Source organism: Schistocerca cancellata, chromosome 4 (assembly GCF_023864275.1).
Source record: "Schistocerca cancellata isolate TAMUIC-IGC-003103 chromosome 4, iqSchCanc2.1, whole genome shotgun sequence".
Classification (NCBI taxonomy): Eukaryota; Metazoa; Arthropoda; class Insecta; order Orthoptera; family Acrididae; genus Schistocerca; species Schistocerca cancellata.
Window position 1 is genome coordinate 622,362,953 of NC_064629.1, and position 72,089 is coordinate 622,435,041.

The 72,089-nt window shown below is 29.0% G+C and overlaps 2 long non-coding RNA genes across 2 annotated transcripts; one reads left to right on the plus strand and one right to left on the minus strand.

Annotated features, from left to right (window-relative positions):
• The first annotated feature begins 14,969 nt into the window (after positions 1 to 14,969).
• LOC126185221 (uncharacterized) lies at positions 14,970 to 30,557 on the plus strand. The gene is made up of 2 exons (XR_007536988.1): positions 14,970 to 15,025; positions 30,311 to 30,557. It is a non-coding gene; the product is annotated as an uncharacterized LOC126185221 (long non-coding RNA).
• On the minus strand, positions 27,184 to 43,718 carry LOC126185220 (uncharacterized). The gene is made up of 2 exons (XR_007536987.1): positions 43,334 to 43,718; positions 27,184 to 27,742 (listed from the first exon to the last, which is right to left on the minus strand). It is a non-coding gene; the product is annotated as an uncharacterized LOC126185220 (long non-coding RNA).
• Positions 43,719 to 72,089: the final 28,371 nt, after the last annotated feature.

Below are 72,089 nucleotides of genomic sequence, written 5' to 3' on the forward strand. Positions count from 1 at the left end.
ATTGATACAAGTAAATATTATTTGTTAAAACAGTTGTTTATATTTTTAGGGTTAAAATATAAATTTGTAAGGTGAAATGTTAAAATTTATTTGTAGCTCTTTTTATGAATCTGTGAAATTTAAATAATAAACTAGGATTAGATACCCTATTATTTTAAATGTTAATTATATTTACCAGGGTACTATTAGTTAAGGTCTTTAAACCCAAGGAATTTGGTGGTATCTCACTCCATTCAGAGGAACTTACCCCGTGATTGATAATACACGATTTACTCTACTTGATTTATTTGTTTGTATATCTCCGTTATCAGAGAATCTTTTTAGAGTTATAATTCTCAGGATTTATAATTATAAAATATTTCAGGTCAAGGTGCAGCTTATAGTTAAGAGGAGGTGGGTTACAATAGATTTTTGTTTATAACGGATTTGATGGTGAAATACTGTTAATGAAGGTGGATTTTATAGTAATTTAATTTAACTGATATTGGCTCTGAGGTTTGTACAGATCGCCCGTCGCTCTCATTATTGATTATTCTATTTTATTGTTTTAATTTAGCTTCAATTTAGATGAGATAAGTCGTAACATAGTAGAAGTACTGGAAAGTGTATCTAGTAAGAGTTTCAAGATATAACTTATTAGTAAAGTGTTTCATTTACACTGAAAATTTTTCTGTGCACATCAGGATATCTTGATTATTTATTTTATTATATTTATTTTTTGTTTATTTAATTATTTAAAAAAATAATTTTGTCGAATTTTGTCTTAGTATATTTTGTAGAATTGATTTTTTAGATTATAGTTTATTGGTAATGTAATTGTTTTATGAAATATTATTTTAAATTTTTAAAAGTAGATTTTATTTATTGTACCTTTTGTCTCAGGGTTTATCAAAATTTTAGTATTTATTTTACTTGTCTCGATTTGGGTTGATTTATAAATAATTTATAGTTAATGTATCATAATTATTATTAAATTATTTATCGAAATGAGATGTTAATCGTTTCCCAAGATATCTAGTTTCTTAAGAAAAAAATTAATATTTTGAAGTTAATTGTTTTTATTTAATTTTTTAAGTATAAATATTAACTTATTAATTCTTTAGGGGATAAGCTTTGAAGTTAATAACCTATAATTTGTTTTATAAAATATAATAGTAAGCTTTAAACCAGCTATCTTTAAGATTACGTTTTAGTTCATTATTTTTTATTTTGATTTTATAATTATTTTAGGTTTTTTATTAAGATTATTTATTTAATTTTAAAATTTTTGTAATAATGATAGAATTAGTATATTTATTTGTATATAATTTTTACCTTGTGAATTTAATATAAGGAACTAGGCAAAATTGATTTCCGCCTGTTTATCAAAAACATGTCCTCTTGAAAATACTTTGAGGTCTGGCCTGCTCACTGAGCAGATTTTTAAAGAGCCATGGTATTTTGACCGTGCAAAGGTAGCATAATCATTAGTCTCTTAATTAGTGGCTGGAATGAATGGCTTGACGAGAAATCAACTGTCTCTTAATAAATTTTGGAATTTAACTTTTGAGTCAAAAGGCTTACTTTTTTCTTTAGGACGAGAAGACCCTATAGAGCTTAACATTTTATTTTTATATAGTTTTTTGTTTGTCTTTCTATATTTAATGATGATGTTTTGTTGGGGTGACATGAAGAATAAATAAACTCTTCATTATTGTATCATTTATTTATGTTTGTTGTTTTGATCCATAATTTATGATCATAAGATTAAGTTACCTTAGGGATAACAGCGTAATTGTTTTTGAGAGCTCATATCGACAAAGCAGATTGCGACCTCGATTTTAAGATAAATTTTGGGTGCAGTAGCCCAGTGATTAGGTCCGTTCGACCTTTAAATTCTTACATGATCTGAGTTCAGACCGGCGTGAGCCAGGTCGGTTTCTATCCTAAGATTATTGATTCATATTAGTACGAAAGGACCATATGGTTGAAATATTACAATTTGAATTACTAAACATAGTCCTAGTAGGGACCCAAAATTTCATCAAAATGAAATATTTGTTGGTGCAGGTAAATCAACTAAAGAGTTATTAATGATTTTAATGAAAGGATGTCTTAATCATAAGGGTTTATTCATTAGTAAATTATCTTATTTTACGAATAGGCCCCTGGTTAATATTGGTGATTTTAACAACTGCTAATACTGCCAAAAATAAATAAATTATTATTATTATTGTAATAATAAATGTTGGTCTATTATATAGTTTTTCTAAAGATATTGTTATTTCTTGATAATTGATTGAGTTATCAATATTTATAGTTTCTTTATTTTTGAAAAAGTCTATAAATATTGTTATATCTAGAATAATTAATATTGATATTATAAATACTCATATAGTTAAGGTAATAATTATCGTAATTGATTTAGGTTGAAATATTTCGTTTGATGCAATTCTCAAAATATAAATAAATAGAACTAATATACCACCAAGAAACGTTAAAAATAAAATATATGATAATCAATATCTTTCCATTATTGTTCCTGTTATTAGCCCGACTAAAAAAGTTTGTAGGATAATGAAAAGCATTATTGATATTGGGTGTCTTAATTTAATAAAATTAATATTTATTACGTTTGATGGTGATATCATTATTATTTTGATCATTTCAGGGGTTAGTTTATTAAAATATCGGTTTTGGGGACCGATGATGGAAAGCTTTTCCACCTCTGAAGTTTTAAAAGTGGGGGCTAAACTTATTTCCGGTTTACAAGACCGGCGTTTTTTTAAAAATATTAAAACTAATGTTTATATTCTCTGTCTTTACTTCTTTATTGATTTATTTTGCTGGTGTTTATGTTTTTTCCTCTAAACGTAAGCATTTATTAATGGTTCTTTTGAGATTAGAATATATTGTTCTTTCTTTATTTATATTAATTATTTTTTTTCTTATTGAGTTTGATTATCATTATTTTTTTCCTGTTATTTTTTTGTTTTTTCTGTTTGTGAAGGTGCTTTAGGTCTTTCTATTTTAGTTTCAATAATTCGTTCTCATGGGAATGATTTTTTAATTCTTTTGGTCTATCTTTATGTTAAAGTATTTATTTATAACTATTTTTTGATCCCTCTTTGTTTGGATAATAATTGTTGATGATTGGTTCATTCTTTAATGTTTATGTCTAGTTTTGTTTTTATGATTTGTGTTTATTCATATGCTGATTTGAATATGATTAGATATTATTTTGATATTGATTATTTTTCTTTTAGTTTGATTTTGCTTAGTTTTTGAATTTGTTCTTTAATAATTACTGCTAGAGGTTCAGTTTATTTAAGTTCTTATCATTCTAATTTTTTTGTCTTTATAGTCTTAATTTTAATGATTATGCTTTATTGTTCTTTTGCTAGATTGAGTTTTCTTTCTTTTGATATTTTTTTTGAGGCTAGATTAGTTCCTACTTTACTTTTGATTTTAGGTTGAAGTTATGAACCTGAACGTTTACAAGCTGGTGTTTATTTAATTTTTTATACTCTGGTTGCTAGATTGCCTTTATTATTAGTTTTATTTAGGGTTTATGATTTTTCTAATACTTTGTATTTTCCTTTATTGCTTGATTTTGGTTCTTATTATTTTATATTTTATGTGTTTATAATTCTTGCCTTTTTAGTTAAGATGCCGATATTTTTGGTTCATTTATGGCTTCCTAAGGCTCATGTTGAGGCCCCTATTTCAGGTAGAATGATTCTTGCTGGTGTTTTATTAAAGTTAGGTGGTTATGGTATTTTTCGTGTTATGAAGGTTATTTCTTATTTGGGTTTAAAGTTTAATTATTTTTGTTGTCTTTAGGCTTATCTGGTGGGGTTATTGTTAGATTTATTTGTTTTCGTCAGGTTGATTTAAGGTCTTTAATGGCATATTCTTCTGTTGCTCATATAAGAATAGTTATTGGAGGATTGATGACTATGAATTAATGGGGTTGTATAGGTTCTCTTTCTTTAATGGTTGGTCATGGTTTGTGTTCTTCTGGTTTATTTTGTTTATCTAATATTATTTATGAGCGTTTAGGTAGACGAAGATTATTAATTAACAAGGGTATAATTAAATTGATACCAAGAATGGCTTTATGATGATTCCTTTTGAGCTCTTCTAATATAGCTGCTCCTCCTTCTTTAAATTGGGTAGGTGAACTTAGATTATTAAATATAATTATGTCTTGATCTTCTTTTAGATTTTTTGCTTTAATTTTTTTGTCTTTTTTTAGAGCTGTTTATACTTTATACATGTATTCTTATTCTCAACATGGTAATTATTATTCTGGTGTTTATACTTGTTCTCTTGGTTATTTTCGTGAATATCATCTTTTACTTTTACATTGATTACCTTTAAATATTCTTTGTTTAAAGGGGGAGTATTTTTTTGTTTAGGCTGCTTAAGTATTTTAATTAAAAATGTTGTTTTGTGGAATCAATAATATGAATTTTTTCATCTTAGGCCGTGAATTTGTTTTCTATTTGTTCTTTGAGTTTTTTTTCTTTATTTTTTTCTAGAACTGTAATTTTTATTTTGGGTATTTATTATTTAATAATAGATTATAGAGTTTTTGTTGAATGAGAACTTTTTAATTTAAATGGTTCTATGGTTGTTATAACTTTAATTTTGGATTGAATGTCTCTTATTTTTATGTCTTTTGTTATGTATATTTCTTCTTTGGTTATTTATTATAGAGAGGACTATATATCGGGAGAAATAAATATAAATCGTTTATTATTATTGTTTTAATATTTATTCTTTCTATAGGTTTTTTAATTATTAGTCCTAATTTGATTAGAATTTTATTAGGATGGGATGGTTTAGGTTTAGTTTCTTATTGTTTAGTTATTTATTACCAAAATGGGAAATCTTATAGTGCGAGTATATTAAATGCACTTTCTAATCGTATTGGTGATGTTGCTATTTTAATTTCTATTGCTTGAATATTAAATTTTGGTGGTTGAAATTACATTTATTATAATGATTTTATTTCTAATTCTTTTGAAATAAAGCTTATTACTATATTAATTGTTTTAGCAGCTATAACTAAAAGAGCTCAAATTCCCTTTTCTTCTTGACTTCCTGCTGCTATAGCTGCTCCTACTTCTGTTTCTGCTTTGGTTCATTCTTCTACTCTTGTTACTGCTGGGGTTTATTTATTAATTCGTTTCAGACCAATATTAGATACCTATAATTGTGGTTGATTTTTGCTTTTAATTGGTTGTATAACTATATTTATGGCTGGTTTAGGGGCTAATTTTGAATTTGATTTGAAGAAAATTATTGCTCTTTCTACTTTAAGACAACTTGGTTTAATAATAAGAATTTTGGCTATGGGTTACCCAAAACTTGCATTTTTTCATTTATTAGCTCATGCTTTATTTAAGGCTTTATTGTTTATGTGTGCAGGTTCAATAATTCATAATTTAAAGGATTCTCAGGACATTCGTTTTATAGGTTCTATTGTTAATTTTATGCCTTTAACTTCAGTTTGCTTTAATGTTTCTAGTTTGTCTTTGTGTGGTATACCATTTTTAGCTGGTTTTTATTCAAAGGATTTAATTCTTGAAATGGTTTGTTTAAGATGAATTAATTGTTTAATTTTTTTCTGTATTTCTCTTCTACCGGCTTAACTGCTTCTTATTCTTTTCGTCTTTTTTATTATTCAATGTCTGGTGATAATAATTTTTATTCTAGATTTTCTTTTGATGATAAGGGTTATTATATTTCGTTTGGTATAATTGGTTTATTATATGTTGCTGTTTTTGGTGGCAGTCTTTTGTCTTGATTAATTTTTCCTATTCCTCATGTTATTGCTTTGCCCTATTATTTAAAGTTTTTAACTATTACTGTAGTTGTTTTGGGTGCTTATTTAGGTTATCTTATTTCTAATTTTGATTTTTCTCAAAATTTATTTTCTTTAAGTATACTTTCTTTTGTCAGATTTGCTGGTTCATTGTGGTTTATACCTTTTCTTTCAACTAAGTTTATTAGATATATTACTTTAAAATTATGTTATTATTCATCTAAATCATTTTATTATGGTTGGGGTGAATTATTTGGTGGTCAAGGTTTATATAGACTATTTATTTATTTAATTTGTTATATACAAGGTTGATATGATTCTAATTTTAGAATTTATCTTTTAACTTTTATTTTTTGAATGTTTATTTTGGTGGTATTATTTTTCGTTTACTTAAATAGCTTATGATTAGAGCGTAACACTGAAGATGTTAAGGGAGTATTTTTACTTTTAGGTATTTATAAATATACATATATTATTTTTACAGTGAGAATGTAATGTTTTATTTAAACTATATAAATTTTAGAAATGTTAACGGAATTTAACCGCTAATATAAAAAGTTAGCAGCTTTCATATTGACTTTACATTTCCTTAATTGGAACTTTATAGTTCAATTATATTATTAACAGTAATACGCCTCTTTTTGGCTTCAATTAATAAGAATAAGGGTATTTTATTTACCAACCTTCCAGGTCAAAACTGACTGCAATATTTCGCTTCTTATTCTATTTAAGGTTGATTGATTATATCAATACTTTTTGAATGCAACCCAAATGTTATAGTTAACTACAACCCTTTATTCTGCTCATTGTAAGGCTCCTTGATTTCATTCATGGTATAGTCCTCCTAGTAATACTATAATAAAAAATATTGTTGATATTGTTCAGATTATAATAACTGAAGTTTTAAAAATAATTACAATTGGAAGGATTAGTGCGATTTCTACGTCAAAAATTAAGAAAATTACTGCAATTAAGAAGAATCGAAGTGAGAAGGGTATTCGTGCTGATCTTTTTGGGTCAAATCCACACTCAAATGGTGATCTTTTTTCTCGGTCATTAATTAATTTTTTTGATAGTGTTGTTGCAAGGATTATAACAATTATTGGAATAATAAATCTAATAAAAATTCTTGTAGATAAAATTAGGATTGTTTTTCTTGATTAATATCAAGCTTTTTGATTGGAAGTCAAATGTACTATTTATACTAGAAAAACAATTATCTACATCATCAATAAATAGAGATGTATAAGAATAATCACACTACGTCTACAAAGTGTCAGTATCATGCTGCTGCTTCAAATCCAAAGTGGTGTCTTGGTGAGAATTGGTTTATTGAATGTCGAAGTAGACATGTTGATAAGAAGATTGTTCCGATAATTACATGTAGCCCATGGAATCCTGTTGCAACAAAGAATGTTGATCCATAAACTGCGTCTGCAATGGTGAAGGGTGCTTCTCAATACTCATATGCTTGAAGTATAGTGAAGTATAGTCCTAGTAATACTGTGAAGAATAGTCCTTGTAATGCTTGAGTATGATTAGATTCTATTAAACTATGATGTGCTCATGTTACTGTTACTCCTGATGCTAAAAGAATAGCTGTATTAAGTAATGGAATTTGTATAGGATTAAAAGGTTGAATTCCTATTGGAGGTCATAATATTCCTAGTTCAATAGTAGGTGCTAGTCTTCTTCTAAAAATGCTCAGAAAAATGAAACGAAGAATAGTACTTCTGGTGCAATAAATAAAATTATCCCTCATCGTAATCCAATTGACACAAATCCCGTATGTAGTCCTTGGTATGTTCCTTCTCGTACTACATCTCGTCATCATTGGATTATAGTTAGTAAGGTAATTCCAAATCCAATTATAAATAAGTTAATGTTAAATAGGTGAAATCATTTTGCTAATCCTGATACTAAAACTATTGCTCCAATTGCTCCTGTTAATGGTCAAGGTCTGTAATCTACTAAGTGGAATGGGTGGTTTGAGTGAGTTGTTAACATAGGTTTAGTATACTTCTCTAGAGTATAAAGTTCTTAAAATTGAGAAAACATAAGCTTGAATTATTGCTACTGCTGATTCTAGAATTAATAGAAGTATTTGTCCAATAATTAATAGTGAAATTAAGTTTATTGCTATAGATGGTCCTGTATTTCCTAGTAATGTTAATAGTAAGTGTCCTGCAATTATATTTGCTGCTAGTCGTACTGCTAATGTACCTGGTCGAATGACATTTCTAATTGTTTCAATTAATACTATAAATGATATTATTGCAGGCGGTGTTCCTTGAGGAACAAGGTGTGTAAATATATGATTGGTATGATTAATTCATCCAAATAACATAAATCGTAATCATATAGGTAGAGCGATTGCAAATGTTAATTCTAAATGTCTTGTTCTAGTAAAAATGTAAGGGAATAATCCTATGAAATTATTACATAGTAATATAATAAAGATTGAAACGAAGATGAATGTTGTTCCATTAAATGATTTTGGTCCTAGTAATGTTTTAAATTCATTGTGTAAGGTTAAGTTTAGTTTATTTCAAATAATATTAATTCGTGATGGTGTAAGTCAAAACATTGATGGGATTAATAATAATCCTAAGAATTTTCTAGTTCAATTTAATGATAAATTGAAGATATTAGTTGATGGGTCAAATGTTGAAAATAAATTTGTTATCATTTTCAATTTAAGTTTTTTATATCAATTGTTCTTTTTTCTGCTCTTTTAATAAGATTTGGTTTAAATGAAAAAAAGTTTATTTGATTAAATAAAATTAATGTAGCCGAAAATATAATGAATAGGGAGAATCATATGAGAGGGGATATTTGAGGGATTTGGATTAAATTTCCCCATCAGAAGTAGTCGTTAATTTACTATTTTTTGGTTTAAGAGACCATTACTTACTTTCAGTCATCTGATGTATTTCAAGGTGTACTTATTGTTTAGTTATTTTAGATTGACACTCTAATGTTATATATTTTAACTAACTCCTTAAATTATCTTAGATAATCACTTGATAAATAAGTTTACTGAAGTTCTTTCAACTACAATTGGTATGAATCTGTGGTTCGCTTCACAGATTTCTGAGCATTGTCCAAAACACAATCCAGGTCAGTTTATTGTAAATGTTCCTTGGTTTAGTCGACCTGGCGTTGCGTCAATTTTAACCCCTAATGCAGGTACTGCTCATGAGTGTAGAACGTCTGATGCTCTTGTTAATACTCGTACTTCCGTATTTATTGGTAAAATTGTTCGGTTACATCTAGGAGTCGAAATCCGTCATTTTCTAGGTCTTGTTCTGGTGTTATATAAGTGTCAAATTCTACATCTATAAAGTCTGAATAATCATATCTTCAGTATCATTGTCGTCCAATTGTTTTAATTGTGATTATTGCATCTACTGAATCATCAAGTAAATATAGTAGTCGTAATGATGGGAGTGCAATGAAAATTAGTGTAATTGCTGGCAGTGCTGTTCAGATTGTTGCAATTAATTGTCCGTGAAGTATGTTTCGGTTGGTATACGCAATAAATAATATATAACTTAGAGCATAACCTACAATTACCGTAATTAATAATAATACGACTATAGTATGATCATGGAAGAATGATAGTTGCTCCATTAATGGGGAAGCTCCGTCTTGAAGGGATAAATTTGATCATGTTGCCATTAATAAATTTTCTAATGAAAGGTCAAACCTTTATTTGTAGAGCTTAAATCTACTGCACTAATCTGCCATATTAGAATCTAGAAATTAATGGTAGTTCTGAGTAGCTGTGTTCTGCAGGTGGGTTATTTTGTAATCATTCTGTTGATCTTCTTATATTAGCTCTAAATATGATTGCTCGGTTTGTAACCATTCTTTCTCATATAATTACAATAAATATAATGATTCCTACAATAGAAATTGTAGATCCAATTCTTGACACTACATTTCATGATGCATATGCATCTGGATAATCTGAATATCGTCGTGGTATTCCTGCTAGTCCTAGGAAGTGTTGAGGGAAGAATGTTAAGTTTACCCCAATAAATATAATTGTAAATTGGATTTTTAATCATGTATTATTTATAGTTAATCCTGTAAATAATGGGTATCATTGAATAACACCTCCTATGATTGCAAATACTGCTCCTATAGATAATACATAATGGAAGTGGGCTACTACATAATATGTATCGTGTAATACGATGTCAAGTGATGAGTTTGCTAATACTAACCCTGTTAGTCCACCAATTGTGAATAGAAAAATAAATCCTAAAGCTCATAATAGTGGTGGATTGAATTTGAATTTAGTTCCATATAGTGTAGCTATTCAGCTGAATACCTTAATTCCTGTAGGTACAGCAATAATTATTGTTGCTGATGTCAAGTAAGCTCGTGTGTCAACGTCTATTCCTACTGTAAATATGTGATGTGCTCATACAATAAATCCTATTAGTCCAATTGATAATATAGCATAAATTATACCTAGTGTTCCAAATGATTCAATTTTTCCTCTTTCTTGACATACAATGTGAGAGATAATTACAAATCCTAGAAGAATTAAAATGTAAACTTCTGGGTGCCCAAAGAATCAAAATAAGTGTTGATATAGAATTGTGTCACCTCCTCCCGCAGGGTCAAAGAATGATGTATTTAAGTTTCGATCTGTTAGTAGTATAGTAATAGCTCCTGCTAATACTGGAAGCGACAAAAGGAGGAGAAGAGCTGTAATAGCTACGGATCATACAAATAAAGGTGTTTGATCTAGAGTTATACTTTCTGATCGTATATTAATTGCTGTTGTAATGAAGTTTACTGCACCAAGAATAGATGATACACCTGCTAAGTGAAGTGAGAAAATAGCTAGGTCTACAGATGCTCCCCCATGTGCGATAGTTCCTGCAAGAGGGGGGTAAACGGTTCACCCTGTACCAGCACCGTTATCTACTATAGAAGATGTAAGAAGAAGGGTTAGTGAAGGCGGTAGTAATCAATAAATTATATTATTTATTCGTGGGAATGCCATATCTGGTGCACCAATTATTAATGGTACGAGCCAATTACCAAATCCACCAATTATAATAGGTATTACTATAAAAAAATTATTACAAATGCGTGTGCTGTAATAATAACATTATAGATTTGGTCATCTCCAATTAGAGATCCTGGTTGGCCGAGTTCAGCACGAATGTTCCTACTATTCCTGCTCTCGCTCCAAATATGAAGTATAAAGTACCAATATCCTTATGGTTTGTTGAGAATAATCATTTTTGCGGTAAGATGGCTGAATTTAAGGTGGTAGACTGTAAATCTACTTATGAGATGTTTCTCTCTTACCATGTGTTTAGGTCTTATATTCAATTATGATTCTAGACTGCAATTCTAGAGGTGTGAAATTTTAGTAAGGCCTAAAAGATTATTCTTTTAATTATAACTTTGAAAGTTATTAGTTTAGTTAACTTAAGCCCCTAGTATAATGAGATTAAGGTTGATGTTGAGATTAATCCTATTGTTGAAATTATTACTGTTATAGGGAGAATAATTCTTGATTTTTGAGACTTTATTTTTATAGATCATGAATTTTCTGTGTATGACATAATTAGGGCTGAGAATCTAATACATATATAATAATAAAGTGTAATTGTAGTTAATAAAACCATAATGGTTATAATAGTTGTTATGTTATTTTCTATTAATGATTGTATTACAATTCATTTTGGTAGAAATCCAAGGAATGGTGGCAAACCACCTAGGGATAGAAGAGATAAAAATATTATGAATTTAATTTCAGTTTTCATATTTCTGGCTGAATAAATTTGGTTTATAAAAAATAAATTTATTTGCTTAAATAATAAGACCATAATTAATCTTAATAGAGAGTAAATAATAAAGTATAGTTCTCAGATGTTTTCTCTAACTGTTAGAGATCTAATTATTCACCCTAAATGTCTAATTGAGGAATATGCTAGAAGTTGTCGTAGAGATGTTTGATTTAAACCACCTATTGCCCCAATAATAATTCTTAGAATGATAATTGTTCAAACGAAAGTTCTTAATTGAATACAATAAGATAAAACCATTATTGGGGCAATTTTTTGTCATGTTATTAGTGTTAAACAGTTATTTCATCTTGAAGCTCCTATTACTTCTGGAAATCAGAAATGGAAAGGTGCAGCCCCGATTTTTAATAATAATCTAGATCTGATTATTATTGATGGAATAAATTCTGTTTCTTAACCTATTGGAGATTTTATTTGAATCAGCAAAATTGAAAATAATAGTATTGTCGATGCTATTGCTTGGACAATAAAATATTTAATTGATGATTCATTTATTATTATATTTTTATTTCTTGTTAGGAGCGGAATAAATGAAAGTAAGTTGATCTCAAGTCCTATTCAAACTCCAAATCAGGAGTTTGATGAAATGGACAGGATCGTTCCTATCATTAATGTTGATAGGAAGAGAAGTTTTGTAGAGTTGTTGGTCATTAAAAAGGAGAGGATTGATACCTCTATAAATGGGGTATGAACCCATTAGCTTGTTTAGCTTACCTTTTTACATTAAGGTGTATGATGCACGTTAGTTTTTGATACTAAAGGTGGTAGTTTAATTCTGTCTTATGTAATTTTTGATGAAGGTAATTTTTATTTACTTGATTTACCCTATCAAGGTAACCCTTTAATCAGGCACTTCATTTTTTATTTAATATATTAATTAAAAATATTTTTTGAAAATTTGTTTATGTATTATTTTGGTTATTTCTAATTAATTTATCTCAGTTCGGATAATTTGAGCATATATTATATATTATATACAATAAATAATTTATATTAATATATTACATTTAATTAAATTTAAATACTAATAATGTTATTTTATTATTATTAAGTGATTATTTTAATACATTTATTTACCTAGGATTATTGCTACTTATGTTTTTAGCTTAAAAGAAATTATTATATTATAAATTATATAATAATATGTAAATTAATATTAAATATTATTATAATTAGATGTAATAAATATAACCTATATTATTAAATATAAATATTATATTAATATAAATAATTATATTAATTATAATAATATAATTACATATATTTTCTATAATTAAATTATTTAATTAATTGATATTCAGGTTAACTTAATAAAAATTTAATTTTATATTAATAACATATTACATTAATTTACATAATTGTATAAAATATATTTATTATTTTATTTAATCTTTCTTTATTATTAGTGAAAAGAAAGATTAAATAAGAAAGAATATAATACATTTATTAGTATACATGTTCCATATTAATCTTTATTTATATATAATAGAGAAGTTGTTGTGGTCATTTGAGGTCACGTTTCTTTTTTTTTGTCACTATTTGTGTTTTTTTCTTTTTTTTTCTTTAAATATTTGAACCTTTTATTTTATCTTAAATTTAAAAATTTTTGATTTTCTTATTTTGTTTCCAAAAGTTTTATTCTTGCTTATTTATTCACTCTTTCTTTGTATTATATGTAAGTTTTGTTAAACTAAATGTTCTATTTTGCAGTAATTTGATTTAATTATTAAGTGATTTTGGATTTAGCAATTGATTTAGTATCAGCATAATTCGTGCCAGCAGCCGCGGTTATACGATTGATACATGTGAATATTATTGGTTAAAACAGTTGTTTATATTTTTAGGGTTAAAATATAAATTTGTAAGGTGAAATGTTAAAATTTATTATAGCTCTTTTTATGAATCTGTGAAATTTAAATAATGAACTAGGATTAGATACCCTATTATTTTAAATGTTAATTATATTTACCTGGTTACTATTAGTTAAGGTCTTTAAACGCAAAGAATTTGGTGGTATCTCATTCAATTCAGAGGAACCTACCCCGTGATTGATAATACACGATTTAATCTACTTGATTTATTTGTTTGTATATCTCCATTATCAGAGAATCTTTTTAGAGTTATAATTCTCAGGATTTATAATTATAAAATATTTCAGGTCAAGGTGCAGCTTATAGTTAAGAGGAGGTGGGTTACAATAGATTTTTGTTTATAACGGATTTGATGGTGAAATACTGTTAATGAAGGTGGATTTGATAGTAATTTAATTTATTTAATTTAACTGATATTGGCTCTGAGGTGTGTAAATATCGCCCGTCGCTCTCATTATTGATTATTTTATTCTATTGTTTTAATTTAGCTTCAATTTAGATGAGATAAGTCATAACATAGTAGATGTACTGGAAAGTGTATCTAGTAAGAGTTTCAAGATATAACTTATTAGTAAAGTGTTTCATTTACACTGAAAATTTTTCTGTAAATTAAGAAAAAATAAAACATTCAAATAGTGACAAAAAAAAGAAACGCGCCCTCGAATGACCACAACAACTTCTCTATTATATATAAATAAAGATTAATATGGAACATGTATACCAATAAATGTATTATATTCTTTCTTATTTAATCTTTCTTTTCTCTAATAATATAGAATTATAATAAAAAAATATAATATAATAAATAAATTTTATACATTTATGTAAATTAATGTAGTATGTTATTAATATAAAATTAACTTTATATTAAGTTAACTTAAATATCAATTTATTAAATAATTTAATTATAGAAAATATATGTTATTATAATATTATAATTAATATAATTATTTATATTAATATAATATTTTATATTTAATAATATAGATTATATTTATTATATCCAATTATAATAATATTTAATATTAATTTACATATTATTATATAATTTATAATATAATAATATCTTTTAAGCTAAAAACATAAGTAGCTATAATCATAGGTAAATAAGTGTATTAAAATAATCACTTAATAATAATAAAATATCATTATAAGTATTTAAATTTAATTACATGTAATATATTAATATAAATTATTTATTGTACTTAATATATAATATATGCTCAAATTATCCGAACCGAGATAAATTAATTAGAAATAAACAAAATAATACATAAACAAATTTTCTAAAAAATTTTTTAATTTATATATTAAAAAAATGAAGTGCCTGATTAAAGGGTTACCTTGATAAGGGTAAATCAAGTAAATAAAAATTACCTTCATTAAAAATTATATAAGACAGAATTAAACTACCTCCTTTAGTATCAAAAGCTAACATGCATCATACAACTTAATGTAAAAAGGTAAGCTAAACAAGCTAATGGGTTCATACCCCATTTATAGAGGTATCAATCCTCTCCTTTTTAATGACCAACAACTCTACAAAACTTCTCTTCCTATCAACATTAATGTTAGGCACGATCCTGTCCATTTCATCAAACTTCAAGATGAAATAACTGTTTAACACTAATAACATGACAAAAAATTGCCCCAATAATGGTTTTATCTTATTGTATTCAATTAAGAACTTTCGTTTGAACAATTATCATTCTAAGAATTATTATTGGGGCAATAGGTGGTTTAAATCAAACATCTCTACGACAACTTCTAGCATATTCCTCAATTAGACATTTAGGGTGAATAATTAGATCTCTAACAGTTAGAGAAAACATCTGAGAACTATACTTTATTATTTACTCTCTATTAAGATTAATTATGGTCTTATTATTTAAGCAAATAAATTTATTTTTTATAAACCAAATTTATTCAGCCAGAAATATGAAAACTGAAATTAAATTCATAATATTTTTATCTCTTCTATCCCTAGGTGGTTTGCCACCATTCCTTGGATTTCTACCAAAATGAATTGTAATACAATCATTAATAGAAAATAACATAACAACTATTATAACCATTATGGTTTTATTAACTACAATTACACTTTATTATTATATACGTATTAGATTCTCAGCCCTAATTATGTCATACACAGAAAATTCGTGATCTATAAAAATAAAGTCTCAAAAATCAAGAATTATTCTCCCTATAACAGTAATAATTTCAACAATAGGATTAATCTCAACATCAACCTTAATCTCATTATACTAAGGACTTAAGTTAACTAAACTAATAACCTTCAAAGTTATAATTAAAAGAATAATCTTTTAGGCCTTACTAAAATTTCACACCTCTAGAATTGCAGTCTAAAATCATAATTGAATGTAAGACCCAAACTCATGGTAAGAGAGAAACATCTCATAAGTAGATTTACAGTCTACCACCTTAAATTCAGCCATCTTACTGCAAAAATGATTATTCTCAACAAACCATAAGGATATTGGTACTTTATACTTCATATTTGGAGCGTGAGCAGGAATAGTAGGAACATCAATAAGAATACTTAATCGTGCTGAACTCAGCCAACCAGGATCTCTAATTGGAGATGACCAAATCTATAATGTTATTATTACAGCACACGCATTTGTAATAATTTTTTTATAGTAATACCTGTTATAATTGGTGGATTTGGTAATTGGCTGGTACCATTAATAATTGGTGCACCAGATATGGCATTCCCACGAATAAATAATATAAGTTTTTGATTACTACCGCCTTCACTAACCCTTCTTCTTACATCTTCTATAGTAGATAACGGTGCTGGTACAGGGTGAACAGTTTACCCCCCTCTTGCAGGAGCTATCGCACATGGGGGAGCATCTGTAGACCTAGCTATTTTCTCACTTCACTTAGCAGGTGTATCATCTATTCTTGGTGCAGTAAACTTCATTACAACAGCAATTAATATACGATCAGAAAGTATAACTCTTGATCAAACACATTGATTTGTATGATCCGTAGCTATTACAGCTCTTCTCCTCCTTTTGTCGCTTCCAGTATTAGCAGGAGCTATTACTATACTACTAACAGATCGAAACTTAAATACATCATTCTTTGACCCTGCGGGAGGAGGTGACACAATTCTATATCAACACTTATTTTGATTCTTTGGGCACCCAGAAGTTTACATTTTAATTCTTCCAGGATTTGGAATTATCTCTCACATTGTATGTCAAGAAAGAGGAAAAATTGAATCATTTGGAACACTAGGTATAATTTATGCTATATTATCAATTGGACTAATAGGATTTATTGTATGAGCACATCACATATTTACAGTAGGAATAGACGTTGACACACGAGCTTACTTTACATCAGCAACAATAATTATTGCTGTACCTACAGGAATTAAGGTATTCAACTGATTAGCTACACTATATGGAACTAAATTCAAATTCAATCCACCACTATTATGAGCTTTAGGATTTATTTTTCTATTCACAATTGGTGGACTAACAGGGTTAGTATTAGCAAACTCATCACTTGACATCGTATTACACGATACATATTATGTAGTAGCCCACTTCCATTATGTATTATCTATAGGAGCAGTATTTGCAATCATAGGAGGTGTTATTCAATGATACCCATTATTTACAGGATTAACTATAAATAATACATGATTAAAAATCCAATTTACAATTATATTTATTGGGGTAAACATAACATTCTTCCCTCAACACTTCCTAGGACTAGTAGGAATACCACGACGATATTCAGATTATCCAGATGCATATACATCATGAAATGTAGTGTCAAGAATTGGATCCACAATTTCTATTGTAGGAATCATTATATTTATTGTAATTATATGAGAAAGAATGGTTACAAACCGAGCAATCATATTTAGAGCTAATATAAGAAGATCAACAGAATGATTACAAAATAACCCGCCTGCAGAACACAGCTACTCAGAACTATCATAATTTTCTAGATTCTAATATGGCAGATTAGTGCAGTAGATTTAAGCTCAACAAATAAAGGTTTGACCTTTTATTAGAAAATTTATTAATGGCAACATGATCAAATTTATCCCTTCAAGACGGAGCTTCCCCATTAATGGAGCAACTATCATTCTTCCATGATCATACTATAGTCATATTATTATTAATTACAGTAATTGTAGGTTATGCTCTAAGTTATATATTATTTATTACCTATACAAACCGAAACATACTTCACGGACATTTAATTGAAACAATCTGAACAGCACTGCCAGCAATTACACTAACTTTCATTGCACTCCCATCATTACGACTACTATATTTACTTGATGATTCAGTAGATGCAATAATCACAATTAAAACAATTGGACGACAATGATACTGAAGATATGAATATTCAGACTTTATAGATGTAAAATTTGACACTTATATAACACCAGAACAAGACCTAGAAAATGACGGATTTCGACTCCTAGATGTAGATAACCGAACAATTCTACCAATAAATACGGAAGTACGAGTATTAACAAGAGCATCAGACGTTCTACACTCATGAGCAGTACCTGCATTAGGGGTTAAAATTGACGCAACGCCAGGTCGACTAAACCAAGGAACATTTACAATAAACCAACCTGGATTGTTCTTTGGACAATGCTCAGAAATCTGTGGAGCGAACCACAGATTCATACCAATTGTAATTGAAAGAACCTCAGTAAACTTATTTATCAAGTGATTATCTAAGATAATCTAAGGAGTTAGTTAAAATATATAACATTAGAGTGTCAATCTAAAATAACTAAACAATTAGTACACCTTGAAATACATCAGATGACTGAAAGTAAGTAATGGTCTCTTAAACCAAAAAATAGTAAATTAACGACTACTTCTGATGGGGAAATTTAATCCAAATCCCTCAAATATCCCCTCTCATATGATTCTCCCTATTCATTATATTTTCGGCTACATTAATTTTATTTAATCAAATAAACTTTTTTTCATTTAAACCAAATCTTATTAAAAGAGCAGAAAAAAGAACAATTGATATAAAAAACTTAAATTGAAAATGATAACAAATTTATTTTCAACATTTGACCCATCAACTAATATCTTCAATTTATCATTAAATTGAACTAGAAAATTCTTAGGATTATTATTAATCCCATCAATGTTTTGACTTACACCATCACGAATTAATATTATTTGAAATAAACTAAACTTAACCTTACACAATGAATTTAAAACATTACTAGGACCAAAATCATTTAATGGAACAACATTCATCTTCATTTCAATATTTATTATAATACTATTTAATAATTTCATAGGATTATTCCCTTACATTTTTACTAGAACAAGACATTTAGCATTAACATTTGCAATCGCTCTACCTATATGATTAAGATTTATGTTATTTGGATGAATTAATCATACCAATCATATATTTACACACCTTGTTCCTCAAGGAACACCACCTGCATTAATATCATTTATAGTATTAATTGAAACAATTAGAAATGTCATTCGACCAGGTACATTAGCAGTACGACTAGCAGTAAATATAATTGCAGGACACTTACTATTAACATTACTAGGAAATACAGGACCATCCATAGCAATAAACTTAATTTCACTATTAATTATTGGACAAATACTTCTATTAATTCTAGAATCAGCAGTAGCAATAATTCAAGCTTATGTTTTCTCAATTTTAAGAAATTTATACTCTAGAGAAGTATACTAAACCTATGTTAACAACTCACTCAAACCACCCATTCCACTTAGTAGATTACAGACCTTGACCATTGACAGGAGCAATTGGAGCAATAGTTTTAGTATCAGGATTAGCAAAATGATTTCACCTATTTAACATTAACTTATTTATAATTGGATTTGGAATTACCTTACTAACTATAATCCAATGATGACGAGATGTAGTACAAGAAGGAACATACCAAGGACTACATACGGGATTTGTGTCAATTGGATTACGATGAGGGATAATGTTATTTATTGCATCAGAAGTACTATTCTTCGTTTCATTTTTCTGAGCATTTTTTAGAAGAAGACTAGCACCTGCTATTGAACTAGGAATATTATCACCTCCAATAGGAATTCAACCTTTTAATCCTATACAAATTCCATTACTTAATACAGCTATTCTTTTAGCATCAGGAGTAACAGTAACATGAGCACATCATTGTTTAATAGAATCTAATCATACTCAAGCATTACAAGGACTATTCTTCACAGTATTACTAGGACTATACTTCACTATACTTCAAGCATATGAGTATTGAGAAGCACCCTTCACCATTGCAGACGCAGTTTATGGATCAACATTCTTTGTTGCTACAGGATTCCATGGGTTACATGTAATTATTGGAACAATCTTCTTATCAAAATGTCTACTTCGACATTCAATAAACCAATTCTCACCAAGACACCACTTTGGATTTGAAGCAGCATCATGATACTGACACTTTGTAGACGTAGTGTGATTATTCTTATACATCTCTATTTATTGATAAATAGTACATTTGACTTCCAATCAAAAAGCTTAATATTAATCAAGAAAAACAATCCTAATTTTATCTACAAGAATTTTTATTAGATTTATTATTCCAATAATTGTTATAATCCTTGCAACAACACTATCAAAAAAATTAATTAATGACCGAGAAAAAAGATCACCATTTGAGTGTGGATTTGACCCAAAAAGATCAGCACGAATACCCTTCTCACTTCGATTCTTCTTAATTGCAGTAATTTTCTTAATTTTTGACGTAGAAATCGCACTAATCCTTCCAATTGTAATTATTTTTAAAACTTCAGATATTATAATCTGAACTATATCAACAATATTTTTTATTATAGTATTACTAGGAGGACTATACCATGAATGAAATCAAGGAGCCTTACAATGAGCAGGTTAAAGGGTTGTAGTTAACTATAACATTTGGGTTGCATTCAAAAAGTATTGATATAATCAATCAACCTTAAATAGAATAAGAAGCGAAATATTGCAGTCAGTTTCGACCTGGAAGGTTGGTAAATAAAATACCCTTATTCTTATTAATTGAAGCCAAAAAGAGTCGTATTACTGTTAATAATATAATTGAACTATAAAGTTCCAATTATGGAAATGTAAAGTCAATATGAAAGCTGCTAACTTTTTATATTAGCGGTTAAATTCCGTTAACATTTCTAAAATTTATATAGTTTAAATAAAACATTACATCTTCACTGTAAAAATAATATATGTATATTTATAAATACCTAAAAGTAAAAATACTTCCCTAAAATCTTCAGTGTTACGCTCTAATCATAAGCTATTTTAGTAAACGAAAAATAATTCCACCAAAATAAACATACAAAAAATAAAAGTTAAAAGGTAAATCTTAAAATTAGAATCATATCAACCTTGTATATAACCAATTAAATAAATAAATAGTCTATATAAAACTTGACCACCAAATAATTCACCCCAACCATAATCAAATGATTTAGATGAATAATAACCCAATTTTAAAGGAATATATCTAATGAACTTAGTTGAAAGACAAGGTATAAACCACAATGAACCAGCAAATCTGACAAAAGAAAGTATACTTAAAGAAAATAAATTTTGAGAAAAATCAAAATTAGAAATAAGATAACCTAAATAAGCTCCCAAAACAACTACAGTATTGGTTAAAAACTTTAAATAATAGGGCAAAGCAATAACATGAGGAATAGGAAAAATTAATCAAGACAAAAGACTGCCACCAAAAACAGCAACAAATAATATACCAATTATACCAAACGAAATATAATAATCCTTATCATCAAAAGAAAATCTAGAATAAATATTATTATCACCAGACATTGAATAATAAAAAGACGAAAAGAATAAGAAGCAGTTAAGCCGGTAGAAAAGAAATAAAGAAAAAAATTAAACAATTAATTCATCTTAAACAAACCATTTCAAGAATTAAATCCTTTGAACAAAAACCAGCAAAAAATGGTATACCACACAAAGACAAACTAGGAACATTAAAACAAACTGAAGTTAAAGGCATAAAATTAACAATAGGACCTATAAAACGAATGTCTTGAGAATCCTTTAAATTATGAATTATTGAACCTGCACACATAAACAATAAAGCCTTAAATAAAGCATGAGCTAATAAATGAAAAAAATGCAAGTTTTGGGTAACCCATAGCCAAAATTCTTATTATTAAACCAAGTTGTCTTAAAGTAGAAAGAGCAATAATTTTCTTCAAATCAAATTCAAAATTAGCCCCTAAACTAGCCATAAATATAGTTATACAACCAATTAAAAGCAAAAATCAACCACAATTATAAGTATCTAATATTGGTCTGAAACGAATTAATAAATAAACCCCAGCAGTAACAAGAGTAGAAGAATGAACCAAAGCAGAAACAGGAGTAGGAGCAGCTATAGCAGCAGGAAGCCAAGAAGAAAAGGGAATTTGAGCTCTTTTAGTTATAGCTGCTAAAACAATTAATATAGTAATAAGCTTTATTTCAAAAGAATTAGAAATAAAATCATAATAATAAATGTAATTTCAACCACCAAAATTTAATATTCAAGCAATAGAAATTAAAATAGCAACATCACCAATACGATTAGAAAGTGCAGTTAATATACCCGCACTCTAAGATTTCACATTTTGGTAATAAATAACTAAACAATAAGAAACTAAACCTAAACAATCCCATCCTGATAAAATTCTAATCAATTTAGGACTAATAATTAAAAAACCTATAGAAAGAATAAATATTAAAACAATAATAATAAACGATTTATATTTTTTCTCCCGATATATAGTCCTCTCTATAATAAATAACCAAAGAAGAAATATACATTACAAAAGACATAAAAATAAGAGACATTCAATCCAAAATTAAAGTTATAACAACCATAGAACCATTTAAATTAAAAAGTTCTCATTCAACAAAAACTCTATAATCTATTATTAAATAATAAATACCCAAAATAAAAATTACAGTTCTAGAAAAAATAAAGAAAAAAAACTCAAAGAACAAATAGAAAACAAATTCACGGCCTAAGATGAAAAAATTCATATCATTGATTCCACAAAACAACATTTTTAATTTAAATACTTCAGCAGCCTAAACAAAAAAATACTCTCTCTTTAAACAAAGAATATTTAAAGGTAATCAATGTAAAAGTAAAAGATGATATTCACGAAAATAACCAAGAGAACAAGTATAAACACCAGAATAATAATTACCATGTTGAGAATACGAATACATGTACAAAGTATAAACAGCTCTAAAAAAAGACAAAAAAATTAAAGCAAAAAATCTAAAAGAAGATCAAGACATAATTCTATTTAATAATCTAAGTTCACCTACCAAATTTAAAGAAGGAGGAGCAGCTATATTAGAAGAGCTCAAAAGGAATCATCATAAAGCCATTCTTGGTATCAAATTAATTATACCCTTGTTAATTAATAATCTTCGTCTACCTAAACGCTCATAAATAATATTAGATAAACAAATAAACCAGAAGAACACAAACCATGACCAACCATTTAAGAAAGAGAACCTATACAACCCCATCAATTCATAGTCATCAATCCTCCAATAACTATTCTTATATGAGCAACAGAAGAATATGCCATTAAAGACTTTAAATCAACCTGACGAAAACAAATAAATCTAACAATAACCCCACCATATAAGCCTAAAGACAATCAAAAATAATTAAACTTTAAACCCAAATAAGAAATAACCTTCATAACACGAAAAATACCATAACCACCTAACTTTAATAAAACACCAGCAAGAATCATTCTACCTGAAATAGGGGCCTCAACATGAGCCTTAGGAAGCCATAAATGAACCAAAAATATCGGCATCTTAACTAAAAAGGCAAGAATTATAAACACATAAAATATAAAATAATAAGAACCAAAATCAAGCAATAAAGGAAAATACAAAGTATTAGAAAAATCATAAACCCTAAATAAAACTAATAATAAAGGCAATCTAGCAACCAGAGTATAAAAAATTAAATAAACACCAGCCTGTAAACGTTCAGGTTGATAACCTCAACCTAAAATCAAAAGTAAAGTAGGAACTAATCTAGCCTCAAAAAAAAAATATAAAAAGAAAGAAGACTCAATCTAGCAAAAGAACAATAAAGCATAATCATTAAAATTAAGACTATAGAGACAAAAAAATTAGAATGATGAGAACTTAAATAAACTGAACGTCTAGCAGTAATTATTAAAGAACAAATTCAAAAACTAAGCAAAATCAAACTAAAAGAAAAATAATCAATACCAAAATAATATCTAATCATATTCAAATCAGCATATGAATAAACACAAATCATAAAAACAAAACTAGACGTAAACATTAAAGAATGAACCAATCATCAACAATTATTAACCAAACAAAGAGGGATCAAAAAAATAGTTATAAATAAATACTTTAACATAAAGATAGACTGAAAGAATTAAAAAAATCATTCCCATGAGAACGAATTATTGAAAGTAAAATAGAAAGACCTAAAGCACCTTGACAAACAGAAAAAACCAAAAAATAACAGGAAAAAAATAATCATAATCAAACTCAATGAGAAAAACAATAATTAATATAAATAAAGAAAGAACAATATATTCTAATCTCAAAAGAACCATTAATAAATGCTTACGTTTAGAGGAAAAAACATAAACACCAGCAAAATAAATCAATAAAGAAGTAAAGACAGAGAATATAAACATTATTTTAATAGTTAAAAAAAAACGCCGGTCTTGTAAACCGGAAATAAGTTTAGCCCCCACTTTTAAAACATCAGAGGTGGAAAAGCTTTCCGTCATCGGTCCCCAAAACCGATATTTTAATAAACTAACCCCTGAAATGATCAAAATAATAATTATATCACTATCAAACGTAATAAATATTAATTTTATTAAATTAAGACACCCAATATCAATAATGCTTTTCATTATCCTACAAACTATTTTAGTCGGGCTAATAACAGGAACAATAATGGAAAGATATTGATTATCATATATTTTATTTTTAACGTTTCTTGGTGGTATATTAGTTCGATTTATTTATATTTCGAGAATTGCATCAAACGAAATATTTCAACCTAAATCAATTACGATAATTATTACCTTAACTATATGAGTATTTATTATATCAATATTAATTATTCTAGATATAACAGTATTTATAGACTTTTCAAAAATAATGAAACTATAAATATTGATAACTCAATCAATTATCAAGAAATAACAATATCTTTAGAAAAACTATATAATAGACCAACATTTATTATTACAATAATAATAATAATTTATTTATTTTTGGCACTACCAGCAGTTGTTAAAATCACCAATATTAACCAGGGGCTTATTCGTAAAATAAGATAATTTACTAATGATTAAACCCTTACGATTAAGACATACTTTAATTAAAATCATTAATAACTCTTTAGTTGATTTACCTGCACCAACAAATATTTCATTTTGATGAAATTTTGGCTCCCTACTAGGACTATGTTTAGTAATTCAAATTGTAACCGGACTACTTTTAGCTATACATTATACATCAAATATTGAAATAGCGTTTAGTAGTGTAGTTCACATCTGCCGAGACGTAAATAATGGTTGAATTATTCGAACCTTACACGCAAATGGAGCTTCTATATTTTTTATTTCTATTTATTTACATGTAGGGCAAGGAATTTACTACGGATCCTACATATACATGCACACCTGAATAATTGGTACAGTAATTCTATTCTTAGTTATAGCAACCACATTTATAGGATACGTTTTACCTTGAGGTCAAATATCATTCTGAGGTGCGACAGTAATTACTAATTTATTATCAGCAATTCCATATTTAGGAACAGATTTAGTTCAATGGGTATGAGGAGGGTTTGCTGTTGATAATGCAACATTAAACCGATTCTTTACATTTCATTTTGTACTACCGTTTATAATTGCTGCCATGGCAGCAATTCATATATTTTTCCTTCACCAAACAGGGTCTAATAACCCTTTAGGCCTAAATGGAGATATTGAAAAAATCCCGTTTCACCCATACTTTACTTTCAAGGACTCTATTACATTTGTATTAATAACATAATTATTAATTATATTATGCTTGATTAATCCTTCCCTTCTAGGGGATCCAGATAATTTTGTACATGCTAACCCTTAGTAACTCCCGTCCATATCCAACCAGAATGATATTTCTTATTTGCATATGCAATTCTACGATCAATCCCTAATATGCTAGGGGGTGTTATTGCACTATTCTTATCAATTAAAATCTTAATAATTTTACCATTTTATAATGAAACACCATTTCGAGGTATTCAATTCTATCCTATTAATCAAATTTTATTCTGAATTATAGTAGTTGTTGTATGCTTATTAACATGAATTGGTAAATGACCTGTTGAAAGACCTTACATTATAACAGGACAAATCTTAACAATTATCTACTTTACATACTTCTTAATTAATGTACATATTGCAAATGCATGAGATAAACTAATTAAGGAATAATAAGTTAATTAGCTTAGGAAAAGCATATGTTTTGAAAACATAAAACTGGAAGTTTAACTCTTCTATTAACTTTTCTTAAAAAATTTCACTAAATAAATGAAATAAATAAAATCTTTAAACCGACAAAGAAAATAAAAAATTTAAAGATAAAGGCAAAAAACTTTTTCAAGCTAAGTACATTAACTTATCATAACGAAAACGTGGTAATGTTCCACGAACTCAAATAAACCCAAAGGACATTACAGCAAGCTTAATAAAAAATATAAAAGAATAAAAATCACCACCTAAAAAAATTAAAGTTAATAATATTCTTATAAAAACAATTCTTGTATACTCAGCTAAAAAAATTAAAGTAAATCCACCTGCATCATATTCAATATTAAAACCTAAAACTAACCCAGATTCACCTTCGGCAAAGTCAAAAGGAGTACAGTTAGTTTCAGCTAAACAAGAAGCAAAACAAGCTAAAGCTAAAGGAAAAGAAATAATATTAAATCAACAATAAAGCTGGTAATTTATAAAATCAAACATGTTAAAACTGCCAATTAAAATAATTAAAGATAATAAAATTAAAGCCAAACTAACTTCATATGAAATTGTTTGAGCAACAGAACGAAGAGAACATAATAAAGAATAATTTGAATTAGAAGACCAACCAGCAATTATAACAGTATAAACACCTACTCTAGTACAACATAAAAAAACATAAATCCATAAGAAAAAGAACACATATAAGTCAAGTAAGGGAAAATTACTCAAACAGCCAAGGAAATTATTAAATTAAAAACAGGAGAAAAATAATAAAGTAAATAATTAGATATAATAGGAATTGGCTGCTCCTTACAAATTAACTTAATAGCATCACTAAAGGGCTGAGGAATTCCTACAAAACCTACTTTATTTGGGCCCTTTCGAATTTGGATGTAACCTAAAACATTACGCTCTAATAAAGTTAAAAAAAGCAACACTAATTAAAACACAAATAACTAATAAAAGAAAATTCAAAATAAACATAAATAAATCATAAAGTATCAATACTATTTGTAGAAAAAATCTACATAAATGAATTCTAAATTCAACACATTAATCTGCCAAAATAGTAATTTAATTAATATTAATCAATAAAATAAAAAATATTTCAACCATATGGTCCTTTCGTACTAATATGAATCAATAATCTTAGGATAGAAACCGACCTGGCTCACGCCGGTCTGAACTCAGATCATGTAAGAATTTTAAGGTCGAACAGACCTAATCACTGGGCTACTGCACCCAAAATTTTTCTTAATCCAACATCGAGGTCGCAATCTGCTTTGTCGATATGAGCTCTCAAAAACAATTACGCTGTTATCCCTAAGGTAACTTAATCTTATGATCATAAATTATGGATCAAAACAACAAACATTAATAAATGATATAATAATGAAGAGTTTATTTATTCTTCATGTCATCCCAACAAAACATCATCATTAAATATAGAAAGACAAACAAAAAACTATATAAAAATAAAATGTTAAGCTCTATAGGATCTTCTCGTCCTAAAGAAAAAAGTAAGCCTTTTGACTCAAAAGTTAAATTCAAAAATTTATTAAGAGACAGTTGATTTCTCGTCAAGCCATTCATTCCAGCCACTAATTAAGAGACTAATGATTATGCTACCTTTGCACTGTCAAAATACCGCGGCTCTTTAAAAATCTGCTCAGTGAGCAGGCCAGACCTCAAAGTATTTTCAAGAGGACATGTTTTTGTTAAACAGGCGGAAATCAATTTTGCCTAGTTCCTTATAATAAATTCACAAGGTAAAAATTATATACAAATAAATATACTAATTCTATCATTATTACAAAAATTTTAAAATTAAATAAATAATCTTAATAAAAAGCCTAAAATAATTATAAAATCAAAATAAAAAATAATGAACTAAAACGTAATCTTAAAGATAGCTGGTTTAAAGGCTTACTATTATATTTTATAAAACAAATTATAGGTTATTAACTTCAAAGCTTATCCCCTAAGGAATAAATAAGTTAATATTTATACTTAAAAAATTAAATAAAAACAATTAACTTCAAAAAATTTAATTTTTTCTTAAGAAACTAGATATCTTGGGAAACGATTAACATCTCATTTCTATAAATAATTTAATAATAATTATGATACATTAACTATAAATTATTTATAAATCAACCCAAATCGAGACAAGAAAAATAAATACTAAAATTTTGATAAACCCTGATACAAAGGGTACAATAAATAAAATCTACTTTTAATAATTTAAAATAATATTTCATAAAACAATTACATTACCAATAAACTATAATCTAAAAAATCAATTCTAAAAAATATACTAAGTCAAAATTCGATAATATTATTTTTTAAATAATTAAATAAACAAACAATAAATATAATAAAATAAATAATCAAGATATCCTGATTTGCACAGAAAAATTTTCAGTGTAAATGAAACACTTTACTAATAAGTTATATCTTGAAACTCTTACTAGATACACTTTCCAGTACATCTACTATGTTACGACTTATCTCATCTAAATTGAAGCTAAATTAAAACAATAAAATAGAATAATCAATAATGAGAGCGACGGGCGATATTTACACACCTCAGAGCCAATATCAGTTAAATTAAATAAATTAAATTACTATCAAATCCACCTTCATTAACAGTATTTCACCATCAAATCCGTTATAAACAAAAATCTATTGTAACCCACCTCCTCTTAACTATAAGCTGCACCTTGACCTGAAATATTTTATAATTATAAATCCTGAGAATTATAACTCTAAAAAGATTCTCTGATAACAGAGATATACAAACAAATAAATCAAGTAGAGTAAATCGTGTATTATCAATCACGAGGTAGGTTCCTCTGAATGGAATGAGGGGTTTAAAGACCTTAACTAATAGTACCCTGGTAAATATAATTAACTTTTAAAATAATAGGGTATCTAATCCTAGTTTATTATTTAAATCCACAGATTCATAGAAAGAGCTATAAATAAATTTTAACATTTCACCTTACAAATTTATATTGAAACTCTAAAAATATAAACAACTGTTTTAATCAATAATATTCAGTTGTATCAATCGTATAACTGCGGCTGCTGGCACGAATTATGCCGACACTAAATCAATTGCTAAATCCAAAATCACTTGATAATTAAATCAAATTGCTGCAAAATAGAACATTTAGTTTAACAAAACTTACATATAATACAAAGAAAGAGTGAATAAATAAGCAAGAATAAAACTTTTGGAAACAAAATAAGAAATTCAAAAATTTTTAAAATTAAGAAAAAATAAAAGATTAAAATATTTAAAGAAAAAAAAGAAAAAAAAACACAAATAGTGACAAAAAAAAAGAAACGCGCCCTCGAATGACCACAACAAGTTCTCTATTATATATAAATAAGGATTAATATGGAACATGTATACCAATAAATGTATTATATTCTTTCTTATTTAATCTTTCTTTTCACTAATAATAAAGAAAGATTAAATAATATAATAAATATATTTTATACAATTATGTAAATTAATGTAATATGTTATTAATATAAAATTAACCTTATATTAAGTTAACTTAAATATCAATTAATTAAATAATTTAATTATAGAAAATATATGTAATTATATTATTATAATTAATATAATTATGTATATTAATATTATATTTTATATTTAATAATATAGATTATATTTATTAAATCCAATTATAATAATATTTAATATTAATTTACATATTATTATATAATTTATAATATAATAATTTCTTTTAAGCTAAAAACATAAGTAGCTATAATCCTAGGTAAATAAATGTATTAAAATAATCAATTAATAATAATAAAATTACATTATAAGTATTTAAATTTAATTAAATGTAATATATTAATACAAATTATTTATTGTATATAATATATAATATATGCTCAAATTATCCGAACCGAGATAAATTAATTAGAAATAACCAAAATAATACATAAACAAATTTTCAAAAAAAATTTAATTTATATATTAAATAAAAAATGAAGTGCCTGATTAAAGGGTTACCTTGATAGGGTGAATCAAGTTAATAAAAATTACCTTCATTAAAAAATACATGAGACAGAATAAAACTACCTCCTTTAGTATCAAAAACTAACGTGCATCATGCACCTTAATGTAAAAAGGTAAGCTAAACAAGCTAATGGGCTCATACCCCATTTATAGAGGTATCAATCCTCTCCTTTTTAATGACCAACAACTCTACAAAACTTCTCTTCCTATCAACATTAATGATAGGAACGATCCTGTCCATTTCATCAAACTCCTGATTTGGAGTTTGAATAGGACTTGAGATCAACTTACTTTCATTTATTCCGCTCCTAACAAGAAATAAAAATATAATAATAAATGAATCATCAATTAAATATTTTATTGTCCAAGCAATAGCATCGACAATACTATTATTTTCAATTTTGCTGATTCAAATAAAATATCCAATAGGATGAGAAACAGAATTTATTCCATCAATATTAATCAGATCTAGATTATTATTAAAAATCGGGGCTGCACCTTTCCATTTCTGATTTCCAGAAGTAATAGGAGCTTCAAGATGAAATAACTGTTTAACACTAATAACATGGCAAAAAATTGCCCCAATAATGGTGTTATCTTATTGTATTCAATTAAGAACTTTCGTTTGAACAATTATCATTCTAAGAATTATTATTGGGGCAATAGGTGGTTTAAATCAAACATCTCTACGACAACTTCTAGCATATTCCTCAATTAGACATTTAGGGTGAATAATTAAATCTCTAACAGTTAGAGAAAACATCTGAGAACTATACTTTATTATTTACTCTCTATTAAGATTAATTATGGTCTTATTATTTAAGCAAATAAATTTATTTTTTATAAACCAAATTTATTCAGCCAGAAATATAAAAACTGAAATTAAATTCATAATATTATTATCTCTTCTATCCCTAGGTGGTTTGCCACCATTCCTTGGATTTCTACCAAAATGAATTGTAATACAATCATTAATAGAAAATAACATAACAACTATTATAACCATTATGGTTGTATTAACTACAATTACACTTTATTATTATATACGTATTAGATTCTCAGCCCTAATTAGATCATACACAGAAAATTCATGATCTATAAAAATAAAGTCTCAAAAATCAAGAATTATTCTCCCTATAACAGTAATAATTTCAACAATAGGATTAATCTCAACATCAACCTTAATCTCATTATACTAAGGACTTAAGTTAACTAAACTAATAACTTTCAAAGTTATAATTAAAAGAATAATCTTTAAGGCCTTAGTAAAATTTCACACCTCTAGAATTGCAGTCTAGAATCATAATTGAATATAAGACCCAAACACATGGTAAGAGAGAAACGTCTCATAAGTAGATTTACAGTCTACCACCTTAAATTCAGCCATCTTACCGCAAAAATGATTATTCTCAACTAACCACAAGGATATTGGTACTTTATACTTCTTCTTTGGAGCGTGAGCAGGAATAGTAGGAACATCAATAATAATACTTATTCGTGCTGAACTCGGCCAACCAGGATCTCCAATTGGAGATGACCAAATCTATAATGTTATTATTACAGCACATGCATTTGTAATTATTTTTTTTATAATTGGTGGATTTATAATTGGTGGATTTGGTAATTGGCTCGTACCATTAATAATTGGTGCACCAGATATGGCATTCCCACGAATAAATAATATAAGTTTTTGATTACTACCGCCTTCACTAACCCTTCTTCTTACATCTTCTATAGTAGATAACGGTGCTGGTACAGGGTGAACAGTTTACCCCCTCTTGCAGGAGCTATCACACATGGGGGAGCATCTGTAGACCTAGCTATTTTCTCACTTCACTTAGCAGGTGTATCATCTATTCTTGGTGCAGTAAACTTCATTACAACAGCAATTAATATACGATCAGAAAGTATAACTCTAGATCAAACACCTTTATTTGTATGATCCATAGCTATTACAGCTCTTCACCTCCTTTTGTCGCTTCCAGTATTAGCAGGAGCTATTACTATACTACTAACAGATCGAAACTTAAATACATCATTCTTTGACCCTGCGGGAGGAGGTGACCCAATTCTATATCAACACTTATTTTGATTCTTTGGGCACCCAGAAGTTTACATTTTAATTCTTCCAGGATTTGTAATTATCTCTCACATTGTATGTCAAGAAAGAGGAAAAATTGAATCATTTGGAACACTAGGTATAATTTATGCTATATTATCAATTGGACTAATAGGATTTATTGTATGAGCACATCACATATTTACAGTAGGAATAGACGTTGACACACGAGCTTACTTTACATCAGCAACAATGATTATTGCTGTACCTACAGGAATTAAGGTATTCAGCTGATTAGCTACACTATATGGAACTAAATTCAAATTCAATCCACCACTATTATGAGCTTTAGGATTTATTTTTCTATTCACAATTGGTGGACTAACAGGGTTAGTATTAGCAAACTCATCACTTGACATCGTATTACACGATACATATTATGTAGTAGCCCACTTCCATTATGTATTATCTGTAGGAGCAGTATTTGCAATCATAGGAGGTGTTATTCAATGATACCCATTATTTACAGGATTAACTATAAATAATACATGATTAAAAATCCAATTTACAATTATATTTATTGGGGTAAACTTAACATTCTTCCCTCAACACTTCCTAGGACTAGCAGGAATACCACGACGATATTCAGATTATCCAGATGCATATACATCATGAAATGTAGTGTCAAGAATTGGATCTACAATTTCTATTGTAGGAATCATTATATTTATTGTAATTATATGAGAAAGAATGGTTACAAACCGAGCAATCATGTTTAGAGCTAATATAAGAAGATCAACAGAATGATTACAAAATAACCCGCCTGCAGAACACAGCTACTCAGAACTATCATAATTTTCTAGATTCTAATATGGCAGATTAGTGCAGTAGATTTAAGCTCTACAAATAAAGGTTTGACCTTTTATTAGAAAATTTATTAATGGCAACATGATCAAATTTATCCCTTCAAGACGGAGCTTCCCCATTAATGGAGCAACTATCATTCTTCCATGATCATACTATAGTCATATTATTATTAATTACAGTAATTGTAGGTTATGCTCTAAGTTATATATTATTTATTGCGAATACAAACCGAAACATACTTCACGGACAATTAATTGCAACAATCTGAACAGCACTGCCAGCAATTACACTAATTTTCATTGCACTCCCATCATTACGACTACTATATTTACTTGATGATTCAGTAGATGCAATAATCACAATTAAAACAATTGGACGACAATGATACTGCAGATATGAATATTCAGACTTTATAGATGTAAAATTTGACACTTATATAACACCAGAACAAGACCTAGAAAATGACGGATTTCGACTCCTAGATGTAGATAACCGAACAATTCTACCAATACAAACGGAAGTACGAGTATTAACAAGAGCATCAGACGTTCTACACTCATGAGCAGTACCTGCATTAGGGGTTAAAATTGACGCAACGCCAGGTCGACTAAACCAAGGAACATTTACAATAAACCGACCTGGATTGTTCTTTGGACAATGCTCAGAAATCTGTGGAGCGAACCACAGATTCATACCAATTGTAATTGAAAGAACCTCAGTAAACTAATTTATCAAGTGATTATCTAAGATAATCTAAGGAGTTAGTTAAAATATATAACATTAGAGTGTCAATCTAAAATAACTAAACAATTAGTACACCTTGAAATACATCAGATGACTGAAAGTAAGTAATGGTCTCTTAAACCAAAAAATAGTAAATTAACGACTACTTCTGATGGGGAAATTTAATCCAAATCCCTCAAATATCCCCTCTCATATGATTCTCCCTATTCATTATATTTTCGGCTACATTAATTTTATTTAATCAAATAAACTTTTTTTCATTTAAACCAAATCTTATTAAAAGAGCAGAAAAAAGAACAATTGATATAAAAAACTTAAATTGAAAATGATAACAAATTTATTTTCAACATTTGACCCATCAACTAATATCTTCAATTTATCATTAAATTGAACTAGAACATTCTTAGGATTATTTTTAATCCCATCAATGTTTTGACTTACACCATCAGTAATTAATATCATTTGAAATAAACTAAACTTAACCTTACACAATGAATTTAAACCATTACTAGGACCAAAATGATTTAATGGAACAACATTCATCTTCATTTCAATCTTTATTATAATACTATTTTATAATTTCATAGGATTATTCCCTTACATTTTTACTAGAACAAGACATTTAGTATTAACATTTGCAATCACTCTACCTATATGATTAAGATTTATGTTATTTGGATGAATTAATCATACCAATCATATATTTACACACCTTGTTCCTCAAGGAACACCGCCTGCATTAATATCATTTATTATATTAATTGAAACAATTAGAAATGTCATTCGACCAGGTACATTAGCAGTACGACTAGCAGCAAATATAATTGCAGGACACTTACTATTAACATTACTAGGAAATACAGGACCTTCTATAGCAATAAACTTAATTTCACTATTAATTATTGGACAAATACTTCTATTAATTCTAGAATCAGCAGTAGCAATAATTCAAGCTTATGTTTTCTCAATTTTAAGAAATTTATACTCTAGAGAAGTATACTAAACCTATGTTAACAACTCACTCAAACCACCCATTCCACTTAGTAGATTACAGACCCTGACCATTAACAGGAGCAATTGGAGCAATAGTTTTAGTATCAGGATTAGCAAAATGATTTCACCTATTTAACATTAACTTATTTATAATTGGATTTGGAATTACCTTACTAACTATAATCCAATGATGACGAGATGTAGTACGAGAAGGAACATACCAAGGACTACATATGGGATTTGTGTCAATTGGATTACGATGAGGGATAATTTTATTTATTGCATCAGAAGTACTATTCTTCGTTTCATTTTTCTGAGCATTTTTTAGAAGAAGACTAGCACCTACTATTGAACTAGGAATATTATGACCTCCAATAGGAATTCAACCTTTTAATCCTATACAAATTCCATTACTTAATATAGCTATTCTTTTAGCATCAGGTGTAACAGTAACATGAGCACATCATAGTTTAATAGAATCTAATCATACTCAAGCATTACAAGGACTATTCTTCACAGTATTACTAGGACTATACTTCACTATACTTCAAGCATATGAGTATTGAGAAGCACCCTTCACCATTGCAGACGCAGTTTATGGATCAACATTCTTTGTTGCAACAGGATTCCATGGGCTACATGTAATTATCGGAACAATCTTCTTATCAACATGTCTACTTCGACATTCAATAAACCAATTCTCACCAAGACACCACTTTGGATTTGAAGCAGCAGCATGATACTGACACTTTGTAGACGTAGTGTGATTATTCTTATACATCTCTATTTATTGATGATGTAGATAATTGTTTTTCTAGTATAAATAGTACATTTGACTTCCAATCAAAAAGCTTGATATTAATCAAGAAAAACAATCCTAATTTTATCTACAAGACTTTTTATTAGATTTATTATTCCAATAATTGTTATAATCCTTGCAACAACACTATCAAAAAAATTAATTAATGACTGAGAAAAAAGATCACCATTTGAGTGTGGATTTGACCCAAAAAGATCACCATGAATACCCTTCTCACTTCGATTCTTCTTAATTGCAGTAATTTTCTTAATTTTTGACGTAGAAATCGCACTAATCCTTCCAATTGTAATTATTTTTAAAACTTCAGATATTATAATCTGAACAATATCAACAATATTTTTTATTATAGTATTACTAGGAGGACTATACCATGAATGAAATCAAGGAGCCTTACAATGAGCAGAATAAAGGGTTGTAGTTAACTATAACATTTGGGTTGCATTCAAAAAGTATTGATTTAATCAATCAACCTTAAATAGAATAAGAAGCGAAATATTGCAGTCAGTTTCGACCTGGAAGGTTGGTAAATAAAATACCCTTATTCTTATTAATTGAAGCCAAAAAGAGGCGTATTACTGTTAATAATATAATTGAACTATAAAGTTCCAATTAAGGATATGTAAAATCAATATGAAAGGTGCTAACTTTTTATATTAGCGGTTAAATTCCGTTAACATTTCTAAAATTTATATAGTTTAAATAAAACATTACATTTTCACTCTAAAAATAATATATGTATATTTATAAATACCTAAAAGTAAAAATACTTCCGTAACATCTTCAGTGTTACGCTCTAATCATAAGCTATTTAAGTAAACGAAAAATAATACCACCAAAATAAACATTCAAAAAATAAAAGGTAAAAGATAAATCTTAAAATTAGAATCATATCAACCTAGGATATAACCAATTAAATAAATAAATAGTCTATATAAACCTTGACCACCAAATAATTCACCCCAACCATAATCAAATGATTTAGATGAATAATAACCCAATTTTAAAGGAATATATCTAATAGACTTAGTTGAAAGAAAAGGTATAAACCACATAGAACCAGCAAATCTGACAAAAGAAAGTATACTTAAAGAAAATAAATTTTGAGAAAAATCAAAATTAGAAATAAGATAAACAAAATAAGCACCCAAAACAACTACAGTAATAATTAAAAATTTTAAATAATAGGGCAAAGCAATAACATGAGGAATAGGAAAAATTAATCAAGACAAAAGACTGCCACCAAAAACAGCAACATATAATAAACCAATTATACCAAACGAAATATAATAACCCTTATCATCAAAAGAAAATCTAGAATAAAAATTATTATCACCAGACATTGAATAATAAAAAAGACGAAAAGAATAAGAAGCAGTTAAGCCGGTAGAAAAGAAATAAAGAAAAAAAATTAAACAATTAATTCATCTTAAACAAACCATTTCAAGAATTAAATCCTTTGAATAAAAACCAGCTAAAAATGGTATACCACACAAAGACAAACTAGAAACATTAAAGCAAACTGAAGTTAAAGGCATAAAATTAACAATAGAACCTATAAAACGAATGTCCTGAGAATCCTTTAAATTATGAATTATTGAACCTGCACACATAAACAATAAAGCCTTAAATAAAGCATGAGCTAATAAATGAAAAAATGCAAGTTTTGGGTAACCCATAGCCAAAATTCTTATTATTAAACCAAGTTGTCTTAAAGTAGAAAGAGCAATAATTTTCTTCAAATCAAATTCAAAATTAGCCCCTAAACCAGCCATAAATATAGTTATACAACCAATTAAAAGCAAAAATCAACCACAATTATAAGTATCTAATATTAGTCTGAAACGAATTAATAAATAAACCCCAGCAGTAACAAGAGTAGAAGAATGAACCAAAGCAGAAACAGGAGTAGGAGCAGCTATAGCAGCAGGAAGCCAAGAAGAAAAGGGAATTTGAGCTCTTTTAGTTATAGCTGCTAAAACAATTAATATAGTAATAAGCTTTATTCCAAAAGAATTAGAAATAAAATCATAATAATAAATGTAATTTCAACCACCAAAATTTAATATTCAAGCAATAGAAATTAAAATAGCAACATCACCAATACGATTAGAAAGTGCAGTTAATATACCCGCACTATAAGATTTCACATTTTGGTAATAAATAACTAAACAATAAGAAACTAAACCTAAACCATCCCATCCTAATAAAATTCTAATCAAATTAGGACTAATAATTAAAAAACCTATAGAAAGAATAAATATTAAAACAATAATAATAAACGATTTATATTTTTTTCTCCCGATATATAGTCCTCTCTATAAGAAATAACCAAAGAAGAAATATACATAACAAAAGACATAAAAATAAGAGACATTCAATCCAAAATTAAAGTTATAACAACCATAGAACCATTTAAATTAAAAAGTTCTCATTCAACAAAAACTCTATAATCAATTATTAAATAATAAATACCCAAAATAAAAATTACAGTTCTAGAAAAAAATAAAGAAAAAAACTCAAAGAACAAATAGGAAACAAATTCATGGCCTAAGATGAAAAAATTCATATCATTGATTCCACAAAACAACATTTTTAATTAAAATACTTAAGCAGCCTAAACAAAAAAATACTCCCCCTTTAAACAAAGAATATTTAAAGGTAATCAATGTAAAAGTAAAAGAAGATATTCACGAAAATAACCAAGAGAACAAGTATAAACACCAGAATAATAATTACCATGTTGAGAATACGAATACATGTACAAAGTATAAACAGCTCTAAAAAAAGACAAAAAAATTAAAGCAAAAAATCTAAAAGAAGATCAAGACATAAATCTATTTAATAATCTAAGTTCACCTACCAAATTTAAAGAAGGAGGAGCAGCTATATTAGAAGAGCTCAAAAGGAATCATCATAAAGCCATTCTTGGTATCAAATTAATTATACCCTTGTTAATTAATAATCTTCGTCTACCTAAACGCTCATAAATAATATTAGATAAACAAAATAAACCAGAAGAACACAAACCATGACCAACCATTAAAGAAAGAGAACCTATACAACCCCATCAATTCATAGTCATCAATCCTCCAATAACTATTCTTATATGAGCAACAGAAGAATATGCAATTAAAGACTTTAAATCAACCTGACGAAAACAAATAAATCTAACAATAACCCCACCAGATAAGCCTAAAGACAATCAAAAATAATTAAACTTTAAACCCAAATAAGAAATAACCTTCATAACACGAAAAATACCATAACCACTTAACTTTAATAAAACACCAGCAAGAATCATTCTACCTGAAACAGGGGCCTCAACATGAGCCTTAGGAAGCCATAAATGAACCAAAAATATCGGCATCTTAACTAAAAAGGCAAGAATTATAAACACATAAAATATAAAATAATAAGAACCAAAATCAACCAATAAAGGAAAATACAAAGTATTACAAAAATCATAAACCCTAAATAAAACTAATAATACAGGCAATCTAGCAACCAGAGTATAAAAAATTAAATAAACACCAGCCTGTAAACGTTCAGGTTGATAACCTCAAGCTAAAATCAAAAGTAAAGTAGGAACTAATCAGGCCTCAAAAAAAATATAAAAAGAAAGAAGACTCAATCTAGCAAAAGAACAATAAAGCATAATCATTAAAATTAAGACTATAAAGACAAAAAAATTAGAATGATAAGAACTTAAATAAACTGAACCTCTAGCAGTAATTATTAATGAACAAATTCAAAAACTAAGCAAAATCAAACTAAAAGAAAAATAATCAATACCAAAATAATATCTAATCATATTCAAATCAGCATATGAATAAACACAAATCATAAAAACAAAACTAGACATAAACATTAAAGAATGAACCAATCATTACTAATTATTAACCAAACAAAGAGGGATCAAAAAAATAGTTATAAATAAATACTTTAACATAAAGATAGACCAAAAGAATTAAAAAAATCATTCCCATGAGAACGAATTATTGAAACTAAAATAGAAAGACCTAAAGCACCTTGACAAACAGAAAAAACAAAAAAAATAACAGGAAAAAAATAATCATAATCAAACTCAATAAGAAAAACAATAATTAATATAAATAAAGAAAGAACAATATATTCTAATCTCAAAAGAACCATTAATAAATGCTTATGTTTAGAGGAAAAAACATAAACACCAGCAAAATAAATCAATAAAGAAGTAAAGACAGAATATAAACATTAGTTTTAATAGTTTAAAAAAAAACGCCGGTGTTGTAAACCGGAAATAAGTTTAGCCCCCACTTTTAAAACATCAGAGGTGGAAAAGCTTACCATCATCGGTCCCCAAAACCGATATTTTAATAAACTAACCCCTGAAATGATCAAAATAATAATTATATCACTATCAAACGTAATAAATATTAATTTTATTAAATTAAGACACCCAATATCAATAATGCTTTTCATTATCCTACAAACTATTTTAGTCAGGCTAATGACAGGAACAATAATGGAAAGATATTGATTATCATATATTTTATTTTTAACGTTTCTTGGTGGTATATTAGTTCTATTTATTTATATTACGAGAATTGCATCAAACGAAATTTTTCAACCTAAATCAATTACGATAATTATTACCTTCATTATATGAGTATTTATTATATCAATATTAATTATTCTAGATATAACAATATTTATAGACTTTTTCAAAAATAATGAAACTATAAATATTGATAACTCAATCAATTATCAAGAAATAACAATATCTTTAGAAAAACTATATAATAGACCAACATTTATTATTACAATAATAATAATTATTTATTTATTTTTGGCAGTATTAGCAGTTGTTAAAATCACCAATATTAACCAGGGGCCTATTCGTAAAATAAGATAAATTACTAATGAATAATCCCTTACGATTAAGACATACTTTAATTAAAATCATTAATAACTCTTTAGTTGATTTACCTGCACCAACAAGTATTTCATTTTGATGAAATTTTGGCTCCCTACTAGGACTATGTTTAGTAATTCAAATTGTAACCGGACTATTTTTAGCTATACATTATACATCAAATTTTGAAATAGCGTTTAGTAGTGTAGATCACATCTGCCGAGATGTAAATAATGGTTGAATTATTCGAACCTTACACGCAAATGGAGCTTCTATATTTTTTATTTGTATTTATTTACATGTAGGACGAGGAATTTACTACGGATCCTACATATACATGCACACCTGAATAATTGGTACAGTAATTCTATTCTTAGTTATAGCAACCGCATTTATAGGATACGTTTTACCTTGAGGTCAAATACCATTGTGAGGTGCGACAGTAATTACTAATTTATTATCAGCAATTCCATATTTAGGAACAGATTTAGTTCAATGGGTATGAGGAGGGTTTCCTGTTGATAATACAACATTAAACCGATTCTTTACATTTCATTTTCTACTACCGTTTACAATTGCTGCCATGGCAGCAATTCATTTATTTTTCCTTCACCAAACAGGGTCTAATAACCCTTTAGGCCTAAATGGAGATATTGAAAAAATCCCGTTTCACTCATACTTTACTTTCAAGGACTCTATTACATTTGTATTAATAACATAATTAATAATTATATTATGCTTGATTAATCCTTACCTTCTAGGGGATCCAGATAATTTTGTACCTGCTAACCCATTAGTAACTCCCGTCCATATCCAACCAGAATGATATTTCTTATTTGCATATGCAATTCTACGATCAATCCCTAATAAGCTAGGGGGTGTTATTGCACTATTCTTATCAATTAGAATCCTAATAATTTTACCATTTTATAATGAAACACCATTTCGAGGTATTCAATTCTATCCTTTTAATCAAATTTTATTCTGAATTATAGTAGTTGTTGTATGCTTATTAACATGAATTGGTAAACGACCTGTTGAAGGACCTTACATTATAACAGGACAAATCTTAACAATTATCTACTTTACATACTTCTTAATTAATGTACATACTGCAAACGCATGAGATAAACTAATTAAGGAATAATAAGTTAATTAGCTTAGGAAAAGCATATGTTTTGAGAACATAAAACTAGAAGTTTAACTCTTCTATTAACTTTTCTTAAAAAAATTTCACTAAATAAATGAAATAAATAAAATCTTTAAACCGACAAAGAAAATAAAAAAATTAAAGATAAAGGCAAAAAACTTTTTCAAGCTAAGTACATTAACTTATCATAACGAAAACGTGGTAATGTTCCACAAACTCAAATAAACCCAAAGGACATTACAGCAAGCTTAATAAAAAATATAAAAGAATAAAAATCACCACCTAAAAAAATTAAAGTTAATAATATTCTTATAAAAACAATTCTTGTATACTCAGCTAAAAAAATTAAAGTAAATCCACCTGCACCATATTCAATATTAAAACCTGAAACTAACTCAGATTCACCTTCGGCAAAGTCAAAAGGAGTACGGTTAGTTTCAGCTAGACAAGAAGCAAAACAAGCTAAAGCTAAAGGAAAAGAAATAATAATAAATCAACAATAAAGCTGGTAATTTATAAAATCAAACATGTTAAAACTACCAATTAAAATAATTAAAGATAATAAAATTATAGCCAAACTAACTTCATATGAAATTGTTTGAGCAACAGAACGAAGAGAACCTAATAAAGAATAATTTGAATTAGAAGACCAACCAGCAATTATAACAGTATAAACACCTAATCTAGTACAACATAAAAAAAATCCATAAGAAACAGAACACATATAAGTCAAGTAAGGGAAAATTACTCAAACAGCCAAGGAAATTATTAAATTAAAAACAGGAGAAAAATAATAAAGTAAATAATTAGATATAATAGGAACTGGCTGCTCCTTACAAATTAACTTAATAGCATCACTAAAGGGCTGAGGAATTCCTACAAAACCTACTTTATTTGGGCCCTTTCGAATTTGGATGTAACCTAAAACCTTACGCTCTAATAAAGTTAAAAAAGCAACACTAATTAAAACACAAATAACTAATAAAAGAAAATTCAAAATAAACATAAATAAATCATAAAGTATCAATACTATTTGTAGAAAAAATCTACATAAATGGATTCTAAATTCAACACATTAATCTCTCAAAATAGTAATTTAATTAATATTAATCAATAAAATAAAAAATATTTCAACCATATGGTCCTTTTGTACTAATATGAATCAATAATCTTAGGATAGAAACCGACCTGGCTCACGCCGGTCTGAACTCAGATCATGTAAGAATTTAAAGGTCGAACGGACCTAATCACTGGGCTACTGTACCCAAAATTTTTCTTAATCCAACATCGAGGTCGCAATCTGCTTTGTCGATATGAGCTCTCAAAAACAATTACGCTGTTATCCCTAAGGTAACTTAATCTTTTGATCATAAATTATGGATCAAAACAACAAACATAAATAAATGATATAATAATGAAGAGTTTATTTATTCTTCATGTCACCCCAACAAAACATCATCATTAAATATAGAAAGACAAACAAAAAACTATATAAAAATAAAATGTTAAGCTCTATAGGGTCTTCTCGTCCTAAAGAAAAATTTAAGCCTTTTGTTTCAAAAGTTAAATTCAAATATTTATTAAGAGACAGTTGATTTCTCGTCAAGCCATTCATTCCAGTCACTAATTAAGAGACTAATGATTATGCTACCTTTGCACGGTCAAAATACCGCGGCTCTTTAAAAATCTGCTCAGTGAGCAGGCCAGACCTCAAAGTATTTTCAAGAGGACATGTTTTTGATAAACAGGCGGAAATCAATTTTGCCTAGTTCCTTATAATAAATTCACAAGGTAAAAATTATATACAAATAAATATACTAATTCTATCATTATTACAAAAATTTTAAAATTAAATAAATAATCTTAATAAAAATCCTAAAATAATTATAAAATTAAAATAAAAAATAATGAACTAAAACGTAATCTTAAAGATAGCTGGTTTAAAGCTTACTATTATATTTTATAAAACAAATTATAGGTTATTAACTTCAAAGCTTATCCCCTAAAGAATAAATAAGTTAATATTTATACTTAAAAAATTAAATAAAAACAATTAACTACAAAAAATTAATTTTTTTCTTGAGAAACTAGATATCTTGGGAAACGATATACATCTCATTTCTATAAATAATTTAATAATAATTATGATACATTAACTATAAATTATTTATAAATCAACCCAAATCGAGACAAGTAAAATAAATACTAAAATTTTGATAAACCCTGATACAAAAGGTACAATAAATAAAATCTACTTTTAAAAATTTAAAATAATATTTCATAAAACAATTACATTACCAATAAACTATAATCTAAAAAATCAATTCTACAAAATATACTATGACAAAATTCGACAAAATTATTTTTATTAAATAATTAAATAAACAAACAATAAATATAATAAAATAAATAATCAAGATATCCTGATTTGCACAGAAAAATTTTCAGTGTAAATGAAACACTTTACTAATAAGTTATATCTTGAAACTCTTACTAGATACTCTTTCCAGTACATCTACTATGTTACAACTTATCTCATCTAAATTGAAGCTAAATTAAAACAATAAAATAGAATAATCAATAATGAGAGCGATTGGCGATGTGTACACACCTCAGAGCCAATATCAGTTAAATTAAATAAATTAAATTACTATCAAATCCACCTTCATTAACAGTATTTCACCATCAAATCCGTTATAAACAAAAATCTATTGTAACCTACCACCTCTTAACAATAAGCTGCACCTTGACCTGAAATATTTTATAATTATAAATCCTGAGAATTATAACTCTAAAAAGATTCTCTGATAACGGAGATATACAAACAAATAAATCAAGTAGAGTAAATCGTGAATTATCAATCACGGGGTTGGTTCCTATGAATGGAATGAGATACCGCCCAATTCTTTGGGTTTAAAGACCGTAACTAATAGTACCCTGGTAAATATAATTAACATTTAAAATAATAAGGTATGTAATCCTAGTTTATTATTTAAATTTCACAGATTCATAAAAAGAGCTATAATAAATTTTAACATATCACCTTACAAATTTATATTTTAACACTAAAAATATAAACAACTGTTTTAACCAATAATATTCACTTGTATCAATCGTATAACTGCGGCTGCTGGCACGAATTATGCCGATACTAAATCAATTGCTAAATCCAAAATCACTTGATAATTAAATCAAATTGCTGCAAAATAGAACATTTAGTTTAACAAAACTAACATATAATACAAAGAAAGAGTGAATAAATAAGCAAGAATAAAACTTTTGGAAACAAAATAAGAAATTCTAAAATTTTTAAAATTAAGAAAAAATAACAGATTCAAATATTTAAAGAAAAAAAAGAAAAAAAACACAAATAGTGACAAAAAAAAGAAACGCGCCCTCGAATGACCACAACAACTTCTCTATTATATATAAATAAAGATTAATATGGAACATGTATACCAATAAATGAGTTATATTCTTTCTTATTTAATGTTTCTTTTCACTAATAATAAAGAAAGATTAAATAATATAATAAATATATTTTATACATTTATGTAAATTAATGTAATATGTTATTAATATAAAATTAACTTTATATTAAGTTAACTTAAATATCAATTTATTAAATAATTTAATTATAGAAAATATATGTAATTATAATATTATAATTAATATAATTATTTATATTATTATAATATTTTATATTTAATAATATAGATTATATTAATTATATCCAATTATAATAATATTTAATATTAATTTACATATTATTATAATAAAATTTATAATATAATAATTTCTTTTAAGCTAAAAACATAAGTAGCTATAATCCTAGGTAAATAAATGTATTAAAATAATCACTTAATAATAATAAAATAACATTATAAGTATTTAAATTTAATTAAATGTAATATATTAATATAAATTATTTATTGTACTTAATATATAATATATGCTCAAATTATCCGAACCGAGATAAATTAATTAGAAATAACCAAAATAATACATAAACAAATTTTCAAAAAAATTTTTTAATTTATATATTAAAAAAATGAAGTGCCTGATTAAAGGGGTACCTTGATAAGGGTAAATCAAGTAAATAAAAATTACCTTCATTAAAAATTATATAAGACAGAATTAAACTACCTCCTTTAGTATCAAAAAATAACATGCATCATACAACTTAATGTAAAAAGGTAAGCTAAACAAGCTAATGGGTTCATACCCCATTTATACAGGTATCAATCCTCTCCTTTTTAATGACCAACAACTCTACAAAACTTCTCTTCCTATCAACATTAATGATAGGAATGATCCTGTCCATTTCATTAAACTCCTGATTTGGAGTTTGAATAGGACTTGAGATCAACTTACTTTCATTTATTCCGCTCCTAACAAGAAATAAAAATATAATAATAAATGAATCATCAATTAAATATTTTATTGTCCAAGCAATAGCATCGACAATACTATTATTTTCAATTTTGCTGATTCAAATAAAATATCCAATAGGATGAGAAACAGAATTTATTCCATCAATAATAATCAGATCTAGATTATTATTAAAAATCGGGGCTGCACCTTTCCATTTCTGATTTCCAGAAGTAATAGGAGCTTCAAGATGAAATAACTGTTTAACACTAATATCATGACAAAAAATTGCCCCAATAAAGGTGTTATCTTATTGTATTCAATTAAGAACTTTCGTTTGAACAATTATCATTCTAAGAATTATTATTGGGGCAATAGGTGGTTTAAATCAAACATCTCTACGACAACTTCTAGCATATTCCTCAATTAGACATTTAGGGTGAATAATTAAATCTCTAACAGTTAGAGAAAACATCTGAGAACTATACTTTATTGTTTACTCTCTATTAATATTAATTATGGTCTTATTATTTAAGCAAATAAATTTATTTTTTATAAACCAAATTTATTCAACCAGAAATATAAAAACTGAAATTAAATTCATAATATTATTATCTCTTCTATCCCTAGGTGGTTTGCCACCATTCCTTGGATTTCTACCAAAATGAATTGTAATACAATCATTAATAGAAAATAACATAACAACTATTATAACCATTATGGTTGTATTAACTACAATTACACTTTATTATTATATACGTATTAGATTCTCAGCCCTAATTATGTCATACACAGAAAATTCATGATCTATAAAAATAAAGTCTCAAAAATCAAGAATTATTCTCCCTATAACAGTAATAATTTCAACAATAGGATTAATCTCAACATCAACCTTAATCTCATTGTACTAAGGACTTAAGTTAACTAAACTAATAACTTTCAAAGTTATTATTAAAAGAATAATCTTTAAGGCCTTAGTAAAATTTCACACCTCTGGAATTGCAGTCTAGAATCATAATTGAATATAAGACCTGAACACATGGTAAGAGAGAAACATCTCATAAGTAGATTTATAGTCTACCACCTTAAATTCAGCCATCTTACCGCAAAAATGATTATTCTCAACTAACCACAAGGATATTGGTACTTTATACTTCTTCTTTGGAGCGTGAGCAGGAATAGTAGGAACATCAATAATAATACTTATTCGTGCTGAACTCGGCCAACCAGGATCTCCAATTGGAGATGACCAAATCTATAATGTTATTATTACAGCACATGCATTTGTAATAATTTTTTTTATAATTGGTGGATTTATAATTGGTGGATTTGGTAATTGGCTCGTACCATTAATAATTGGTGCACCAGATATGGCATTCCCACGAATAAATAATATAAGTTTTTGATTACTACCGCCTTCACTAACCCTTCTTCTTACATCTTCTATAGTAGATAACGGTGCTGGTACAGGGTGAACAGTTTACCCCCCTCTTGCAGGAGCTATCGCACATGGGGGAGCATCTGTAGACCTAGCTATTTTCTCACTTCACTTAGCAGGTGTATCATCTATTCTTGGTGCAGTAAACTTCATTACAACAGCAATTAATATACGATCAGAAAGTATAACTCTAGATCAAACACCTTTATTTGTATGATCCGTAGCTATTACAGCTCTTCTCCTCCTTTTGTCGCTTCCAGTATTAGCAGGAGCTATTACTATACTACTAACAGATCGAAACTTAAATACATCATTCTTTGACCCTGCGGGAGAAGGTGACCCAATTCTATATCAACACTTATTTTGATTCTTTGGGCACCCAGAAGTTTACATTTTAATTCTTCCAGGATTTGTAATTATCTCTCACATTGTATGTCAAGAAAGAGGAAAAATTGAATCATTTGGAACACTAGGTATAATTTATGCTATATTATCAATTGGACTAATAGGATTTATTGTATGAGCACATCACATATTTACAGTAGGAATAGACGTTGACATACGAGCTTACTTTACATCAGCAACAATAATTATTGCTGTACCTACAGGAATTAAGGTATTCAACTGATTAGCTACACTATATGGAACTAAATTCAAATTCAATCCACCACTATTATGAGCTTTAGGATTTATTTTTCTATTCACAATTGGTGGACTAACAGGGTTAGTATTAGCAAACTCATCACTTGACATCGTATTACACGATACATATTATGTAGTAGCCCACTTCCATTATGTATTATCTATAGGAGCAGTATTAGCAATCATAGGAGGTGTTATTCAATGATACCCATTATTTACAGGATTAACTATAAATAATACATGATTAAAAATCCAATTTACAATTATATTTATTGGGGTAAACTTAACATTCTTCCCTCAACACCTCCTAGGACTAGCAGGAATACAACGACGATATTCAGATTATCCAGATGCATATACATCATGAAAAGTAGTGTCAAGAATTGGATCTACAATTTCTATTGTAGGAATCATTATATTTATTGTAATTATATGAGAAAGAATGGTTACAAACCGAGCAATCATATTTAGAGCTAATATAAGAAGATCAACAGAATGATTACAAAATAACCCGCCTGCAGAACACAGCTACTCAGAACTATCATAATTTTCTCGATTCTAATATGGCAGATTAGTGCAGTAGATTTAAGCTCAACAAATAAAGGTTTGACCTTTTATTAGAAAATTTATTAATGGCAACATGATCAAATTTATCCCTTCAAGACGGAGCTTCCCCATTAATGGAGCAACTATCATTCTTCCATGATCATACTATAGTCGTATTATTATTAATTACAGTAATTGTAGGTTATGCTCTAAGTTATATATTATTTATTGCCTATACAAACCGAAACATACTTCACGGACAATTAATTGCAACAATCTGAACAGCACTGCCAGCAATTACACTAATTTTCATTGCACTCCCATCATTACGACTACTATATTTACTTGATGATTCAGTAGATGCAATAATCACAATTAAAACAACTGGACGACAATGATACTGAAGATATGATTATTCAGACTTTATAGATGTAGAATTTGACACTTATATAACACCAGAACAAGACCTAGAAAATGATGGATTTCGACTTCTAGATGTAGATAACCGAACAATTCTACCAATAAATACGGAAGTATGAGTATTAACAAGAGCATCAGACGTTCTACACTCATGAGCAGTACCTGCATTAGGGGTTAAAATTGACGCAACGCCAGGTCGACTAAACCAAGGAACATTTACAATAAACCGACCTGGATTGTTCTTTGGACAATGCTCAGAAATCTGTGGAGCGAACCACAGATTCATACCAATTGTAATTGAAAGAACCTCAGTAAACTTATTTATCAAGTGATTATCTAAGATAATCTAAGGAGTTAGTTAAAATATATAACATTAGAGTGTCAATCTAAAATAACTAAACAATTAGTACACCTTGAAATACATCAGATGACTGAAAGTAAGTAATGGTCTCTTAAACCAAAAAATAGTAAATTAACGACTACTTCTGATGGGGAAATTTAATCCAAATCCCTCAAATATCCCCTCTCATATGAATCTCCCTATTCATTATATTTTCGGCTACATTAATTTTATTTAATCAAATAAACTTTTTTTCATTTAAACCAAATCTTATTAAAAGAGCAGAAAAAAGAACAATTGATATAAGAAACTTAAATTGAAAATGATAACAAATTTATTTTCAACATTTGACCCATCAACTAATATCTTCAATTTATCATTAAATTGAACTAGAACATTCTTAGGATTATTATTAATCCCATCAATGTTTTGACTTACACCATCACGAATTAATATTATTTGAAATAAACTAAACTTAACCTTACACAATGAATTTAAAACATTACTAGGACCAAAATGATTTAATGGAACAACATTCATCTTCATTTCAATCTTTATTATAATACTATTTTATAATTTCATAGGATTATTCCCTTACATTTTTACTAGAACAAGACATTTAGCATTAACATTTGCAATCACTCTACCTATATGATTAAGATTTATGTTATTTGGATGAATTAATCATACCAATCATATATTTACACACCTTGTTCCTCAAGGAACACCGCCTGCATTAATATCATTTATAGTATTAATTGAAACAATTAGAAATGTCATTCGACCAGGTACATTAGCAGTACGACTAGCAGCAAATATAATTGCAGGACACTTACTATTAACTTTATTAGGAAATACAGGACCATCTATAGCAATAAACTTAATTTCACTATTAATTATTGGACAAATAGTTCTATTAATTCTAGAATCAGCAGTAGCAATAATTCAAGCTTATGTTTTCTCAATTTTAAGAACTTTATACTCTAGAGAAGTATACTAAACCTATGTTAACAACTCACTCAAACCACCCATTCCACTTAGTAGATTACAGACCTTGACCATTAACAGGAGCAATTGGAGCAATAGTTTTAGTATCAGGATTAGCAAAATGATTTCACCTATTTAACATTAACTTATTTATAATTGGATTTGGAATTACCTTACTAACTATAATCCAATGATGACGAGATGTAGTACGAGAAGGAACATACCAAGGACTACATACGGGATTTGTGTCAATTGGATTACGATGAGGGATAATTTTATTTATTGCACCAGAAGTACTATTCTTCGTTTCATTTTTCTGAGCATTTTTTAGAAGAAGACTAGCACCTACTATTGAACTAGGAATATTATCACCTCCAATAGGAATTCAACCTTTTAATCCTATACAAATTCCATTACTTAATACAGCTATTCTTTTAGCATCAGGAGTAACAGTAACATGAGCACATCATAGTTTAATAGAATCTAATCATACTCAAGCATTACAAGGACTATTCTTCACAGTATTACTAGGATTATACTTTACTATACTTCAAGCATATGAGTATTGAGAAGCACCCTTCACCATTGCAGACGCAGTTTATGGATCAACATTCTTTGTTGCAACAGGATTCCATGGGCTACATGTAATTATCGGAACAATCTTCTTATCAACATGTCTACTTCGACATTCAATAAACCAATTCTCACCAAGACACCACTTTGGATTTGAAGCAGCAGCATGATACTGACACTTTGTAGACGTAGTGTGATTATTCTTATACATCTCTATTTATTGATGACGTAGATAATTGTTTTTCTAGTATAAATAGTACATTTGACTTCCAATCAAAAAGCTTGATATTAATCAAGAAAAACAATCCTAATTTTATCTACAAGACTTTTTATTAGATTTATTATTCCAATAATTGTTATAATCCTTGCAACAACACTATCAAAAAAATTAATTAATGACCGAGAAAAAAGATCACCATTTGAGTGTGGATTTGACCCAAAAAGATCAGCACGAATACCCTTCTCACTTCGATTCTTCTTAATTGCAGTAATTTTCTTAATTTTTGACGTAGAAATCGCACTAATCCTTCCAATTGTAATTATTTTTAAAACTTCAGATATTATAATCTGAACAATATCCACAATATTTTTTATTATAGTATTACTAGGAGGACTATACCATGAATGAAATCAAGGAGCCTTACAATGAGCAGAATAAAGGGTTGTAGTTAACTATAACATTTGGGTTGCATTCAAAAAGTATTGGTTTAATCAATCAACCTTAAATAGAATAAGAAGCGAAATATTGCAGTCAGTTTCGACCTGGAAGGTTGGTAAATAAAATACCCTTATTCTTATTAATTGAAGCCAAAAAGAGGCGTATTACTTTTAATAATATAAATGAACTATAAAGTTCCAATTAAGGAAATGTAAAGTCAATATGAAAGCTGCTAACTTTTTATATTAGCGGTTAAATTCCGTTAACATTTCTAAAATTTATATAGTTTAAATAAAACATTACATTTTCACTGTAAAAATAATATATGTATATTTATAAATACCTAAAAGTAAAAATACTTCCTTAACATCTTCAGTGTTACACTCTAATCATAAGCTATTTAAGTAAACGAAAAATAATACCACCAAAATAAACATTCAAAAAATAAAAGGTAAAAGATAAATCTTAAAATTAGAATCATATCAACCTTGTATATAACCAATTAAATAAATAAATAGTCTATATAAACCTTGACCACCAAATAATTCACCCCAACCATAATCAAATTTTAAAGGAATATATCTAATAAACTTAGTTGAAAGAAAAGGTATAAACCACATAGAACCAGCAAATCTGACAAAAGAAAGTATACTTAAAGAAAATAAATTTTGAGAAAAATCAAAATTAGAAATAAGATAACCTAAATAAGCACCCAAAACAACTACAGTAATAGTTAAAAATTTTAAATAATAGGGCAAAGCAATAACATGAGGAATAGGAAAAATTAATCAAGACAAAAGACTGCCACCAAAAACAGCAACATATAATAAACCAATTATACCAAACGAAATATAATAACCCTTATCATCAAACGAAAATCTAGAATAAAAATTATTATCACCAGACATTGAATAATAAAAAAGACGAAAAGAATAAGAAGCAGTTAAGCCGGTAGAAAAGAAATAAAGAAAAAAATTAAACAATTAATTCATCTTAAACAAACCATTTCAAGAATTAAATCCTTTGAATAAAAACCAGCTAAAAATGGTATACCACACAAAGACAATCTAGAAACATTAAAACAAACTGAAGTTAAAGGCATAAAATTAACAATAGAACCTATAAAACGAATGTCCTGAGAATCCTTTAAATTATGAATTATTGAACCTGCACACATAAACAATAAAGCCTTAAATAAAGCATGAGCTAATAAATGAAAAAAATGCAAGTTTTGGGTAACCCATAGCCAAAATTCTTATTATTAAACCAAGTTGTCTTAAAGTAGAAAGAGCAATAATTTTCTTCAAATCAAATTCAAAATTAGCCCTTAAACCAGCCATAAATATAGTTATACAACCAATTAAAAGCAAAAATCAACCACAATTATAAGTATCTAATATTGGTCTGAAACGAATTAATAAAGAAACCCCAGCAGTAACAAGAGTAGAAGAATGAACCAAAGCAGAAACAGGAGTAGGAGCAGCTATAGCAGCAGGAAGCCAAGAAGAAAAGGGAATTTGAGCTCTTTTAGTTATAGCTGCTAAAACAATTAATATAGTAATAAGCTTTATTTCAAAAGAATTAGAAATAAAATCATAATAATAAATGTAATTTCAACCACCAAAATTTAATATTCAAGCAATAGAAATTAAAATAGCAACATCACCAATACGATTAGAAAGTGCAGTTAATATACCCGCACTATAAGATTTCACATTTTGGTAATAAATAACTAAACAATAAGAAACTAAACCTAAACCATCCCATCCTAATAAAATTCTAATCAAATTAGGACTAATAATTAAAAAACCTATAGAAAGAATAAATATTAAAACAATAATAATAAACGATTTATATTTTTTTCTCCCGATATATAGTCCTCTCTATAAGAAATAACCAAAGAAGAAATATACATAACAAAAGACATAAAAATAAGAGACATTCAATCCAAAATTAAAGTTATAACAACCATAGAACCATTTAAATTAAAAAGTTCTCATTCAACAAAAACTCTATAATCAATTATTAAATAATAAATACCCAAAATAAAAATTACAGTTCTAGAAAAAAATAAAGAAAAAAACTCAAAGAACAAATAGGAAAACAATTCACGGCCTAAGATGAAAAAATTCATATCATTGATTCCACAAAACAACATTTTTAATTAAAATACTTAAGCAGCCTAAACAAAAAAATACTCCCCCTTTAAACAAAGAATATTTAAAGGTAATCAATGTAAAAGTAAAAGATGATATTCACGAAAATAACCAAGAGAACAAGTATAAACACCAGAATAATAATTACCATGTTGAGAATAAGAATACATGTATAAAGTATAAACAGCTCTAAAAAAAGACAAAAAAAAAATAAAGCAAAAAATCTAAAAGAAGATCAAGACATAATTCTATTTAATAATCTAAGTTCACCTACCAAATTTAAAGAAGGAGGAGCAGCTATATTAGAAGAGCTCAAAAGGAATCATCATAAAGCCATTCTTGGTATCAAATTAATTATACCCTTGTTAATTAATAATCTTCGTCTACCTAAACGCTCATAAATAATATTAGATAAACAAAATAAACCAGAAGAACACAAACCATGACCAACCATTAAAGAAGGAGAACCTATACAACCCCATCAATTCATAGTCATCAATCCTCCAATAACTATTCTTATATGAGCAACAGAAGAATATGCAATTAAAGACTTTAAATCAACCTGACGAAAACAAATAAATCTAACAATAACCCCACCAGATAAGCCTAAAGACAATCAAAAATAATTAAACTTTAAACCCAAATAAGAAATAACCTTCATAACACGAAAAGTACCATAACCACCTAACTTTAATAAAACACCAGCAAGAATCATTCTACCTGAAATAGGGGCCTCAACATGAGCCTTAGGAAGCCATAAATGAACCAAAAATATCGGCATCTTAACTAAAAAGGCAAGAATTATAAACACATAAAATATAAAATAATAAGAACCAAAATCAACCAATAAAGGAAAATACAAAGTATTAGAAAAATCATAAACCCTAAATAAAACTAATAATAAAGGCAATCTAGCAACCAGAGTATAAAAAATTAAATAAACACCAGCCTGTAAACGTTCAGGTTGATAACCTCAACCTAAAATCAAAAGTAAAGTAGGAACTAATCTAGCCTCAAAAAAAATATAAAAAGAAAGAAGACTCAATCTAGCAAAAGAACAATAAAGCATAATCATTAAAATTAAGACTACAAAGACAAAAAAATTAGAATGATAAGAACTTAAATAAACTGAACCTCTAGCAGTAATTATTAAAGAACAAATTCAAAAACTAAGCAAAATCAAACTAAAAGAAAAATAATCAATATCAAAATAATATCTAATCATATTCAAATCAGCATATGAATAAACACAAATCATAAAAACAAAACTAGACATAAACATTAAAGAATGAACCAATCATCACTAATTATTAACCAAACAAAGAGGGATCAAAAAAATAGTTATAAATAAATACTTTAACATAAAGATAGACCAAAAGAATTAAAAAAATCATTCCCATGAGAACGAATTATTGAAACTAAAATAGAAAGACCTAAAGCACCTTCACAAACAGAAAAAACCAAAAAAATAACAGGAAAAAAATAATCATAACCAAACTCAATAAGAGAAACAATAATTAATATAAATAAAGAAAGAACAATATATTCTAATCTCAAAAGAACCATTAATAAATGCTTATGTTTAGAGGAAAAAACATAAACACCAGCAAAATAAATCAATAAAGAAGTAAAGACAGAGAATATAAACATTAGTTTTAATAGTTTAAAAAAACGCCAGTCTTGTAAACCGGAAATAACTTTAGCCCCCACTTTTAAAACATCATAGGTGGAAAAGCTTTCCATCATCGGTCCCCAAAATTGATATTTTAATAAACTAACCCCTGAAATGATCAAAATAATAATTATATCACTATCAAACGTAATAAATATTAATTTTATTAAATTAAGACACCCAATATCAATAATGCTTTTCATTATCCTACAAACGTTTTTAGTCAGGCTAATAACAGGAACAATAATGGAAAGATATTGATTATCATATATTTTATTTTTAACGTTTCTTGGTGGTATATTAGTTCTATTTATTTATATTACGAGAATTGCATCAAACGAAATATCTCAACCTAAATCAATTACGATAATTATTACCTTAACTATATGAATATTTATTATATCAATATTAATTATTCTAGATATAACAATATTTATAGACTTTTTCAAAAATAATGAAACTATAAATATTGATAACTCAATCAATTATCAAGAAATAACAATATCTTTAGAAAAACTATATAATAGACCAACATTTATTATTACAATAATAATAATAATTTATTTATTTTTTGCACTATTAGCAGTTGTTAAAATCACCAATATTAACCAGGGGCCTATTCGTAAAATAAGATAATTTACTAATGAATAAACCCTTACGATTAAGACATCCTTCCATTAAAATCATTAATAACTCTTTAGTTGATTTACCTGCACCAACAAATATTTCATTTTGATGAAATTTTGGGTCCCTACTAGGACTATGTTTAGTAATTCAAATTGTAACCGGACTATTTTTAGCTATACATTATACATCAAATATTGAAATAGCGTTTAGTAGTGTAGTTCACATCTGCCGAGACGTAAATAATGGTTGAATTATTCGAACCTTACACGCAAATGGAGCTTCTATATTTTTTATTTGTATTTATTTACATGTAGGATGAGGAATTTACTACGGATCCTACATATACATGCACACCTGAATAATTGGTACAGTAATTCTATTCTTAGTTATAGCAACCGCATTTATAGGATACGTTTTACCTTGAGGTCAAATATCATTCTGAGGTGCGACAGTAATTACTAATTTATTATCAGCAAATTCCATATTTAGGAACAGATTTAGTTCAATGGGTATGAGGAGGGTTTGCTGTTGATAATGCAACATTAAACCGATTCTTTACATTTCATTTTGTACTACCGTTTATAATTGCTGCCATGGCAGCAATTCATTTATTTTTCCTTCACCAAACAGGGTCTAATAACCCTTTAGGCCTAAATGGAGATATTGAAAAAATCCCGTTTCACCCATACTTTACTTTCAAGGACTCTATTACATTTGTATTAATAACATCATTATTAATTATATTATGCTTGATTAATCCTTACCTTCTAGGGGATCCAGATAATTTTGAATGAGTATATTTATTTGTATATAATTTTTACCTTGTGAATTTATTATAAGGAACTAGGCAAAATTGATTTCCGCCTGTTTATCAAAAACATGTCCTCTTGAAAGTACTTTGAGGTCTGGCCTGCTCCCTGAGCAGATTTTTAAAGAGCCGCGGTATTTTGACCGTGCAAAGGTAACATAATCATTAGTCTCTTAATTAGTGGCTGGAATGAATGGCTTGACGAGAAATCAACTGTCTCTTAATAAATTTTTGAATTTAATTTTTGAGTCAAAAGGCTTAAATTTTTCTTTAGGACGAGAAGACACTATAGAGCTTAACATTTTATTTTTATATAGTTTTTTGTTTGTCTTTCTATATTTAATGATGATGTTTTGTCGGGGTGACATGAAGAATAAATAAACTCTTCATTATTATATCATTTATTTATGTGTGTATCTCATTTATGTAAGTGAAGAAAAGATGGGAGCCTAACAGTCTACCTTGTAGTAAATCTATTTTGACTCTCTTTGCAACAGATACGAATCTGATTTTATCATTAGAATGATGTGATAAGGGTTCCACACCATGTGCTTTTTCTGTAAATATGATTGAAACCATTTGTTTTCTATACCTTTCACTCCTATTGCTTCCAAATTATCTGAAAGAATTATGTGTAAGCCATTATAATTGGTTATGGGCTTCTGTAATGGATAATCCAGAATGGAACGTAACAATATTATGAGAAGGATAATTGCTAGTAACCGTAAAGTGGAGATGATTTTATAGTCTTCTATCTGTTCAAAAGCCATATTGATTGTTATTTGGTAGACCATAGTCATCTACATACTTGGTAATGGCTGTTTCATTAATTTCCCAATTACTACAGACTCTTGCAGACATAAATGTAGAACACAAAATTCTTTGCCTCATGTGCTCAAAAAATATTTTCCTGTGAGATTCACCCCTGTCATATGCTACACGCTATGAATTGTCAGTGTTGCTTTAGTATACCTTGTACGTGGAAGCTTAGTACAGAACCTTTCAAATATTAAATGTAAATATTAAACACTAATAAGTGTCTGCAGCATAATTAATTTTTAGCAACTTTTTAGAAGGATTTTGCACCATGGAAAAAGTCATATTTTAAATCTAAAGTTGAACAGCTTATCAGTGTATCATAATTAACATATTTCTCTTTGTCAGTGTTGATAATATAGTCTTTGTTGTGTCTGAAACGCTGGCAAACATATTTGTACACAGAATGCAAATATTTCTATTGCACCCAAGTAAATATTTTTTTATAAAAAGTATGAAGTCATGAGACATTATTTGGTTGTCAATAGATGATATGGACCCCAAACTATCAGTGTGGTTATAGTGTCAAGGAAAATCTGTACATTTCTTGTTGTATTTACCAGTCTGTGATTTGGACATAAAGAAAAAAAACTTAAAAATACAGTTGTGATATAAATCCTCTTTAATTAGAGAAAACAATAAAATGAAGTTCAGGAACATAACTGCAAGGCTATTACAATGGTGATATTTTAATGTGCTGAATCATTGCTAACGAACTGCAGACCTTAGCTGTGAAAAAGGTATTATTTGCTGTTATTACAGGGTCAGGCATGATAATGTCCCAAGAAAATGAATTTATGTAAGAGCTGGTAACAATTCAATTACTTCCTGCATATTAAATCAGATGCAAAATGAGTAAATAATGTTACTTCACAAATAGTTGTTTACTGTAGAATGCATAGGACCGTAGCAATATCAAACTTCAATTGTACTTACTATACCAATAAAGTCAGTATTGGACATTTTGTTTCTTCAGACAACAAACATGATGGATGCATGACTCACCCATTTAAATATTGTATCATTAGGCCCGTAGATATTATCATATGGTTACATTTAACAGAAACATTTCCATTGTTAAACTACATTTCATTAAAAATAAATCAATTTATTGCACAAAACATTTGAAATATTTATGTTCCTAAGGATTTTGTGACTAAATAGTGTTAAATTATAAGGAAAAAGACTTTGAAAAGTGTCAGAATTTTACATGTTCTTTCATACTATGGTCTGTAAACCTTCAAAATAATTTTTTAAGAAAATCTGCCAAACACTGATTGTATAAAGATTGTTAAACAATCTAACTGCATATGTATCTACATTTATAGTAAATGTTTTACATGTGACGCATTTTTAAGAATGAGTGAAATGCTACTGAAAATTCATCATAGTGCAACATGTCTCATTGTCTTACACACATACTATCTTGTTGTACAAGTGGCATCAAAAGAGAGCATTCAAAATCTTATTTTTACTCAGGTTTATATCTAATGCCACTGTGACACCACTCACATTATACAGAAGTGAAGAAAACCTACAGTACTACAGACATAGCACTCAAACATGCATTAACTCATAGTGATAAAGTAAACACTAGCCCACTTATTGAACATTCACGTAGCAGCTCACTGTACACAGAGAAATGTAGTGGTGATTTGCACTTAATATCAGCACAGTATTTCATAACAACAGCAGCAAAAAATCTTGTCCAAAAATCCCATTTTCCATTTTTTGGGCTTTTGCACTTCCAAGCATTATGTAGACTTAAAATAACATTCATAAAGAGTTGTTTCCTTATTAACATAATTTGAGATTCCCACAGATAATGCAATGATAGGAGCATGGTTAAACTGTGGCTCATACATGAAGCTACTGTAAAGTATAATAATACTTGAAGGTATTCAAACAAGCTATATTTTCAATAAAACCTGTGTGTGCTTTAGGACTGTCCTGGAACAGACTTACCTCAATGACAAATAAGAATACATAATAGAGCTGTTTCCGAAATTTTGATATAACATGAAAATTCTGTTGGACTCTCTAGAAATCCTACAGCTCAGAAAAATTAGGTCTGCTAGTTGCTACACTAATAAATACACCGTGTAGATGATTAGTTTTCCAAAATGTTTCACTTTGAAGCTGTATTCTCATTGCATTAGACATGATGTTCATTTCTAAACTTGATGGCTAGACTCAAAATTCCTAATGTATGTATCTTTCAATAAAACAACTGCCATTTAATGAATTGATAATGGTCCTGTTGTCATAATAAAATCTAGAACATCTTCTTGCGACAGTGAACCCATCAGCAACAAAGAATTTTCGAGGATGTGGAGAAGACAGGGGAAGTAATCAGACACAACTTTGCATAGGATGTATGCTACAAAGAATAGTGAAAACCTATACGATGATAATATGAATAATTCAAACTGCTCTCTTTGCAAACAGGTTGTCAGCATTTTACCATCTCACCATAGAAATATCAAATATGTTCATATTTATGGAGACAGCTGCTGATTATTTCTTAATATTTATGGCTGCAATTAGAAAACAGTGCTGACAACTGTTGTTTGTTTATTATGTATTAAACTTGTTACACTACTTATTTGGTGTATATGTAAAAGTAAGGGAACGTCCCATTATGTGGAATGAGGAGTTGCAACCATACTTAAATTCATGTTGACTGCTGTATAAGGTGCTCACTATTACCTAGTGTAAGAAGCAGTTATGAGAATGAGGTTCCTTTCATAATTCATGGCATATGTATTGATTATTTTAAGTGAAATGTGTTATTAAAAGTTTACTATGTTCACTTGATGGCTAATAGAGCACTCATCTTGTAGGACCAAGTTGAGCTGGTGATATTAAAAAGTATAATCAGATCTCATAGTTCCACTGCGCAAAGAAAGTACATTACTTTAGTTTGTTGGTTGGTTGGTTGATTTGTGGGAAGGAATCAAACAGCGAGGTCATCGGTCCAAAATTGGTTTGTAATGAACTCCATGGTAGCAGAGTACAGTTTTAGGTGTGCTTATAATAACAACTACCAGGGAATTTTTGGTTTGTTCTCTCTTACTTAAATCTCATAACTTCCATATGGTTGAAATCCATGTCAATAACAGTGGCCATTAAAATGACATGCAATTAGAGATCTGAATGAATATTATCAGAACAAATGCTGTAAAAATAGATACATTATGTAACACTCCCCTGTCCTATTCTTCTGCAGATGAGTGACACTAATATGTCTGTTACAGTCACATCAGAAATATATTGAATAAATTTTTCCATGTGTAAAATGTCCTATGAAACATTTTTCCCTTGAAGAACTGGGGTTAAAAATTCTTACCTTGCTGTCACTTGTCTGAAAAATTGAACCAAACAATGTCATGAAGCTGGTTCAAAGATTTTTTATTCCAGCTTTTATTAGAACAGTAGTACCAACTAATAATTATCTTTTTTACACAGTAGGTGGAATATTAGCATGAACTACTGGACAGTTTCTGTATCAAACATCTGGCAATGGAAGATTATCAAAACTAGCTACAAATTTTGAATAAACTACCATTTAAAACAGAAGAAATACAAAAGAAACTGGCTGAAGTAGTTCAAATAATACCAAAAAAAGTAAATTATAATTTCAGAGAACTAACAAACAATATTGTTTGACTATAGACAGCTCTAAGTGAGAGAATGCAGGATGCCTATTGCTAACCACATGAATACTCATTATGCAGCTACATCTGGAAATTTCAAGCTTCTGTTTTATAGTGTAGTATGTAAGACAGTTTTCCTCTGTTCTATACATTCTGTATAATACTGATGTATCTGATGTTTGTGGATGACTGCAATTGTTACACAAATTGACTTTCATCCACCATTTAGAAAGTCCATGACAATGAGTTTTTAGCCCCTTTAGCTAAACCCAAGTGCAGACAGTTCCCAATTTCCAGTGGTATTAGTGGATCTCACACACCGTCACATTCATATTTTTTGTGTTACACTATAATATTTCCCGAGGGCATGCAGCTTTACTGTATGGGTAAATGATGATGGCGTCCTCTTGGGTAAAATATTCCGGAGGTATAATTGTCCCCCATTCAGATATCCAGGCAGAGACTACTCAAGAGGACGTTGTTTTCAGGAGAAAGAAAACTGGTGTTGTCGGGGTCAGAGTGTGGAATGTCAGATCCCTCAATTGGGCAGGTAGGTTAGAAAATTTAAAAAGAGAAATGGATAGGATAAAGTTAGTTATAGTGGGAATTAGTGAAGTTCGGTGGCAGGAGGAACAAGGCTTCTGGTCAAGTGAATACAGTGTTATAAATACAAAATCAAACAGGGATATTGCAGGAGTAAGTTTCATAATGAATAAAAAAATAGGAATGCGGATAAGCTACTACAAACAGCATAATGAATGCATTATTGTGGCCATGATAGATACAAAGCCCATGCCTACCACAGTAGTACAAGTTTATATGCCAAATAGCTCCGCAAATGATGAAGAGATTGATGAAATGTATGATGAGATAAAAGAAATTATTCAGATAGTGAAGGGAGATGAAAATTTAATAGTCACGGGTAATATTGGCAGGTTTCAGATTGATTATACAATGGTAAGACAGAGATTTAGGAACAAGGTTTTAAATTGTAGGACATTTCCAGGAGCAGATGTGGACTCTGACCACAATCTATTGGTTATGAACTGTAGATTCAAACTGAAGAAACTGCAAAAATGTGTGAATTTAAGGAGATGGGACCTGGATAACCTGACAGAACCTGAGGTTGTAGAGAGTTTCAGGGAGAGCATTAGGGAACGACTGACAAGCATGGGGGAAAGAAATACAGTAGAAGAAGAATGGGCAGCTTTGAGAGATGAAATAGTGAATGCAACAGAGGATCAAGTAGTTCAAAAGACGAGGGCTACTAGATATCCTTGGGTAACAAAAGAAATATTGAATTTCATTGATGAAAGGAAAAATTATAAAAGTACAGTAAATGAAGCAAGCAAAAAGGAATACAAACATCTCAAAAATGAAATTGACAGGAAGTGCAAAATGGCTAAGCAGGGATGGCTAGAGGACAAATACAAGGATGTAGAGGTGTATATCACTAGGGGTAAGATAGATACTGTCTACAGGTAAATTAAAAAGACCTTCTGAGGAAAGAAAACCACTTGCATGAGTTCCAAGGGCTCAGATGGAAACCCAGTTCTAAGCAAAGAAGGGAAAGCAGAAAGGTGGAAGGAGTATATTATGGGTCTATACAAGGGGAATGTTCTTGAGGACAATATTATGGAAATGGAAGAGGATGCAGATGAAGATGAAATGGAAGATATTATACTGAGTGAAGAGTTTGCCAAAGCACTGAAAGACCTAAGCTGAGACAAGGTCCCTGGAGTAGACAACATTCCATTAGAACTACTGATAGCCTTGGGATAGCCAGTCCTGACAAAACTCTAGCATCTGGTGAGCAAGATGTATGAGACAGGAAAAATATCATCAGACTTCGAGAAGAATATAATAATTCCAATCCCAAAGAAAGTAGGTGTTGACAGATGTGAAAATACCAAACTATCAGTTTCATAAGTCACAGCTGCAAAATACTAACGCGAATTCTTTACAGACGAATGGAAAAACTGGTAGAAACCAACCATGGGGAAGATCAGTTTGGATTCTGTAGAAATGTTGGAACATGTGAGGCAATAATCTTTTGAAAATGTTGACTGGAATACCCTCTTTCACATTCTGAAGGTGGCAGGGGTAAAATACAGGGAGCAAAAGGCTATTAACAATTTGTACAGAAACCAGATGGCAATTATAAGAGTCGAGGGGCATGAAAGATAATCAGTGGTTGGGAAGGGAGTGAGCCATGGTTGTAGCCTATCCCCGATGTTATTCAATCTGTATATTGAGCAAGCAGTAAAGGAAACAAAAGGAAAATTCAGAGTAGGAATTCAAATCCATGGAGAAGGAATAAAAACTTTGAAGTTGGCTGATGGCATTGTAATTCTGTCAGAGGCAGCAAAGGACCTGGAAGAGTAGCTGAAAGGAATGGACAGTGTCTCGAAAGACAGATATAAAATGAACATCAACAAAAGCAAAATGAGGATAATAGAATGTAGTCAAATTAAATAGGGTGATGCTGAGGGTATTAGATTAGTAAATGAGACACTTAAAGCAGTAAATGAGTTTTGCTGTTTGGGGAGCAAAATAAGTGATGATGGTTGAAGTGGAGAGGATAGAAAATGTAGACTGGCAATGGCAAGGAAAGTGTTTCTGAAAGTATTTGTATGGAGTGTAGCCATGTACGGAAGTTAAACATGGACGATAAATAGTTTAGACAAGAAGAGAATAGAAGCTTTCAAAATGTGGTGCTACAGAAGAATGCTGAAGATTAGATGTGTAAATCACATAACTAATGAGGAGGTATTGAATAGAATTGGGGAGAAGAGAAATTTGTGGCACAACTTGACTAGAAGAAGGGATTGGATGGTAGGACATATTCTGAGGCAACAGGGATCACCAATTTAGTATTGGAGAGCAGCGTGTAGGCTAAAAATCATAGAGGGAGACCAAGTGGTGAATACACTAAACAGATTCAGAAGGATGTAGGTTGCAGTAGGGAGATGAAGAAGCTTGCACAGGATTGAGTAGCATGGAGAGCTGCATCAAACCAGTCTCTGGACTGAAGACCAGAACAACCACATCATGTTTGGAATCTATAAAATTGCCTTCAACAATGAAAGGAAGTCCTAATTTCATACTGTTGTACATTCTACAGGCTGCTGAAAATCAAAAAATCTTGACATTTGAAATTAAGAGTGTACATTAAATGTATGTATTTTTAGTTACATGAATTAGTCTGGTAAAAATACTCAGGCAGTGTGAAAGGGCTAGCTTGTTTCTGAGGGCATGACAGTTAGCAGTCCTGTTCGGATAAATATATTTGTTTTGACTTTTAAGCTTCAACATAAAATCCTAGTTTAGAAGTAAGTGAGAAAGCTTGTGAATCCTACACATTTATTTAAGGCAATATATGTTCATGTATACTTCCCAGTATAGCTTTGATGTGCCAAATAAAAAGTCAAGTACTTGTCAGAATATGGCATAATGCTCTGAATTTAATGATTCTACTGTTTTTACTGACCATAAACATTAATGACATAAATACAGGTCCACACAAAAGAGTCAGAGTAGGCTTAAAATGTAGGCTATCACTGTAGGAGGTATTACTGAGTTGTGTATACACATTTCTATTACAAGGGCATGATGTAGAAGTACAGCATAGTTTAAATAAGAGAGAGAAAGTATTCTATGGTTTCAGTTTACTGAAAATGACTAATCAGTCTCTATCAAAGTACATATCAAAAAGAAAGAAAGGAGAAGAAGAAGAGCTACACTGAGCACATTTTATACATATAATTCTTAGACTTCACTTTGGTTTGTCCCAATTATTCACAAGTATTAATTTGCCTAACCTCTCTTATTGCTGAGAAATGCAGTAGTCAGCATGCTAGCTATGCTAGCATATGTATGAACAGATCCTCTGTAAAACAAAAATTTGGTATTTTCAATCTCTATGTTGCCTTAGGGAGGCAACAAGGGCTTCAAGTTTCCTGTATGGAAGATACTGCAAATATACCATCCAGTCCATGTGGTTTGAATTGCCCTACTGAAGCAAAATGAAAAGAAAATAGCTGTTTCATAAGAGACTAAACTTTAAAACTTAACTTTTTGTTGAATACAAGCAGTCCAAACCAGAGGTTATAGCAAAGACTAAAAATAATAAATAAAAATTCAAAATTATGGAAAGTCAGTGAAAGATGATGACCACCAGACACATAGGAGATTTTTAACAACATTAATACACAGATGTTTAAGTGAGAATGGATTTCAGTGTCAATACAAGCTGCTGAAAAAACTTTTTAAAGAAAGAAAAGAAACTGACAGAAAAAATGTTTAAATAGAAAAGAAGGTGAGGATGATGAGTGGTAGATAAAATAATCAGTATCAGAGGCAATAAAAACAAAAGAAAGAGTTCAGAGCCTAGTGTATAAATAAGAGCAGGAAGCACACTGAAATCCATTGAAGAAGTGATTAGTGCACCATCTTAAATGTTGTTGAGAGAGTGTGTTCTAGAAGGCATACCACAGGTACACATGAAATAAATTTTTCAATGATGTTCTAATCAAGTTCAGTAAAAAAAAATAAAAAAAAATTAAAAAATAAAAATTAAAATTAAAAAAAATAAAAATTAAAAAAAAAATAATTTGGTGAGTTGACACATCAGAATATAACCAAATTACATTTAAATGTACACCTATGCGTGAACTCACCAACCAAATTCACGTTAACATGTTTGGTAACAGATGACAAGCTACCAGTGAATAATAATGGAAAAATGGTCCTGTATAACCATATAATATCAAATTAAGGTAACAACAAAAAGAAATAAAACTGTCTTTATGTGTAATTTTTGTGGATTAGTTATTACTTAAAATGTGTTCACATTACATATATTTTAATTAAAAAAACCACTGATGGTGGCATAGAGGTGGTGAAAAAGGTTTACTTCACATGAAAAACCTTTGTTTTGCATTAACAGGTGGACCTTATATCCAATAATTTTAACTACAAACACAACAAAATCAAGAGCAGCAAGTCCAAATTTTGAAAATACATCAAATTCAGCTCCAGATATATTGAGAATAAAATGAATATTCTGCATTGATATCTTGAATGAGGTCACAGTGAAAATATATTTCTCTGCAAACATAGGGAGATTGAGGTTTTATGTTCCCTCAAGGATGAGGTCATTAGAGATGGAGCACAAACTCAAAAAGGACAAGAATAAGGAAGGAAACTGGTCACATCCATTTCGAGGGAAGCATCCAAAATGAGTTTTCACTTTTTCGCAGATTTGGCATGGATTTGAAGCTTCCTGTCAGATTAAAACTGTGTGCAGGACTGAGACTGAAACCTGGGACTACTGCCTTTCACAGGCAATGCTCTAGTGATGGGGCTACCCAAGCATGACTGATGACCCAACCTCATAGTTTAGGAGGGTAAGAGGTGAGACACTAATGGAAGTAAAGCAGTGAAGGCTGGTCATGTTTGGATAGCTCATATAGAGTACTTGTTGATGAAAGGCAAATGTCTCGGGTTCATGTCTCTGTCCAGCACACAGTTTAAATCTGCCATGAAGTTTCAGTTAATAATCATCTTTACATGCAAGTAGCAAAAGTTTCACACAGAATTACAGATGCTTCTAATGATGTATTGATTAAATGACTGAAACATCCTTTTTTTAGTAGACAGAATGTATAAATAACAGCCCACAGGAACAGCATCATTAACAGCTACAACAAGTACATGAATGAGACAACATGAGACTGCTTAGGAACAATGTAAAAGCAAAATGTATTTCAAACAGTGTGACTTTACATTCCATGAATAGTATTTTCTGACAAAGTGGTCTGCATTTGTGTATTTCATGAGCTCACCATACCTCTTCCCCAACAGATTCCACAATTCACAATTTTGGTTATTAATGTATGTTCTGGTGTGTATTTTTTACACCTGCAGAGTTATTGCTTGGTAAAAAAATGAGAGGAAAATGGCAGAAGTTAGGGAAGGCACAGTGGTTGTGACATTGGACTAACACCGTTCAAACATGAAGTTTTTTCTTATTGTTTTCTTAAAATTGCTTCTGGCTAAATTTGAGATTTTTTTCCAGCAAGGTCACAGCTAATTCTTCTCTTCATTCATTCCAGTTGAGTTTGTGTATGTTAATGACTTGAGTGTACACAGGATGTAACAAATTAATAAATAAATAAAACTATTACCACAGAAAGAATACGCATTTCTGAACTGAGAGGTTTTATGAACCTGTGATGCAAACAGGCAGCATTTATGAAACAACAGTGCACAAATACTGATAGTGCAGTCCAGTAAATACTATCACTTCAGACTACAGGACTTCCTGTATGTTACTAATAGAGAATCCACAGGCTTATTGCAATAAACATACAATGCCACATACACTAGTTAAAATACAGCCTTTTTTATACCAAAATAATATTATTTAAACTTGTGAGAGACAACTGATCACAAAGTATACAAAAGAAAGTTCCATGTCTATATACATGACAACAGGGATGTCAGTGAGCACAACACCTTCTTATATTAGTCACTGCTAATACCTAATTGATGCATTTATTTCTTCATGTGAACATTGTAAAAAACAGTAGGTTGATAAAATTTAACTGGAAACAAAATGTGGTCAGCTCACACCGTATAGCTACAGTTATCAACATATAAAAAAACTGTAAGCAATTTATTGCTGATAAAGAAGTACTTCTGAAAAAATAAATCTTTGCTCACAGTTGAAGATGTGTTGTTGAGATGCCCAGACTTCAAATGAAAGTAACAATAGTTCACAAGTAACAAAATAATAATACTAGGAATAATAAAAATAAAAACTATGTGTGTATTTAGACTGAAACAAAATCTGTACTGCAAAATAACTTAAACAAATACTGGTACTTGTACTACAAAATCAACTCCTTGAATAAACTCTAATCTTGTGAAAGTATTAAATGTGTAATTGAGTATTGCACAAATAACAAAGCTGATGTTGCACTTATGGAGGAACAATCTGTGTGTGACTCACCAAGGTTTAGTTCTAGGTAAGAAATGAGCTGTTAACAGTTAGTCATAGTTGCAAATAATGGAATGCACACTGAATGCATGTACATTATTCACTTAAAACAACGCTGTCAATTTTAATATTACACTTGGTATTTGAGTTTCAACACAAAGACTGATGAAGAAAATTAAAATCATTTATGTGCTATTTACAAAAGGAGAAAGTTAATGACATAAATAAATACTTGCAGGAAAAATGTTGGCACACATTATCACATGTCCAACACAAACATCACTTAAATCACTTTGACCTGTGACAATCAACTTGAGTTTCACAAGTATTGTTGTTAACATTGCACTCACATCTCTCTTCATGTTTGATTACCTAAAAACATATGACAAGAAAAAGACATCATTCATTTACTCTTTTTTAATATTAAAGATCTCTGTACATTGTACCATACAAATAATGTACAATTAAATCATGAGGTAAATCAAATCTGAGGCCTTTATTTAATCTTAGAGCCAGTGTGCATATGTATAACGTGCACCAAACACAAATAAAAGTGTTTTGCACCATTCCATTATTGTTTCACAACTGTAGGCCCATACATATTCCTTCAGTATTGATTCAACTAGCACAGTGATAAATTGTATTGTCCTACATCCAGGTGAGCAGCAGTAATATAAAATAAACAGTGAGCTGCATGAGAAAACAGTTACGTCCCACACAGGAAAATGATCCCGATTATGTGCTAGCAGCTCAGTCCCACAATGAGGAAGTTGTCTATGAGGTAATTAGTAATCAGATAAGCAGTTTGCTGGGATAGATGCAACTGTGCTGTTTAATGCTTCGTATGGGTTGTTACTGTGGGGTAACACCTGTCCATGGCAACAGAGCAATATAATTTTATTATTGTTTAAGTATACAGTGCTGTTATTTATATAATGTGAGTTTAGTTTATCATAGTTTTATTAAACTGAGATTAAAGTGTGATTTTAATCTTATATATTTACCTTGGTAACACGAAGACAGCTATTTTTTACACTGTACAAACTGTGTGCCATCTCATATTCTAAAAAACAGTGTGCCCTTTCAGGGGATGAATCTTAAGCTATCCATAACTGTTGTATGAAAATAGGTATAGTTATTACACATGCTAAAGCAGAGAGAGAGGCAAAGTTAACAGGAGTGCTAAACTTGAATCTCTATAAATATTTTTGCATTTAACTTAATATATGTTTCCTCCATTTGCACATTCACATTTCTTATGCAATAGTACACCAGTGTTTACTTGTCAGAAATTTCATTTTGCCATATCATACTGTTAATGTGAAATCACAGCATCATTCTTTGTGAGTGTATTAATTGCAAATGATACAATAAAATAAAGTATGCCTGGCTTGATGAAACTGAAATATTCTTCTTCATTGTGTCAGACTCGATAATAACTTTTAATACATTTTTTCATCATCATAGTTTTAGAAGCTATTTCATCATTCTGATACTTTCTTCCAGTGCAAGCTTTTCAGATTATCACAGAGTAACTTCCTACTCTGCAGATTCTTGTTTTATCAACTGCCAGAAATCAAATTTCTTACAAACATGCCTATTCTCTCTACACTGTTTTAATACCCTTTATTCATGTAACATCCTTCTTTCCACCATCCCTTTAAAGCTTTTTTATGTTCTTTACAATACCTAATTTTATTTTTTCCACTGTCTACTCAGTTTTATCAGCCAAGTGCATAGCATGATGCTCCTGGGGTTTGGTTAGGCACACTGGATCCACATTAAATTTGCATGGCAGATTAATGATGAGGCCCAATGCACTGGCCAGCCTGGATACGTATTTTAGACAATTTCCCCAGTCCAGTTAAGTGAATACTGGACTGGTACTCATATTCATCTCTAGTTACACTAATACTAGAGATAGACAGATGGATTACACACATTCCATCCTGAGGGAAGGGGTGGCAACAGGAAGGACATCCAGTCATCTTCTAACATTAATATTGCCTAAGTGAGAATAACAAACTAACTCCATGAAGACATGGGATAATACCACAAAAACTAAGAAGAAGAAAAAATTATGCTCTATTTTGTTAGTTTGTCATTTTATAGTGTGCCTTCTTTCATATTTATTTACTCTTATTTTTGTATTTGCACATTTTTAATTTACTTTTGTCTGTTTACTTTTGGCTATCTTCCATCACATGCTCTCAAACTTTGGCCAGACCATCTCACCTTTCCTCATTCTCCCTTTTTTTATGTACCTTTTCCTATTTTCCATGGTCTATTAAAGTGTTCTCAGAAATCAGAGTAATGCACATTACAAAGATTTCAGGTTTCCATCCAGTTCATAGAAGAGTAACAATACTTTGACAGGTTTTAGCTACTCTTATATGACAGCTGACAATGAAGTATTTATGCACTGGTCACAAACAACCTTGAAAACAAAGGCTACATTAGCTCAGATAAATGAATCGTAAAAAAAAAAAAAAAAATTGTTTCTTTGCATATAAACAGATTTTTTTTTAAATGACAGGAGATAGTAAAACAGTCTGCATACCACTGGTATTACTCATGTACCTTTTACCTAACTGTTAATTAATGATTTACTTAGTTATGAGTCTTATTGATTATATTTACTTTATGTGATCAAAAGTATCCGGACACCCGCAAAAACATATGTTTCTCATATTAGGTGCCTTGTGCTGCAACCTACTGCCAGGTACTGCATATCAGTGACCTCAGTAGTCATTAGAGATTGTGATAGAGCAGAATGGGGTGCTCCGTGGAACCTATGGACTTTGAATGTTGTCAGGTGGTTGGGTGTCATTGTTGTCACACCTCTTTATGTGAGAATTCCACACTCCTAAACATCCCTAGGTCCTTTGTTTCCGATGTGATAGTGAAGTGGAAATGCGAAGGGACAGGTACACCACAAAAGTATACAGGCCGACCTTGGCTGTTGACTGGCAGAGACTCCCGACAGTTGAAGAGTGTCATAATGTGTAGTAGCCAGACGTATGACCAGACCATCACACAGGAATTCCAAACTGCATCAGAATCCACTGCAAGTACTATGGCAGTTAAGCAGAAGGTGAGAAAACTTGGATTTTGCAGTTGAGCGGCTGCTCATAAGCCACACATCATGCCGGTAAATGTCAAACAACACCTCACTTGTTATAAGGAGCATAAACATTGGATGATTGCACAGTGAAAAACTGTTCTTTGGAGTGACAAATCATGATACGCAATATGGTGATATGATGGCAGTGTGTGGGTATGGCAAATGCCCAGTGAATGTCATCTACCAGCGTGTGTAGTGTCAACAGTGAAATTCGGACGTCATGATGTTATGGTGTGGTCATGCTTTTCATGGAGGGAGCTTGCTCCCCTTCTGTGGCACTATCACTGCACAGGCCTACATTGCTTTTTAAGCACCTTCTTGCTTCCCACTTTTGAGGAGCAATTTGGGTGTGGCAATTGCATCATTCAACATGATCAAGCACCTGTTCATAATGTACGGCATGAGGCAAAGTGATTCCATGACAAGAACATCTCTGTAATAGACTTGCCTTGGGGATATTTTGGAATGCAGACTTCATGCAAGGCCTCACCGACTGACATCCATAGCTACAAGAAGTTCCTGTTAAAGCAGTTAAGAAGGCAGCTGTGGCTATATGACATAATGTGGTGT